Source organism: Thermobia domestica, chromosome 15, assembly GCF_964235325.1.
Source record: "Thermobia domestica chromosome 15, izTheDome1.hap1.1, whole genome shotgun sequence".
NCBI classification, from domain to species: domain Eukaryota; kingdom Metazoa; phylum Arthropoda; class Insecta; order Zygentoma; family Lepismatidae; genus Thermobia; species Thermobia domestica.
This window is the reverse complement of record NC_137468.1, coordinates 187,967,006-188,039,094: the sequence shown is the minus strand read 5'-3', so window position 1 is coordinate 188,039,094 and position 72,089 is coordinate 187,967,006. Positions and strand designations below refer to the sequence as shown.

General features: G+C 36.4%; 1 protein-coding gene across 5 annotated transcripts; it reads left to right on the top strand.

The window, feature by feature from the left end:
- Positions 1 to 24,672: 24,672 nt before the first annotated feature.
- On the top strand, positions 24,673 to 48,679 carry LOC145671392 (uncharacterized). Of its 5 annotated transcripts, none has more exons than XM_081740508.1 (3): positions 24,673 to 24,687; positions 31,432 to 31,960; positions 44,433 to 48,679. In XM_081740508.1, the coding sequence occupies exons 2-3, from the start codon at positions 31,464 to 31,466 to the stop codon at positions 46,126 to 46,128; spliced, it is 2,193 nt and encodes a 730-aa protein (XP_081596634.1). In that variant the 5' UTR covers positions 24,673 to 24,687; positions 31,432 to 31,463; the 3' UTR covers positions 46,129 to 48,679. The 5 variants fall into 5 exon arrangements, with proteins under 5 accessions (XP_081596634.1, XP_081596631.1, XP_081596633.1 ...); XM_081740505.1 differs by having other exon boundaries at positions 24,677 to 24,812; XM_081740507.1 differs by lacking the exon at positions 24,673 to 24,687 and adding an exon at positions 24,698 to 24,762.
- The last annotated feature ends 23,410 nt before the right edge of the window (positions 48,680 to 72,089 follow it).

Here is a 72,089-nt window from a genome sequence, read left to right as displayed (position 1 = left end):
CAAGGAAAATGGATCGAACTGCTGCCATCTGTTGTGTTAGTCCACGATTTAACTGTTAACTTATCCTCTGGATACAGCCCTTTTGAACTTTTGCATGGATTCAGATATAGAATGCTACACGAGGCAATTTTGGACACCCCCTGTCAATTTCAGGACAATGCCGAACGTTTACGGCAACTTGGAGAAATACGAGACAAAGCCCATGATAAATGGTTCCAGAGACATAAGACGGTAACGAAATTTTATGACAAACGTCATTCGAAACCCAGTTTCAAAGTCGGAGACAAGGTATGGATTTTGGACACTACCATGAAGAAAGGATTCACCAGAGCTTTCAGTGGACGTTATTTTGGTCCAGAAATCATTCAGGATATTGACCACCCAAATTCCTATTTTGTTACGTTCAGGACTGCGCGAGGAAGATTAAAGGTTGATTCGATTGCAGTACAAAGATTGAAGAAGTACTACGAGAAACAGGAGAAGGAAAATGAGGAAGAGGGAGAAGAAGATGACGTTGACTTGGATATGCAAGACGTAGTTGAGAATGCTACTGCAAATGCCTGCCGTGCCGAAGCACAGGAAGAGAAACAGAAGAGAGAGGAAGAAAAAGAAGAGCATTATGAAATTGTTTTTAACCCCGCGGTGAACATGATAGAAAAAGAAGATATTCCATCTGTGAATCTTCGTAAGGTTGTGATTGCCAACCAATTACCCACTTGGGCTGAAACAGGAAAGAATTGTTCCGGTTTGAAACCGAAGTTTGGTGCCAATTCTGCAATCAACAAGAAAATCAGTGTTTTTCGAGGAGATATCGCTATGATCAAAGCTGACGCTGTTGTCAACCCCAAGAATTAATTACTTATTCCATTAGGAGGAGCAGATAGAAGTATCCAAGAAGCTACAGGAGAAGAATTTCGAAAAGATTGCGAGAAAATACGTTCTTTGAAACCAGGACAAGTGAAGATTGCTCCAGGCTATCATCTCCCCGCTGATCACGTATTATTGACGTGTGGTCCCAGAGATGCGAACAAGAAGACTTTGGAGAATTGTTATAACAATTGTTTTGATTTTGTGTTGAAAAATCAGTTTTCAACTGAGGGTTTTCCTTGCATCGCTGCTGGTGCATTTCATTTCCCTAAGGAACCTGCTGCGAGAATTGCATTGTTAAATACACGAATTTTTTAGAGGATCATGTGGACAACGTAGACCGTATTTTATTGTGTATTTTCGACAAGGAGAATTGGGTTCTCTATCAGCGTCTTTTACCTGTGTATTTTCCCATGGAAGAAGGAAAAGAAGCGGAAGCTGTTTCTCTGCAATGAAGTTTTTTTTTTTTTTAAAAAAAAGGAAAAAGGAAGATTTGATGGATTAGGAACATCTGTGAAGTTGGTGACGAATTTTGTTTGACACGGGCCATGTCATTATGGAATTTGTTTCGGTTTGTTTGTGTTTCTAAGTCTTGCCGGCTAAAACAATTACAACGAAGAGAAGGAGAAAAAGGAGTACTCATATAGACATCATTGTTTCTTCAGTTACTTAGAACTGTTGGCTAACTTTGCAGAACACGTTCTTTTTCTTGGTCATCATATCAACAGCTTATAAACTGAATAAATTAGTATCTTGGCGCCAAATCAACATCTTATTGATACTTTATGCTTAGCAGAAGAAAACAAGGGAGATAGACGCGACTGTGAATTGATATTTATATGCTATATATGTCAGGATAGTGATGAAGGAGGAATTCCTACGTTGTTTGCATTTTTCAAGATGCATTTTATGACCCAAATGTGGATGTAAAGAAGAATGAAGTTTTTTTCTTCCCTGGATTTTTGATTTGATCCTACGATTTGTTATTAGTTATTGGAATCATACTCAGTCAATGTATTCTTTTCAAAGGAATATACACTGTTATAACCCCTTGTGTGATTTTAGTAATCTTTTTGGAATGATCAATTTTTCATTGCTTGCAGTGTATATAGTAAACTTGCGTATTTCTTCATGAAGATGACTTGGGATTTAAGTATGACGAAGATTTGTGATTATATTGTGCAGTCGCCCCTTGTCGGTCTGAGAGCTCAGATGATGAGTTAATGATTGACGTGTTTGGGGATGTCAGATCCGACAAGTTGCGCCCAGGATTTTGTAAATATAGAACTTAACAAAATGTGAGGTACGGGATCTAACCTGGGTTGCATTTAAATGAAATCCAACACGTACAAAAGAAACAGACTGTGATGTTAAGGGGGGTGAAAAGGGGTAAGAAGGGAGTAACTTATGGGATAGGTTAATCTACTCGCACTTACTTGCAGGTCTGATCGTTGTCCTCTCCACGATTCCTCCAACGGGCCGACGTCCGTCCATCCCTCTGTTTGGCTGGCTGGTCGTTCAAGTAACCAAAGTTAAGAGTCGGGGAAACCCGGACTGAGTAACCAACTTCGCGAAGACCGCAACTTTAGACAAACTTATAACTTCTTCTTAAAAAGCAATACATCGTCGTTAAATCAAAGGTGCTCTCGAAGACAGAGCAAGGCTATCAATCGTCAATTTCAAATGTAGCTAGCGGTCTACCTTCTATCTCGTCCCTCGCTCCATGTCGACTGTCCCTTCCGATAGTCTCTCCATCCATTTTGTCTGGAGTTCTTTCCGGGTTCATATCCTCGGTTATTCACTCTGATTTGCGTTTCGATGGAAAAAGTGCATGCTCGTAGATTAACCAAGGTAAGGTGATGATAGGAATGCGGACGGGGAAGCAATCTGTTATTTTATTAATTGAAAAATTACAACGTAAGAAATGAATGACAGACAGCAAAGGCAAATGAACTTAGAAAAACAAGTCGATAGGTGATTTAATTTGAAACGAATGATGATGCTTTTGACTGAGATGTTCTTTTAAAATAAAATGTCCCATTGTTCAAAATAAGAAACTTTTCCATATGTCCAAATACACATATCTTCACATCCCCCCCCTGAAATCAAAGTCCCGAATGAAAACATTTCGGAGACAAACAAAAAAAATCACTTTTTAGAATTTCTGTTTAAAAAAAAGCTTAAGCATCTTTGTAGTTTCATTCAGTCTTCATGATAAAAACACAGCAGCAAATATAGTCTGAAAAGAATCATATGATAAGAATGATGAGTACAGCAGAAATGTTCACACACTAACACAGTTGACAGCAGAACAGTCCATGCCAAATGACGTAAGCACAGCAAGGTCGATGTTGTAAACACAGCATCTCTAAGCATAAAATGTAGGTCTGGAAATCACAGGTACAATGTCCTTACACATCACATAACTGGAAAGTTCATTCAGTACAAGTAGATTATAGGAGTAGGGTAGACAGGTATATGATAGTAACATCACAAAATTTAGGGAATACAGTCAATGACTGCCCAAAACACGTAAGATATGAGAATAGGGACAATAATTGGATAAAATGATGGAATGAATAAAAATCGACGAAAAATCAGGGGAAAAAAAACAAAAGTAATAACTAAACCATAATCCATACGTATATATCTATGTATAGTAAATAAAACTCCAATTCCAATAAAATTGTAACTCTATAATCAAAATTATCATTACGCGGTAGAAGAAAAATTAATCTAGCTACCCATAGAAAGAACAGATAAAACAACACAAAAGAATGTTGATTTCAGGTTTTAGAAAAACGAATTGTGGAGAATTTAGTTCCACAATGACCGACGTATTGGCAGAGTTATAGCCCTCTGCACTGGCTATTAAAACCTCAAAAGAAATCAACATGACAGACTATCACCAAACATATTCCTAAATCCCTAACTAATTATGCGCTAAAAGAAAAGAAACTTCTTTCTTCTTATATGAAAGTAAAAGTACGTATACCCACAGGAAAATGTGGAATCAAGTCAAATCTTCAAATATACAAAAGTATATATCAAATAAGTACAAATCTTCGTCATACATAAATCCCAAGTCATCTTCATGATGAAATACACAAATTTATTATATACACTGCAGGCGATGAAAAATTGATCATTCCAAAAGATCACTAAAATCACACAAGAGGTTATAACAGTGTATATTCCTTTGAAAAGAATACATTGACTGAGTATATTCCCAATAACTAATAACAAATCGTAGGATCAAATCAAAAATCCAGGGAAAGAAAAAAACTGCATTCTTCTTTACATCCACATTTATATCATAAAATGCACCTTGAAAAATGCAAAAAACGTAAGAATTCCTTCTTCATCACTATCATAACATAGATAGCAAACAAATATAAATTCATAGTTGCGTCTATCTCCCTAGTTTTCTTCTGCTAAACATAATGTATCAATAAGATGTTGATTTGGCGCCTAGATACTAATTTATTCAGTTCATAAGCTGTTGATAAGATGACCAAGAAAAAGAACGTGTTCTACAAAGTTAACCAACAGTTCTAAGTGACTGAAAAAAAATGATGTCTATATGAGTACTCCTTTTTCTCCTTATCTTCGTTGTAATTGTTATTGCCGGCAAGACTTAGAAATACAAACAAACCAAAACAAATTCCATAATGACATGGCCAGTGTCAAAACAAAATTCGTCACCAACTTCACAGATGTTCCTAATCCATCAAATCTTCCTTTGAGAACCGTCTTTTTTCCTTCTTTTTTTTTAAAAAAAAAAAAACTTCATTGCAGAGAAACAGCTTCCACTTCTTTTCCTTCTTCCAAGGGAAAATACACAGGTAAAAGACGCTGATAGAGATCCCAATTCTCCTTGTCGAAAATACACAATACAATACGGTCTACGTTGTCCACATGATCCTCTAAAAATTTTCGTGTACTCAACAATGCAATTCTAGCAGCAGGTTCCTTAGGGAAATGAAATGCACCAACAGCGATGCAAGGAAAAGCCACAGTTGAAAACTGATTTTTCAACACAAAATCAAAACAATTGTTATAACAATTCTCCAAAGTCTTCTTGTTCGCATCTCTGGGACCACACGTCAATAATACATGATCAGCGGGGAGATTATAGCCTGGAGCAATCTTCACTTGTCCTGGTTTTAAAGAACGTATTTTCTCACAATCTTTACGAAATTCTTCTCCTGCAGCTTCTTGGATACTTCTATCTGCTCCTCCTAATGGAATAAGTAATTCATTCGTGGGATTGACAACGGCGTCAGCTTTAATCATAGCGATATCTCCTCGAAAAACACTGATTTTCTTGTTGATTGCAGAATTGGCACCAAACTTCGGTTTCAAACCAGAACAATTCTTCCCTGTTTCAGCCCAAGTGGGTAAATGGTTGGCAATCACAACCTCACGAAGATTCACAGATGGAATATCTTCTTCTTTTTCTATCATGTTCACCGCAGGATTAAAAATAATCTCATAGAGTTCTTCTTTTTCTTTCTCTCTCTTATTTCTTCCTTCCTGTTCTTCGGCACAGCAGGCATTCGCAGTAGCATCCTCGACAACGTCTTGTATATCCAAGTCAACATTATCTTCTTCTTCCTCTCCCTCGTTTTCCTTCTCCTGTCTCTCGTAGTACTTCTTCAATCTTTGTACTGCAATCGAATCAACCTTGAATCTTCCTCGTGCAGTCTTGAACTTAACAAAATAGGAATTTGGGTGGTCAATATCCTGAATGATTCCTGGACCAAAATAACGTCCACTGAAAGCTCTGGTGGATCCTTTCTTCATGGTGCTGTCCAAAATCCATACCTTGTCTCCGACTTTGAAATTGGGTTTCGAATGACGTTTGTCATAAAATTTCGTTGCCGTCTTATGTCTCTGGAACCATTTATCATGGGCTTTGTCTCGTATTTCTCCAAGTTGCTGTAAACGTTCAGCATTGTCCTGAAATTGACAAGGGGTGTCCAAAATTGCTTCATGTAGCATCCTACATCTGAATCCATGCAAAAGTTCAAAAGGGCTGTATCCAGAGGATAAATTAACAGTTAAATTGTGGGCTAACACAATGGATGGCAGCAGTTCGACCCATTTTCCTTGATCTTTATTACACAACGCAGATTTCAGTCTCTGTTCAATGTTTCGGATAGCTATCTCAGCAGTCCCGTTAGCGTAATGAGCTTGAACATTTACAAATCGAATCTTAGCTCCAATCATTGCACACAACTCCTTGAATAGGTTACTTGTAAAACATGGACCTTTGTCTGTGACTAATTCTTTGAAAATACCGTATTTCAAAATTACATTTTCATAAAGAAAACTACTTACAGAAGACGCTGTTATATCTGCTAATGAACCACAAATACTATACCGAGTAGCTGCATCGACTACGACAATCAAATACTTGTGCCTCAAAATATTACTCGAGGAGTACACCCCTCCAATGTCTACAAAAATGCGATAGAAGGGCGGCACTTGAGGATACGTTTGCAATGTACCATAAGCAGAACCAGGTTTGTTTTTGCTGGACTGGCAAATTAAACATTCTTGGCATTTCTGATAAATATATTGTTTCATATTAGGGAAATACACAGATTTCACTAAAAGATCATATGTTTTGGAAAAACCTCCGTGACTTGAACCAATGGCAGAAGTATGAGCCGCATCAAAAACTTTATAGCGTAATGAAACAGGTACAGCAACTAAAAATTTCATACCACTAGATGTTTTTTGTTTTCTATACAAGATTCCTTCTTTAACCGTGAAATAAAATGCCTGTCTTTCAATTTTGGGATTTTTCTTTTCCTTGTTTTCTAACCAATCAAAAATATCCTTATAAAACGGGTCCTTCATTTGTTCATCTCTGAGAGAAGCCTCGTCACTTAGCATATTGTTACACTCTGTAACAGTGGAAGAAAATACTCGAGGGTCTTCCTCATTTTGTTGCTCATCAGAAATGTCCCTGGGGGCACGAGAAAAACGTGAAAGTGCATCGGCTTCTATGTTAGATACCCCAGATATGTGTGTCACAGTAAAGTTATACTGTTCAATAAAACTAAGCCACCTAGCAAATTTGCCTACATTTTTCGTCTGCTTTAAGAACAAAAGACTCTTACAATCGGTTTTCAAAAAAAAGTGACGTCCTAGTAAAAAATAACGAAAGGATCTAAAGGCATATATGATACTGAAAAGTTCAAGTTCATAAGGGTGTCTAGACTTCTCGCTTTTATTTAAGCTACGGCTACAATAAGCAATGGGTGCTAACTCTGGGTCATCTGGAGAGGATATAGGTTGTTTGAGCACGGCAGCCAGACCGCGAGTTGATGCATCACAGAACAAGTATACAGGGTGTTTAGGATTATAATGCATCAAATATGTCGATTTTATGATAAGATCTTTAATTTTCTCAAAAGCATCTTGTTGTTTTTGTGTCCACTTAAACGGTACATCCTTTCTGAGAAGTGAATTCAAAGGTTCCGCAATTTCAGAAAAATTAGGTAAGAATCGTCTTACAAAGCTAGCTAATCCTAGAAAACTTTTCACATGTTTTTTCGTCTTCGGACGTTCATAATTACTAATGGAGTCAGTTGTTTTCTTGGAAATGCGCAAGCCATCGTACGAAATATCGTGTCCCAAAACTGTTAATGAAAAATAAGCCAATTTCGTTTTTTCTGGTGCAAGTTTAAGACCACGTTCTCTAATTCGTTGAAATAACTTCTTGGTGAGGTTGATAACATCCTCAAAAGTATTCCCACCCCAGAAAAAATCATCAAGGTACCCGAAAATTTGTTCAGATTCTAATCCTTCCAATGTCATTTTCACTAATCTGTTTAAACCAGCGGAACTAGTGATAAGGCCCTGAGGAAGTGCTGTAAAACAAAAAGAACCAGCTCCTGGGATTGAAAAGGCAGTGACGTGTTGGTATTCTTCCGCGATTTTCACTTGAAAAAAACCACTGAGCAAATCCGAGCAGCACAGGTAGCGACACTTACTAAGACGCGAAAGAATGTCTTCTATCGACGGTACAGGAAAACTGTCTGGTGCAATGTGTAAATTGATCGCTCTACAATCCAAACAAAATCTATAAGATCCAGACTTCTTTTTCACGAGAAGAATAGTCGAGTTATAACTCGAGATGCACCTTCTAATAACCTTTTGTTTAAGCAAAGTATCAATCTGTTTTTTAACTTCTTCTCTTAAATGGAAGGGGATAGGAAACTGATTGGTGTGAACTGGGACGTTATCTAGCATTTTAATTTCATGTACGTAGCCCTTGGCCACTCCAAAATCATCCTCTGACCAAGAAAAACAATCCTTATACTCCTCTATAACAGAATAAAACATTTGCTTCTGATCGTCCGAAAGTTGAGGGTTAATGTCCACACGCTTGACATCAAAACCAGCAGGAAAGTTATCGTTGTCTTGTTTACTGGCTAAACCATGATTTTGAACACTATCTGTATCATTTGGATCATGTGCACCCGGCCTAATGTCAATGGCTTCACCTAAATGAAGATTTTTCTCTAAACACAACTTTTTGTTGGTTGGGTTGACTACTCTAATGACAGGATTAACAGGATCCACTCTAGATTCATTAACAAAAATTTCGGCTTTAGAACAGATTTTTTCATTGGGTTGCAAAACATTTTTAATTCCCACTAAATCATTAATTTTTCTAACAGGTACTGAAACACTGGAATTTGGTGGCAAAGTAACAGATTTCGCCGTTATGAAATACGCTTGCATAAGGTTCGCTGTTTGTTCAGAAACAGTGCCTATAGCATGACTTTCAGGTAAAGCGTGATCAGTAGGCTTCCCAAACCTAACTATGTGAACTACGTGAATATCCTGGTTAATAGTGACATGTTGAGGAAGTAACCAATCATTTCCCAACAAAACAGAAGATGCAAATTTGTCAACAACTCTAAAAGTATGCGTAAATGAATAGCCGTCAATTTTGAACTTCAGCACAGCTAACGTGTTAGTTTCAAGTCCTTTACCCGAGATGCCACGGATGATAGTACGTCTTTTAACAAGTCTAGTGTTCGGAGGAAGGAGCTCTCTAGTGCAAATTGAAATTTGACTCCCAGAGTCCAACAACGCTTTATACTCTTTATTTCCAATAGTAATTTTGATGCAAGGCAGAATCCTATCCCTAACAATAGGCGTAGTAATCGTGTGGGTCTTAAAAACAGGTCTTTCACTATTCCCTGAACTATTTCCGCTATGTAAAATATTACAATTATTACTTCTCCTGACTTGCGCCATGTTGCACTCTAATGCTTTGGCCGGACAGTGTATTTTATTATTCGCGGGAGACGTACTATGATTCTGTTTGCACTTGTTCTGTTCGTTCTTAACCATAACAGAGGTATTCGTCGCAGAGCCCATTCTATCATGCATATTATTACTATTCTTGGCACTCTTACATTCAGAGGAACAAAAAGAAAAAAAAGAGTTACATTTCTGTTGATGAGACGGAATAGAATCTACAGACTGTTGATCACTGCATTCTTTCTCAGCGGATAAGATATCATAATGCAAACGTGCAAGCATTTCTTTTTTTTCCCGTTGTTCTTCGAGAGGAAATGAAACATGAGAATTATCGCGCAATGAAACATCAGCTATCTTAGCGATAAATTCCGGTGTACTAAACTGCAAGATTTGTTCTTTCGAATTAGATTTAATGAGCGTCTTGTAATTTACTATTAACTCAGCTGACTGTTCTTGTAATAAAAACTCACATAGCGCATCAACAGATGGAAACGATTTGTTGCATGTAAGCTTAAAATACTGAGGCAATAACCCTTCAATAAGGAAATTAATTTGTTGTTGAATAGGCATGGCTTTATCAAAACTAAGTATGAGATCTAGCTTCTCATAAATGTATGTCATAATAGGTTCCCCTTCTTTTTGATCTCTAGAACGAATGGTGTGTTCCGTCACCTTCTTAACTACAAAACCACCAAATAATGTGATCATTCGTCTCTTTATATCTACATACGACAAGTTCACAAATTCGTCTGTCCTAGTTAAAGCTAGAAACCACGCTAAGGCTCCGTCCCTTAACAGATATGGAAGCAAATGACGCTTCTTTACTGCATTGAATTCATAAATGACGCAGTAAGATTCGAAATACTCAAAAAAACGAATGACGTCTTCCCCATACTTGCCGTGAAAAAATGTGGGGCGCACAATAGAATCTAGAGACGTAAGTCGAGCTTGTGCCATAATGCTAGTACTCGCCATTTTCTCTAAATATCTCTAAATAATATAACTAAAAGCACACAAAACAAAATAACACAACAAATTGAGAGGGTGGAGGGAGGGTGGCAAAACAAATAGAATTTCATCAAATTCTAACGGTGGGCGGCAAACAAACTAATGCAAAATAAATCGAGGGTCGCAGACATGTGTGCATTCACACAAGTTAAAACCACATCTCCGCCATGTGCAGTCGCCCCTTGTCGGTCTGAGAGCTCAGATGATGAGTTAATGATTGACGTGTTTGGGGATGTCAGATCCGACAAGTTGCGCCCAGGATTTTGTAAATATAGAACTTAACAAAATGTGAGGTACGGGATCTAACCTGGGTTGCATTTAAATGAAATCCAACACGTACAAAAGAAACAGACTGTGATGTTAAGGGGGGTGAAAAGGGGTAAGAAGGGAGTAACTTATGGGATAGGTTAATCTACTCGCACTTACTTGTAGGTCTGATCGTTGTCCTCTCCACGATTCCTCCAACGGGCCGACGTCCGTCCATCCCTCTGTTTGGCTGGCTGGTCGTTCAAGTAACCAAAGTTAAGAGTCGGGGAAACCCGGACTGAGTAACCAACTTCGCGAAGACCGCAACTTTAGACAAACTTATAACTTCTTCTTAAAAAGCAATACATCGTCGTTAAATCAAAGGTGCTCTCTAAGACAGAGCAAGGCTATCAATCGTCAATTTCAAATGTAGCTAGCGGTCTACCTTCTATCTCGTCCCTCGCTCCATGTCGACTGTCCCTTCCGATAGTCTCTCCATCCATTTTGTCTGGAGTTCTTTCCGGGTTCATATCCTCGGTTATTCACTCTGATTTGCGTTTCGATGGAAAAAGTGCATGCTCGTAGATTAACCAAGGTAAGGTGATGATAGGAATGCGGACGGGGAAGCAATCTTTTATTTTATTAATTGAAAAATTACAACGTAAGAAATGAATGACAGACAGCAAAGGCAAATGAACTTAGAAAAACAAGTCGATAGGTGATTTAATTTGAAACGAATGATGATGCTTTTGACTGAGATGTTCTTTTAAAATAAAATGTCCCATTGTTCAAAATAAGAAACTTTTCCATATGTCCAAATACACATATCTTCACAATATGATATATATATATATATATCTGTATATTTGAAGAATCGACTTGATTCCACATTTGCCTGTGGGTATACGTACTTTTACTTTTGTGCAAGAAGAAAGATTTTTTCCCTTTTATCGCATATTTAGTTAGGGATGTAGGAATGTGTTTGGTGATAGTCTGTTATGTGGATTTCTTTAAGGTTTCAATAGCCAATGCAGAGGACTATAACTCTGCCAATACGTCAGTTAGTGTTGTGAAAATTTATGCTGTACTCATCATTTCTCACAATATAATTTCTTTAAAGACTATATTTGCTGCTGTGTCTTTATTATGAAGACTGAATGGAACTACAAAGATGCTACTGTTTTTTTAATAGAAAAACTAAAACGTGAATTTTTTGTTTGTCTCCGAAATGTTTTCATTCGGGACTTTGATTTCACAAGGGGGGGGGGATGTGAAGATATGTGTATTTAGACACACAAGAAAATATTTTATTTTGAACTATGGGACATTTTATTTTAAAACTCATTACAGTGAAAAGCATAATCATTCATTTAATGTTAATTCACTTTTCGATTCTTTTTCGAAGTTCATTTGCATTTCCTACTAGGAAGTCTTATTGCTGTCTGTTATTTCTTTCTTACACTTGTAATTTCTTAATTAATAAAAACAACAGGTTGCTTCCCCGTCCGCATTCCTACCATCACCTTACCTTGGTTAATCTACGAGCACGCACTTTTTCATCAAGACGGAAAACATAGTTAATGACGGAGGACATGAACCCGGAAGGGACGCTAAACAAAACGATCGAGAGACTTTTGGAAGAGGCAGTCGACATGGAATTTAAAACGAGTTAAGATGTAGACCGCGAACTTCATTTTGAAGTTTACGACAAATTTAGGCTTGCTCTGTCCTAAAGAGAATTTTTGTTTCAGCTAACGTTACATAGTTGTTAACGACGATGAAATGTTTTCTAAAAAGAAGTTTCGACTCTGATTGTTTATTTTCCTTTTGTTTATTTGAATCAGTGCCGGTGTTGACAAGCTGGGAAAGTGCGTAATATTTATCTCTATATTCCCACGTTGATTGTGTTATCTCTAACCTTCTCATGGGGACCAATCCCAGCTTTTATGTCCTTTAGTTTCCAGAGCTTCCGTTTAGAGGCACAAATAATACATTACCGATAGCGAACAGATTATCTGTAGAAGCGTGCTTTTAAACTCATTTTTGATTTCGCTGTAGCAAAATTGATCATAAAATTAAAAATGTATAAAAGTGAAATAATTAGTAGTTATATGAGTGTTTCATATATGTTCTTGTAGAGTCGATAGTACTATGGCTTGAATTGATCACGTATCTTATACACACACACACACATGCATATATATTGTATTGTATTTATTTCGTCCTTTTTTCATACATTTAGCACTGTAATACAATGCATATGAAGTGGACACGTCATTTATATATGAAAACAAAAGTAAAAGAAACAATAATTAGTGAAAATTACATACACTAGGTTAACAATTAAGTCTTACTTCTTACATCTTATTACACTGTACATTTTACATGACATCGGTGTTAAAAATAAACTTAGCAATTATTACTTGCAGTATATTTAGAAACCCTCCAACAAATATGTAATGCTAAAAGTGAGTAATGACGTTGATTTACTGTACAACATATCACATTTCTATTCACTTAGCAGTTCATGTATTCCTCTACCGAGTAAAAGCAATGCTGTAATAAATATTTCTGGAGTTCTTTTTTAAATTTAGCAACAGAGTCCTGAGTTTTAATTTCTTTCGGAAGTTTATTGTAAAGCATGATACCCGCGTATTTACACCCTTTTTCATATAATACTGTTCTGTGTTCTACAATAGAAAAGTTTTCTTTGTTTCTTGTATCATGATCATGTTGCTGTTCTACTCGCGTAAGGATACCTTGTAGATGTTTCTTTACAAATATCAATAGATATAAAATATACAAACAGGGTACTGGAAGTATACGAAGTTTTTTAAATATTGGTTTGCAATGATCTTTTGGTATAGCAGTTGCCATCATTCTTATTATTCGTTTCTGTATCGTAAAAATTACTTTGGCCTTGTGTGTATTTCCCCAAAATATAATACCAGTAGTAGTGGTCGACGTATATTGAGCCGAGTCAGCAAAAATTTTCTCGATTCTGATTGGCTGAGAGAGGTCACGTGACGTTAGGCCCCGCCCACGCGGGAAATTCAAATTTTTTAGGTCACGTGGTATGACGTCATGAGTCACCCCGCGGGGATATCCCTCACTAATTTGTTCCCTTTTACGGGTAAGATGAGTGTTTATGATTGGTTGATAGCTGTCACGTGATTTTACACCCTACGATATTTGAAATTCGTTCCCTTTTACGGGTAAGATGAGTGTTTATGATTGGCTGACAGAGGTCACGTGATCTTAGGCCCTGGGATTTTTAAAATTCGTTCCCTTTTACGGGTAAGATGAATCCTTTTGGTACCCCAATGCTGATTGGTTGATAGAGGTCACGTGATCTTAAGCCCTGTGACTTTTGAAATTCGTTCCCTTTTTACGAGTAAGATGAGTGTTTTGGTACCTCGATTCTGATTGGCCGACAGAGGTCACATGATCTTAGCACCCCCCCCCACCCCATGAGTGAAATATAGAGCGATATGTCGGTGATCACCCTAGACCTGTATTTTAGAATTTTGTTCCCTTTTATGGTTATCCTTAAAGTTCCCATGGAGGGTTCAACCTCCTCCTTAAATAACCCTTTTTGGTATCATGATATTGTACTGAAGTTTACATTAAATATTATCGTTCTCTTTGACAGATAAGATGATTCTTACCTTGATGGAGATCTTGTCCTTGAATTAGTAGCCTATGTCTCTGGAAGTAACAATGGTGAAAGAGGGGTGTCGCTTGTAGATTTCTTATAACACATTGTTGTGAGTTTAAGCGATTTATTGCTCAGTAAGCGCTTCATTAATGGAAACAGTGTTGCCAGATTTTTTTTACCTAAACTGCTCCGATTCTTTTCGAAACGGTTCCGCAGAGTGCAAGAAATTTTAAACTAAAAATTTTTCGAACTAAAAAAATTTCAAACAAAAATTTTCAAACAAAAAAAATTTCGAACTAAAAATTTTGAAACAAAAATTTCAAAAAATTCGAACTAAAAATTTAAATAATTTTTTTTAACAAAAAATTTTAAACTAAAAACTTTCGAACTAAATTTTTAAATCAAAATTTTTCGAACTAAAAATTTAAACAAAAAATTTCGAACCAATTTTTAAAAACAAGTTTCGTACTAAAGTTGTAAACCACATTTGAAAGTTTTCAAATCCAAATCTTTTTCGAACTAAATTAAAAACCAAATTTTGGACACTAAAAAATTCTTTAATTATTTTTCGAACAAAATCATGTAAACCAAATCTTGGATATATTTTCCACCTTAAATTTTCAAGATTACCATTTATTTGAAAACAAGTGTTCAGGGTTTCAAGAAATAATAAAACATATTTTTTTTCAACTTGTTGTATTTTAACGAAAGGTATGTGCTCTTCTCATACAAGTTTATTAACATAATAAATACAGGATCTAGTTTAATGAATATGTTGGACGTGTCATCATCTTCGAATGTTGTAGACGTATCCTGTAAAGAAAAAGAAGAAACGACGGATTACTTTAAGAATTTCTTTTTTCGAAACAATAAAAATGAGTCAATATTGATAAGAGAGAAATAAAACTTACTCGTAAATGATGGATCTGTTTAGGCTCATCTTCCTCCTCGGGTACGAGATAACACCATTTCATCCACTGATGGATGTTTACGCACTTTTTCTGGGTACTGCATTTTTCTTGGTGTTGCAGCTTTATGGTCAAGGATCCTCCTTGGATACGAGATGACTGCATTTCTTCCACTGATGGTGATGTTGATGATTTATGAACTCTTGTGGGTACTTCATTTTCTTCTTGGTGTTGCTGCTTTGTGGTTAAGGAAGGGAAAGAAGAAAAGGAAAAGGAAAAAAGAAATGGCGGCCTTATTGGGTATTTACAGTTTTTTCTTCTTCATCTTCTTTTTCCAGTTCCATCTTCTGTTTTTTAACGTACCCGTACGGAACCGTATCATAAGAATTGAATTCTTTAAATCGACGTTTTGTGTACTGGATACTGTACATTTTTTCTTCTTTGCGTGTGACGATGGTATGGTCTTTGGTCCTGCATATCTTATGGGGGATAGTGATGGTGACTTGTCCACGGCATTGATTTGTAATCATTTCTTTTAGCGTATTGAAATTTAATTGTTGTCCGGCATTGTAGTTTAATGTAAATCCTCTAATTTTGCATATGTAACTGGTTACGTTGGTATCCGGATTGTATATTTCTAGGCTGTAATTTTTTGGTCCTCCACTGACAAATGTCTTGATGTATGCTCGTGGCCCGTAAGACTCCATCTCATTCGATAAGCATCCCAAGTACGTTGAAGGTTCAATGGTTGGCTCCCCGGGCTTCTCTGTAAAAATCACAGAATCCGTGTCGAAATATAAAACACGTTCCTGCAACATTTCCAGGTACTTGTACAGTTCCAGGCGTGCCTGACATGTTGTAAATGCACCTAACACGACATTGGTGTTTCGGTTTTGAACAGGCACATGTTCATTGTACTCCCAGAACGCATACAACATCGTATCATTGATGGGTACAATTTGATGGAGTTTAATGTCGGGGGAAGTGAGTTTTTCATAAAATTCTTCCGGCCGGTCAATAATTGTGGTCTGGCTAAAGTTTGATCTTTGGCAAAGCTTTCCCCATAATGAGTTCACACAAAGCTTAGATAAACTTCTTCGTGCAGGATTATTTTCAATTTTGGACGGATCCAATGCAATACCTTCACGCTCCAGGACGGTTTGTATGAATTTTGATTTGTCTTCTTCGGTCACACAGGAACTAGGCCAGCCAGAAGCTTCCATTTTTGATTTCAAAAACGTATTGATATATTCCGTGAACAAGCCACCTGTTTTCGTGATGGGATCATATTGTTCAATGTCATAATCCCAAATTTCAAAAATTTCCACTGGTTGATATCCTAATTCTACTGCTTTCTGGATTTCATATGATACCCATGTTCCAGTGAGGCACCGCTCCTGATCATTGTGTGTACACGTTGCTGTAGGGTCTGGGTTCATTTCTTCGGCACACGCAGCACACAGTGGAAAGAGTAGTTTCTTGTTACATCGGTAAGGCAGGAGACCATGATAAAGATGGCGACTTGGTAATATCGTCATTTTGATTAGACCATTGACTTTATTTATTGGTGGTATATTTTCATCACCCTGTAGATAAATTCGTGGATGGCCTACAGGGTATTTAGCACACTTATTGATGTAAGGATAAAGCGAGACAATATCGAAATATTTTATTACTTCCCCTGCTTTTTCGTCGACTTGGTGGTACAATTTCACGCAATTGGTCCTTCCTCCAAAAAAGCTATCTCTTGGATTTAATGGTCTGCGGTTCATGTACGGGTGATTCTTCAGATACGTCGCCATTGCAGGATTTTGTTTTAAGAACTGATTAAATTCGCACTCCCACATTTCATGTACAATATACCCCAATTCACGCAGTCTTGCATTTTTTCTTTGCGTTCGTTCATAACGGAATTCCATGGTGTCTTCTGGATTGCTGTAGATGGGCTGATTACGGCCTGTAGTAAAACATACTTTACACCCGTGGTAAAAGCAGCCGGCATGCTCGTAGACGTGCTCCTCTAACGTCTCAGGATCTTGGTAGTAGCCATCAACATGGAATCCCGCAATAAACACTTCTTTTTGTCGGGCCGCATGTAAGATTTGTTTTCCTTCGCTTTTTTCAATGTAGGCCAGCCATTGCATTGCAGCGATCGATTGGGTACTTCTTCATCGATAGCCATGTGCCGGTAGAATTCCAATGGTATTAGGTTTAAGGAAATTCCGGCGGAATACTAAATTGGAAGCACTTGCAATCATGATCGTCTCCAAAAAGGGATTCACTTTGGTTTCTGTTTCAAATGACGTCATAAACGAAACGCATGCTTGTCGCAGTATATTGACATCTTGAATACAATACTTGAGAATTTCTTTCTGAAAATCAAACGTGTCATTACGATGATCGTTGTACCAATGCATGAACTTGTTTCTGTCTTCGACGGTCATTTCATCGGCACCATAATACTTCGTTTCTGGAAGTGGTCCAATATACGATTGATTCTCCTTGGTGTTGAAGAAATGCGGGAAGTAGCCTTTGGTTGCGGGTAAATTGAACGCTTTTGACAATTTACTTAATGCCATAGGTAGGAAGTTCAACGAGTCAATGAACGTCAGATTATTCAAGGTTAAACTCAGTATCTTGGTCCCATTTAATATGACGTCAGGTCTCCATTGGCATTGTTCGACCATGGTCTTTAGGATAAAATGCCCATCGTATCCCTTAGCGTTGTGCGCGACACAGAAAATCCTATTTATATTGGGACGACGTTCCCGCAAGTACTGGAGAAAATCATAAACTGGATCGTCTCCTTGGAAAATATGCTGGCGCTGACCACACGTACTGCAAGACTGCTGGATATTATTGTTTTCAACACATGCATAACATACTTGTTGTGCAACCAATAAATTTGGAATGTGTACATACGTATTATCGCCAATATTCGTGTCCTGCATAGATTCTATATCATAGAATATCAACAAGGCTTTCTTTGCGTGCATGAGTGAAGGAACACCAGGTTTCAAGCATTGTCGATCAGGAAGCATAAAACATTGATGGGATCCTGGAACAATCTTCTTACAAACATTGCAAAAGATCTCATTGCAATCATGAAGTCATTGTCCTGTATGCACAAAAGAATATACTCTGTAACATCTAGTACATTGCTGCACCATTTTGCATACAGGTTCCCCACGATGATATACAATATTACGATGATTGTTAAAACATTCTTCGCCGTAAAATTGACGATTGCAGTCGTTGCATAATATCGGCGTTTGGTTCTTGTCGCATAGAGGTCTCTGTAGACATTTGGAGCATGTTACAGGACAATTTTTCACATGTCTGTTACGTTCACTGTATTTTTTATGGCACGCTTCACAGTAGAAATTGGTTGCAAAACAAGCAGTTAAAGATTGGATGATGTCAAAATGTCCAGCTAAACAAATCAAATTTATGGGAGTGCGATTTTCGTCGTTGGGCCCCTCGTACATGATGTCATGACCTGTGAAACTAGTATACACTGTAATTTTATATTCTTTGAGGTATGCCTGGAATTGTCGAATTTCATTTACACTGGCACCATGATCCAAATTCACTCCTGCATTTGCACATAATGCATTCACTTCATCGTCCACAACACATTTTGATTGATCTTGATATTGTCTATGTCGTTTCACATCTACATTCTTGTATTTTTTCAGGCCAATAGCAATAACAAGGGCGTACGCCAGGCACCTTGAATCTTGATTTTTTACACGTACAATCCCTCGTTTGCAACGTAATAATTCTTCATTTTGAAGTACTCCTTGCCGCAAACCGCCATAGCCACGTGGAATATCGACACGATGAAAATGCACGGTGAATGGTTCGTGCAGGAGAAATGCATTGTTACTTTGTAACACTCTTTCGAACGAGGCCCACATCGTTTCCAGTGTCAAGTTTCGTGCTTGGCGAAAACTCACCCAAAATGGTTTATTCGTGTTTCGTGGCGATATTACCGATATACCAACCATCGCCTCATCGTCGACATTGGCTAACAAATGGTCTAGCATTGCTTGGAAACTATTATGTACATACTGTATGATATCGGTTCCTACGGGCGGTGCGTTGAATTGAACTTCGAGCATTCTGCCTTCAATGTTAAATCGTCTATAATGACGAGTGATTTCATTGCGAACAGTAAAACCCGATTCGGCATTGGTTAATAAAAGGAGAAAACAAACAAACAGGTACGGTAAAACAAATATGTAATGTGGGGAAAAAAGGAATTGAGCAGCGTGAATTTACTACAAAAGAAAAGAAGAAAGAAAAATCTTAATCACCTGATAAACAGGAAATCATAACATTCATGATAAATTCTTAACTAAGCAATTCATGTAAAGGTCCTGAGTTTGATTCCTGGCGGTGACGTTCAGAATCTCATTATGAAAGCATATGTACTAGAAATCAAAGTTTTTTAAAAAATAATTATGTTACTGAAATGAGTGTTTTATTGCTGTCAAACTCGAGAGCATTACATCAGCATGTAACTGACCTACCATTCTATAGTGATAAAAAGAATGCATGAATGAATGTTTCATCAGTGCTGAGATGTGACAAAGTACGCGTCAGCATTTTTTTTTCCCACTCACAACGACCTTTAAATGATGCGTTTGCAAGTTGAAGAGATTCATCGAACATTAACGATACACATACGTAATTGTCGAAACAAAATCTGTATAGCGTATTTTTTTTTTATTATTATTGTGACTAAGCGGTTAGCGTACATGCTTCGGACGTGGAAGGCCCTGGTTCAAGCCTCGGTGGGTTTGCTTTTCCACGTCGGGGCATGTCAAGCCTATTCTGAAATTTAATATTCTCACGCGTTATCATACATTCTTTTCAAAACTAAGCTAAATGGTTGACGTACACACCTCATAATACATAAACGTACATAAATCGTCTATAATGACGAGTGATTTCATTGCGAACAGTAAAACCCGATTCGACCATGGTTAAAAATGAAAACAAACAAACAGGTACGGTAAAACAAATATGTAATGGGAAAAAGGAATTGAGCAGCGTGAATTTGAGTTGATTTTTTGATTTTTTAGTTTAGCGTCCCTTTCAGCAGCGAGGCTATATGAGACGTAGACCTACTGATTAACGTGGAATCCGAACCACATGAGCTCCCGCCGGGAATCAAACCCTGGTCTCCCACGCCAAAGGTACGTATGCTAACCGCTTAGCCCAGGAAATCATAACATTCATGATAAATTCTTAACTAAGTAATTCATGTAAAGGTCCTGAGTTTGATTCCTGGCGGTGACGTTCAGAATCTCATTATGAAAGCACGCGTACTAAAAATCAAAGTTTTTTTTAAATAATTATGTTACTGAAATGAGTGTTTTATTGCTGTCAAACTCGAAACCATTACATCAGCATGTAACTGACCTACCATTCTATAGTGATAAAAAAAAGAATGCATGAATGAATGTTTCAACAGTACTGAGATGTGATAAAGCACGCGTAAGCATTTTTTTCTACTCACAACGACCTTTAAATGATGCGTTTGCAAGTTGAAGAGATTCACCAACCATTAACGTTATACATACGTAATTGTCAAAACAAAATCTGTATAGCGTAAATCTTTTAACCACATATTCATGTACTCGTGGCTAAGTGGTTAGCGTACATGCTTCTAACGTGGAAGGTCCTGGTTCAATCCTCGGTGGGGTTTGCTTTCCCACATCGGATCGCTGTCAAGCCTTTTCTGAAATTTAATATTCTCATGCGTTATCATACATTCTTTTCAAAACTAAGCTAAATGATTGACGTACACACCTCTGGCCCTGGTTCAATCCCAGGTGATTGCTCGAATATCACGTTAAGCTGAAGGGGCCGCTAATGGTTTCAAAGGGTATCGAACCATATTATTCTCAGGCATAGTTTCTGAAATTTTGTAATGCATTCTTTTCAAAACTAAGCGCACACATTTTCTGGCCATGGTTCAATTCCCGACGGGCGCTCGCTGAAGGGACGCTAAACCATATCATTTATCGTGCTTACTTCTAATGTGTGGGGGTTCCTGATTCGTACTCCCACTTTCCCATTCCACTAATTTCTTCATAGTCTAAATATTTCGTACTAAAAGTAAAACAGTGTATGAGTGATCCACCCCCACAAATATAAAATAAAAATGATTTTCGAATCTTGGGTGAAAAATAAAATCTCACTGAACTTACCTCAAATTCAATGAACACAAAGTCGGTGCAGTAAAGCTTCTTAAATGAAGACACTTTTAAAAGTAGACCTTATCACTCGATAGTTGAGAGCGATGTAGGATTTGAAAAATGAAATTTAGATTTTTATTTAGGTCGCTGTGAAAACGACGTCACCGTCAGCCAATCAGAAACGAGGAAATTTATAAAATGATGTCATAACGAACCAATCAAAACGCTCGCTGCTTTTGTCATGAATCATGAACCAAAACGATGTGTAACAATCGATCGTGACGTCATTCAAGTTTCTCAATAGTTACAACATCTAGTATCACAGTTCTGATCCCAAATGCTTTCTGTCAGGATCATGTCACTACTTGTCGTAACTGTGACGACATTTCATTTTCCTCATATTCCATACGAGAATGTCAATGTTTGCTTTTTTCATGAATCATGCTGACACGTTCGTAGTAAAACAAAAGTAATGCGATCCGCTGACGTTTGCATTTTCAATCATATGTGCTTCTATGTCTACACACAAAGAAGTCTATCAGCATTTTATTTTAATCCACGTTACACTGTCAGATTTATTTTCTTAAAGTATATGTGTATCCTTTTCAAGAACCATGGTTCGAAACCCACCAAGCACGATTAAAAAACCGAATTCATTTAAGCTGTTAGCATACACATCTTTGGTTTGAAAGACCTGAGTTCGATTCCTGGAGAAACATTTCTTAGGATTTTTCTAAAACTTGGTTTCAATTTCTAGTTCGAAAATTTTAAAAGTTTAGTTCGATAAAAAGTTTGATTTGAGAAGCGTTACACTGTCAGATTTATTTTCTTAAAGTATATGTGTATCCTTTTCAAGGACCATGGTTCGAAACCCACCAAGATCGATTAAAACCGAATTCATTTAAGCGGTTAGCATACACATCTTTGGTTTGAAAGACCTGAGTTCGATTCCTGGAGAAACATTTCTTAGGATTTTTTCTTAAACTTGGTTTAAATTTCTAGTTCGAAAATTTTAAAAGTTTAGTTCGATAAAAAGTTTGATTTGAAAATTTTTAGATGTGATTTACATCTTTAGTTCGAAACTTTTGTTTTTAAAAATGTTTTAGTTCGACAAAATTTTGTTTCAATTTTTTTTAGTTCGAAAATTTTTTTTGGGTTCGAAAATTTTTTGCTTGAAACTTTTTTGTTTCAAAATTTTTTAGTTCGAAAATTTTTGTTTAAATTTTTTTAGTTTTGAAATTTTTTTAGTTCGAAAAATTTTTTAGTTTAAATTTTCTTGCACTCTGCGGAACCGTTTCGAAAAGAATCGGAGCAGTTTCGGTAAGAAAAATCTGGCAACACTGTTTCCATTAATGAAGCGCTTACTGAGCGTTTAAAAAATCGCTTAAACTCACAACAATGTGTTATAAGAAATCTACAAGCGACACCCCTCTTTCACCATTGTTACTTCCAGAGGCATAGGCAACTAATTCAAGGACATGATCTCCATACGTAAACGTATAAGGCAAGCTGTCTCTCCATCAAGGTAAGAAAGCTGGTAATCATCTTATCTGTCAAAGAGAACGATAATATTTAATGTAAACTTCAGTACAATATCATGATACCAAAAAGGGTTATTTAAGGAGGAGGTTGAACCCTCCATGGGAACTTTAAGGATAACCATAAAAGGGAACAAAATTCTAAAATACAGGTCTAGGGTGATCACCGACATATCGCTCTATATTTCACTCATGGGGTGGGGGGGGGTGCTAAGATCATGTGACCTCTGTCGGCCAATCAGAATCGAGGTACCAAAACACTCATCTTACTCGTAAAAAGGGAACGAATTTCAAAAGTCACAGGGCTTAAGATCACGTGACCTCTATCAACCAATCAGCATTGGGGTACCAAAAGGATTCATCTTACCCGTAAAAGGGAACGAATTTTAAAAATCCCAGGGCCTAAGATCACGTGACCTCTGTCAGCCAATCATAAACACTCATCTTACCCGTAAAAGGGAACGAATTTCAAATATCGTAGGGTGTAAAATCACGTGACAGCTATCAACCAATCATAAACACTCATCTTACCCGTAAAAGGGAACAAATTAGTGAGGGATTTCCCCGCGGGGTGACTCATGACGTCATACCACGTGACCTAAAAAATTTGAATTTCCCGCGTGGGCGGGGCCTAACGTCACGTGACCTCTCTCAGCCAATCAGAATCGAGAAAATTTTTGCTGACTCGGCTCAATATACGTCGACCACTACTACTATACCGTATGTTAAATTCGATTGGAATAATCCAAAGTAAATTGTTTTTAAAGTAGACTCTCTTAAAACATTTTTAAGTACTTTAATTGCGAAATATATTTGGTTTAATTTTTTACTAAGCTTAGTTATTTGCACATTTCAGGAGAGATTTTTATCTATCCAAATTCCTAAGAACTTAGTTTTGTTTACATATTCTATTTCGTTATTTTGAATTACAATGTTCCTAGGCTGTGCATGTTTGTTGCGCATGTGATGAAAATTGATTGTTTGTGTCTTTTCAATATTTAATTTAAGCTTATTTTCTTTAACCCAGTGAGAGATTTTACAAAGGATTTTGTTTGCACTACCTTCAACAACCTCATTTGTTTTACCTTTTACTATAATATTAGCGTCATCTGCATAAAGGGATGCTTCTGCTGGAGCAGTATTACTTGGTAGGTCGTTAATATATGTAAAAAATAATAGCGGCCCTAATACGGATCCTAGTGGCACAGTGTTGCCAGGTCTCCAATATTCCAGGAGATTTCCTGTTTTTTAAGTTATCTCCTGGTCTACTGATTTTTCTTTTAAAAATGTTGAAAACTCCTGGTTTTCCGCATGATCCAAAAGCTCTTAGAAAATGTAGAGTTCAGAAACCAAAAGGAGTTCTTATCTATAGATGAAATGCAGGACTGCATGGTCTATGGATTGCACGATTTTTAACTCTGGTGTCTTGAATTATATATTGAAGTAGTACATCAAATTCGAAAGAGATACGGGGGCGCGGTAGTTCAATGGTATAGCGCTCACCTCCGGTGCTTGGGGTCCCTGATTCGATCCCAGCTCGCGCCGTGTGGACTTTGTGGTAGACAAACACCATGCTCGTGGGTTTTCTCGGGGTTCTCCCGTTTCCTCCCACTTTCTTCATTCCACCATTTCACTCATCTCTCATCATCACCGTCTCCTTTAGCATAACCGGCATAACCGTGGGACGTAAAACTTAAGATTTCATTTAATTTCATTTTTCGAAAGAGATATGAGCTCCCCCGTGGCTAAGCGGTTAGCGTACACGATTTTGGCGTGGAATAACTGGGTTCAATTCCCGGTGGGACCTTATGTCAGATACGATTAATATATATGAAAATTTTCATATATGACAGATATATATGAAAATTTTTTTAGCGACTTTCCACCCAAAATTGGAGTCATCTTCTATTTAGCGACTTTTTCTATTAACTTGTTGGCAACACTGTATGGGATAATCGATTGAAGTATGTATTCTTCAAACTCTTGTGGGAGTTAATTGCCCCTTCCTGCATGCTAAATGACGCCCCGGGTTTGCATGTGTACGATTACTAGTGTTAAATCATTACAAATGCTCTATGGCATAAAATAAGTGAGTATATATGAAGGATGAGTCTATTTGATGGTATTTTCTACTGGCAGTGTATTTCAGCATAGTGTGCAGTAGCTGTACTTTATAACTATAGCGATGCTAGTATGAAACCAAGGACAAATACTATTGAAAGTCGTAACATTGCCAAAATTCATCAGATTTTACTATTCTTGCTTACGCTTACATCCACCAACACTGACGCGCCTGTTTGATTTGGTTGCACCTTTGCGCTACCGCGATGGTCAACAGCTTTGCTTTGCCATGACACGGTATTTAGCATTCGTGATTTGTAGTAATCACCTAGCACAGGTTAGTGTGTGCTTTTTGCACTCTGGTTTTTGTTCCAGAGATTCAAACCCTGTATTTATTCGCAAAGTGTAATGAAGCGTAACTTTCCAACAATTACTTCTTATAGTTTCCTTCAATTTTATGCGAAGTGAGATATTTTTACGTCGCCCAAAATATTTAAGTTAAGGAGGGAGTAAGGAGGAATTTAGTGAAAAAAACTATAATTTTTCAACAATTGTTTCAAATCTTTTGCCGAAAGTAATTCTGCACGTAGGTTAGAGAGAGGATGTCAGGATTGGTCACGGTATGTTATTTATATATAACAGATTACGTTATTAGATTAATATAGTAGGGTAATTAGGTTAGCGCTTATAAGTTGCAGTTAAAAATATCTTAATGCGAATTGGCAATGACATGAGTTTGTATGGAATTTGTACTGTTTTCACGCTAGTAATGGTTGTCTTGTAAACACAACATACAGTTTCTGAGCACTGCAGAAATACCGGTACTAATACCTGTTAGTTCATTTTCACATATGCTCGCTCGTTTAAACCGTCGTATTGCACTTTGATATGTTTAAGACTAAGAACCTTACATTTGTAAATATTAATCATAGGTTAATTATTAGTTACATACGCTGTATTACAAGTTTAGTCACCTACGCTATATTCCTACTATTTTTCTTCAAATGATTAACTAACAAAATCCACACTCTTATTCTGTTTCCGCATCTGAAAATGAACGTGAAATGATTGCGTTACAGACTGATAAAATCAGTTCAAACTCATGTGCCACGAAAGGGATTCAAATTGCAGAAAGACGTGTCAACGTGTTGCGGGATGTCACTTTGAATTTAAGTAATCATTTCAGAAAATTCTGGACTGTTGTATCTCGATAAATGGACAAGTAATAGTGTATAAACTGATAATACACGTCCAAACTAATGTGGAATAAAAGAAAATGAATAGAGAAACGCTCATATACGCACGTATTTATGTGTTTTACGGTAAAGTAGAGTAGATAAAGCTAATAAGTTAGATTAGATCAGAGTGTCAGTGTAGAGTAGGTTAAGCCCTGTATTAATTTCTTTGACTTAGTCACACGGCTAATGGACTTTCTAGCTTCCACTAAATACAAGCAACTGTGTCGAATTAGTTCTTTGTATTCTCTTCACTTATTTCAACCAATATTTAAGTTCACTTTTTGAATCGCTGTAGCGTATGTTGTCTTGCTCAGTGACGGCTAATGTTAGTGTTCCAGCGTTGCGCAACGACCAAACTATTTTAAAAAAAATATTTTTAGCAGTAGTAGTAGTAAAAATATAAAAAATACTTTCTAATAGCCCCGTAAATAGTTTAGGTAACATATTTTATAGTTCTATAACTTTAAAATCCATTAATCCGTTTTAAATGCGGAAAAATATCCGTCACGGAATCTCTAATTCATATTGCGTTGTAGTGAACGTATAGCGACCAGATTTCTACAGCGTGGCAATTGAAGCGTATGTTAAGTCTCCTTTGCCCTATTTCAAAGGCAACGCGACACGGTTTCCAGTGAAAGAGAATTTTTTTCGCGCTAAATAAAATTTCTAAAGTTTATTTCACTAATTAAATAATAGAATAATTTTTATACACTCATATTTTAAATTACGGGGCTATACTGAGGCAAACCAATACAATGACAAAAAAGTGATTGGACAATTACAAAAATATGTAGGAGAATGGGAAACAAATGAAAATAAACACGCGTTTACAAGTTAATTCGTAGCTTATACGGTATCGATACTGAACCAAATATGAATAATTTGTGAATCAAATATTAATTAGTCAATATATAGAATCTCCCTTCTTTCTGGATAGTATTTTAGTATATGCATATTTGTTTTATTAAATAAATGTATTTTATACTTTTGATAGCTTTCCACATAAAACTTTATGATGGAAAACGCCACATTGAATTTGGGACTAGTTAGAAATGCTCAGAGGGGCAGATACTGGGTCCGGAACTCGCAAAAATGTCGAAACTAGACTAGCATATTTAGGCTTTCATTACGAACGGAACTATACTTGTTTAACAGAGAATTAATTAATGTAGCCTAAATATTTTATCTTTCGCCTCATTATGTACTGTTTGTTTTCTTATAAAAATAATCGTTCTATCATTTTTTCGTAAAATATAGGTGACAGTAATTAAGAAATACTTATGGCCTTTTCGCTTGCAAAATAAGACAGATTCGATATTAGATAGACGTATTGGACCCCCTGAAATACTTTGGACTCTCACAACTAACATTTCCGGGTTTAGAATTGGCAGTGATCTTTATTTTGACGTTCTTTGACTTTTGGCTTCCGTTACATGCTGATGCTACATCTGGCGGTTTGAAAGTTTGCTATCAGATTTGGGATCGGCGATCATTTGGAAGAAATTTTATCCAATTGCAAAAATATGTTACCTTGAAGTAATAATTTTTGCTTTATAACTGCACAAATGAAATGCACATACATGGGAAAATTATAAAGAAACGATTATTAAATAAATAAAAATATCTCCTGTGAACCAAGGCACTCAATAATTCTAAAATATACAAATTATTATTATTTAGATCGAAAAGTGGATTTTATATGTGGGTTAGAGAAAATTTATACAGTAAAAACGGATTACACATTCCGGTAATATACAGTGTCTTGAAAAATGATCGGGATAGTGACCATGATTAATAAGAAAGTTTTAAGACAGTAGATACTTTCTAATCGATTGGTTACACTGTAATCAGATCTTATTGTGGTGCATATAGTTAGCACATATGCCTTCAGCGTGGTAGTTACGAGTTGGATTCTCGGTGGGAGCTCATTGCTTTCGTATCTGGTTCATTAAGCTGATTTTTGTGGCCTTGGAATCAAAAGAGACGTCAGCTGCAAACTAATCAATTAAATAACACTACCAATGCCCAACACTAAGCAGCAGTGCTGTAAGTGTTTGTAACATATTAGTCAAATGTAATCAGTTATGTCAGTCAAATGTAATCAGTAATCAGTCACACGGCTAATGGACTCTCTAGCTTCCACTAAATACAAGCAACTGTGTCGAATTAGTTCTTTGTATTCTCTTCACTTATTTCAACCAATATTTAAGTTCACTTTTTGAAACGCTGTAGCGTATGTTGTCTTGCTCAGTGACGGCTAATGTTAGTGTTGCAGCGTTGCGCAACGACCAAACTATTTTAAAACATTTTTAGCAGTAGTAGTAGTAAAAATATAAAAAATACTTTCTAATAGCCCCGTAAATAGTTTAGGTAACATATTTTATAGTTCTATAACTTTAAAATCCATTAATCCGTTTTAAATGCGGAAAAATATCCGTCACGGAATCTCTAATTCATATTGCGTTGTAGTGAACGTATAGCGACCAGATTTCTACAGCGTGGCAATTGAAGCGTATGTTAAGTCTCCTTTGCCCTATTTCAAAGGCAACGCGACACGGTTTCCAGTGAAAGAGAATTTTTTTCGCGCTAAATAAAATTTCTAAAGTTTATTTCACTAATTAAATAATAGAATAATTTTTATACACTCATATTTTAAATTACGGGGCTATACTGAGGCAAACCAATACAATGACAAAAAAGTGATTGGACAATTACAAAAATATGTAGGAGAATGGGAAACAAATGAAAATAAACACGCGTTTACAAGTTAATTCGTAGCTTATACGGTATCGATACTGATCCAAATATGAATAATTTGTGAATCAAATATTAATTAGTCAATATATAGAATCTCCCTTCTTTCTGGATAGTATTTTAGTATATGCTTATTTGTTTTATTAAATAAATGTATTTTATACTTTTGATAGCTTTCCACATAAAACTTTATGTTGGAAAACGCCACATTGAATTTGGGACTAGTTAGAAATGCCCAGAGGGGCAGACACTGGGTCCGGAACTCGCAAAAATGTCGAAACTCGACTAGCATATTTAGGCTTTCATTACGAACCGAACTATACTTGTTTAAGAGAGAATTAATTAATGTAGCCTAAATATTTTATCTTTCGCCTCATTATGTACTGTTTGTTTTCTTATAAAAATAATCGTTCTATCATTTTTTCGTAAAATATAGGTGACAGTAATTAAGAAATACTTATGGCCTTTTCGCTTGCAAAATAAGACAGATTCGATATTAGATAGACGTATTGGACCCCCTGAAATACTTTGGACCCTCACAACTAACATTTCCGGGTTTAGAATTGGCAGTGATCTTTATTTTGACGTTCTTTGACTTTTGGCTTCCGTTACATGCTGATGCTACATCTGGCGGTTTGAAAGTTTGCTATCAGATTTGGGATCGGCGATCATTTGGAAGAAATTTTATCCAATTGCAAAAATATGTTACCTTGAAGTAATAATTTTTGCTTTATAACTGCACAAATGAAATGCACATACATGAGAAAATTATAAACAAACGATTATTAAATAAATAAAAATATCTGCTGTGAACCAAGACACTCAATAATCCTAAAATATACAAATTATTATTATTTAGATCGAAAAGTGGATTTTATATGTGGGTTAGAGAAAATTTATACAGTAAAAACTGATTACACATTCCGGTAATATACAGTGTCTTGAAAAATGATCGGGATAGTGACCATGATTAATAAGAAAGTTTTAAGACAGTAGATACTTTCTAATCGATTGGTTACACTGTAATCAGATCTTCTTGTGGTGCATACAGTTAGCACATATGCCTTCAGCGTGGTAGTTACGAGTTAGATTCTCGGTGGGAGCTCATTGCTTTCGTATCTGGTTCATTAAGCTGATTTTTGTGGCCTTGGTATCAAAAGAGACTTCAGCTGCAAACTAATCAATTAAATAACACTACCAATGCCCAACACTAAGCAGCAATGCTGTAAGTGTTTGTAACATATTAGTCAAATGTAATCAGTTAAGTGAAGATTAATAATTCGAATATTCACGAAAATTAGTATGGTTATCGAAAAGAAATTGTCTACTTTTAAACGAAGTCTTTATCAATCAGGCGCGTGTCAGATCGTACGGCGTGCTATTGGATTAGTTTGTGATAATATATTTTCAGATTTCCTTCGTTTTCGGCAAACCTCCCATTGTATTCTCTCCGAAAAAGCCCACACTGTAACCGAGCATCCTCCATGCTTGATAGTGGATTATCTACAATGAGGCTACAGATATTCTCCGAGACAAATTAACGGCACATACTTCCAAAAAAATTAGAATTCCTGATTAATATGTAAATAAACATTTTCCCTGTCGTCTTTGGAGTTGTGAAATGCTTTATCAACCTTCAATGACGGTTTTTCTCGTGTTATACACTTTCTTAAATTTATCCTCTGTTAGGCATCGTTTCATTTTTCATTCATTCGCGGAGTTATCCCTTTTTATATTGAATTCAGGCGTCAAATGGTGGACAATTCTGAATCTATCATACTTATTTGTCACTACCAAGGAGCTATCCTGATGCTGTGATGTTTTTACGGTTTCTTCAGAAGTAGGACAGTCATCATAGGAGCTTACGTCTCGGTACAGTTGAATTGTTTTCTCAAATACACTGGGGGATTTTTAATGCTCTTTTTAATTTTATGGAATTTATCTATACTGTTTTGTGACAAAGTGACACTCTTCACTCATGTACTACGCGAAATCTAGCACTTTGGTGCCATTTTTGAAGCATTTGTAAGACAAGATGTTACCACTCACTCGAAGTACACCCAAAAACGACTGGGCCCATTCACTTAACATTTTCCAAGTGTAGAAAGCACTTTTTCGGGAAATGTAACTACATTCTACACGAATGACATCCTTTCAGCCATACATGTTTCCAATGCTCTCTAGTACTAGATAGTACCTTACTGACAGTAGTTTTCTCGCCTCTGAGTGAATAAGCACAGTCATCGGTTTTCTGGTAGCATGTCATACTGCTACATCAAAAATTAGGTTTGTTGTTGCCGTAGCGGAGAGTTATTATCCGTTCAACAGTTTTATCTGTATTGCTACCAAAATTTGTAGAGTTTATTGTCATATTACATTCTGTCGTAATGGATAAAGTGTTTCCTAACGTTTTAAACTAATGTATTTCTTAAAAAAATTGTTAAATGTAAGGAGATTGTTCATAATTTTGTAAAAGAACAAAGGAATATTATTATGTAAGTATCATAATGATCCTCTTATCTCCTTTTACGAAATAATAAATGTTCTTTCAGTTACATTTAAAGAAAATAAAATATATGTATGAACAGTGGAAGACTTAAATGTGTGTACATGTATACCTATTAAAACGATTAATCATTTACGTATTACTTTCAGAATTGTTCTTATCTGTGAATCTAAAATACTGAATGCCCCAAAGAGGAACAGTTTACGAAATGGCTCTTGATTATTTAAACTGTGCTTCTAATGAAGTTGGAATGAAAGCAGAAAACGTTCCTGGTAAAATTGAATTGAAAACAGAAAACGAACTGTTTCAGGAATGTAATTATGAACAGTGTGTTACTAACACTAATGATCATAAAGATCTTGTTGCAACACATTTGGAATGCAAGAAAGAACAATGTGGAACAGAGTGTCAGATTCTCGCTTCCGATATTAACGAGGATGTAGCAGTAACAGGTTGCGAACTAACTTCAGGAACATTATTGGTCAAGCCTTTTACAACGACTGATGTACTCATTAATGCCAAAAGTTTTCATAGTAATATTGAACCAGAATTAGCCGATTTTACGCTCAACACGGAAGAGTCAAGCTGTCATATGTCTGGCACTTTTGGAGGTCATAACGAAGTGAACGTTCAAGAAAGTAATAGCCTGGAAGAAGGCAGCAATGATCAGGCCTTCAGGTACGTTTGCATCGTTCATTTCTTCAGAGTTATGTATTGTATAAATATATATATTTTTTAAGTAACAATTGTTTGATAAATATTATTTTGTTCGTGTACTTTAAACTGAGTTAATAGAATTGCAACTATTTGACATAACCTATTGCTTTGGTTTGGAAGAGGTGAGACAGTTCGGCAGTGAGATATGAATTCAAACGTATTGGTAACTTGCTATAAATTCCCTCTTACAGCAAGGTCTGTGTGTTAGCTTTGTATACTGATACGCTGCTGAGTAATGTTAGGAATTACTCTTCTCATAAGCAGGTGCTCGTTAGTAGAACATATTTAACATTACCTTAGTGAAAATATGAACTACAATTAAGTCTCAGGAATATCTTGTGAAACACCAATAGCAATAGCGATTTTTTTATTTGAACAAAATTCCGTAATATATTTTCAATGCAATTAAAGACACACAAGAAATATTAATGTTATATGAATTGTGTTTTTCATTAAGTTTTTCTTGGCATTTGGCCATAGTTATTGATGATGTAGCATACTGGTAACGACGGAAGATAGTCACAGCTGGTTCACAGGCAGTCAAAGTAGATAATCAGAATGGTAAATCGAACTAAATATTTCTGAATGTATCATAGGTCCAGTTCTAATTCAGTCAAACCACTCAGATACACTCGTTACCCAAATAAACTCAGAGTCTTATATAGCACATAATTACGGTACTATTGAAGGATTATATTGATAAAACACCAAGTCTTACATGAAATTTTAGGTATATTGCATACAAAATTCAACTTAATAATTTGGGGCCACGGTGGCTCAGTGGTAAGGTGTTCACCTCTGGTGCATGGGGTCCCGTGTTCGATCCCAGCCCCCGCCAATTGAACTGTGGTGGATAAACATCGTGTGCGTGGGTTTACTCGGGGATCTCCCATTTCCTCCCACTTTCTTCATTCCACCATTTCATTCATTACTGATCATCACCGTCTCCTCTAGCCTAACCGGCATACCGTGGGACGTAAAACTCAAAGATTTCATTTCATTATTCAACTTAATAATTTAGTTCGCTAAACTTCTCCATTCGGTCAGTTCTCCGTTTATATATTCGCTACATTTTATGTTACAACTGGTATTATAAGTTTTTTTTTAATTTGAAGTCCGGAATATGTTGGACTTTTTTGTTGTTTTCTTTCTCTGTTTGATATAACAATCTTCGAATATTTCATAGTAACGTAGTACTAACCATATGCGTTTCAGCCTGACGTATCATATCTAATCTTTTTATTTTCATCAATATTTTAGGCTTAAATCTTGAACTTTTTCATCGGGATGTGTTAAGCTAATGTATGGAAATGTTGGATATTCACGTTTTATATATAGCACTTCGAGAGTATTCGTTAATTAATAGTTGAATGTATAAAACACGTTATAGATTTAACATAACACTAAACTTATGTATTCCAACTATGGTGAGTAATTACTAGAAATAATTAATCATACTTATGATTAGTATTCTGTTCAATTTATACTTTGTCTCATACATCCAGTTAGTTGTTACTTCATAGTAATTCATTTGACTAAGATCATACATTTTCAGAGATGATGTTACTTTTTGTACAATTTTGCATACAATGCTGATACATTACGTGTAAACGAATCAAATTCTTCTGTAGTGTCATTCGGTAGGCTAATGTATATTTCTGTGAGTCTTATTAAGTATATGTTTATTCCTGCAGCACTATTGTTTATCAAATATTAAGTTTCATCGATATGAATTGTACTGTAAATAGTACTATTTGCGTTTTCCTTCATTAATCTGGCTTTTCTGTCGTTCATTTTATTCTTCTTAGCTCTATGACAAATATTTAAATTTATTCAGCTCGTACACCATTATTATAATTAGCATTATTGTTACCATTATAATTAGCATTATTGTTACATCGATACTTCTGAGGCTTGTTACCATATATATTGTCCATGTTTATTAAGATTTTTTTTTTTTTTTTACATGCCACCAAAACATTGTAGCCACCAAAGGATGCCACGAAACGAGCGAAAGTAAAGAAAAAGCCTTGTCTTATTGGGCAGAAAGGAAGTTTTACACACAGTAATCTTTGTCCCCAACTCTGTAAAAATTTGTGTCGTGAGATATTTAACTATGTTGGTGACACTGGACGCCTATATAGTTTTTGATCACTACAGTAAGAAGTGAAACAAAATAATTAGGAGTATCTCTGAACAAACATACACCCATTTTCCCCAATTTCGAGCTAACGATAAGTCAAAAGATGTGAGCTGTTCGGGCGAGCATCATGGTAAACACCGTTTTCGATGAAATTTAGCAGTTATATGAAATGAGTAAGCTGTTAAATAGTAAGTTGGCATCAAAACACGCATCTAGGCAATCAGTAAAATAGTAAGACAAAACACTGCATTGGCTGCATTGAACCAGCAAAAACGGCGTCTTATTTCGTGCCTGTTGCAATGAGAAAGTGGTTCGATGGTTATGGAAAATTTTCTTATGCTGTAAGAAGAGAAAAACGTAGTTGTAAAAACACTATCGTAGAGTTGGCAAATTATTTCTTCTTCTGTTGTTCGTAAGGCATATATTGATATAGTATATATTGCTTGTCAGCTATGGTTAATGTGCTTTCTGTCACATATCAAACTGTGCTCTTTGCATGATGAAGCAACACCAAAATTTAGTGCAAGAAAATTACAGGAAATGTTTTCTGTTCTAACGTTTCCAAGCAATGTGGAGTTGTGCTCTTTTAGTGAAACGTAGACCTTCGTGATTCCCTCTGGCACCTGTAGAGCAGGCCACGAATCAAGATAAAACAAGTAGAATGGTAGCAATATCTCCACGTACCAATGTTCTTTCAGCTAGAGTTCGTTAGAGTATAACTGAAAATAACCAGGCAAAAATCATATTTTTTCTGAAGGAAGAGACTGCCGTAGTGGATAATGAGAAGCTGATAGTAGAATTTGCACTAACACTAATTAAGAGAGATAACAGTGATCTTCAAGTCATTATTGTGTAATCATACACCTCCTTTAATCCATTAGGTGAAAATATCCGAAATAAAAATATTTGTAAATTGAGTAATGCAAAGACAACTTCCTATGATACAAAAGAAAACGCGCTCTAGGGTAAGAGTCAATGAAGAGTTCGGCAAAATAAAAAGTATTTTCAGAAACAGTGCTAATTCGAAGAGGTGATTAAGCGAGTGGAAACGGCAACTTTTCTACACGTGATGGAGTTAAAGTAAAATACACCAAAACGCGTGAAACTATTCAAGAAGTAATTTTTACACTGAATCCTTAAGTTTCCTCTCATCTTAATCTCCCTATCATTGACACAGGTTGATGGATGAATACAGAAAACTTACCAGTTCTAGTAAATCATCTTGAGACGAAAGCTGAATCTTAACGCCCAGCATAACAAACGTTGCAATAATCAATTGCATGTTTTTCATTACTAAGTACCTCAAAATCTTTCAGCAAGGTATTGTTCACTTTCAACTGCTATACTTGTTTGTTTTTATGTCTTTAGTCGGAAAATAATTTATGTAAAATTATCTTCTATTGCTGATTCTTTTGCAGTTTTTTAACTGGATTCCATGCTTTTACCGGGAGTGACTACACATTGTCTTTCGCTTGGAAGATGAAAGTTGTTCATTTTGAAGTACAGCTAAAGAACATTTACATTCAGGAAGCATTTTCATGTTTATTCAATTCTTTGTTTATTTTGAAGGAGTCAAAATAGTTGCCTATATCCTTGTGTGGGAATACATGGTCGGATAAAATAAGATAATGTTAGCAAAGCATGCTAGAACATCAGTCGTAGAACATGCACCTGGAATCAAATGTAACCGATTCGAGACGATAAAGCTGCTGACATGTTATTTCTTTCATGTAGCTGTGCTGTTTAATAAGTATTCTCTTCTGCAGTTTAAGTACTATATATGTGTGTTTGGAAAAGTACGATAAATCCGAATGGAGTGTACCATATTTGTGTTTTAGTGCAGTTGATTGATGCTTAATGGGACAATATACCAACTTACAATGTTACTGCAGGAAGATGTCCAGACTTTATTCCAGTCACTGAGGTAGAGAAGAATAAACTAGTTCAATGTATCTCTTCTTTTAATGATTCAGATTCAGAATTGAGTGACCTTCATTAGAAGTTTGAACCAAGGACACGTATTCACTTCTTTCTTTTAGTTTTACTTTCACGTTAATTTGGTCCGCATATCTCGTGACATAAGTTTTTCGTCGAATTTGGGTAGGTAGAGTGGCGCATCTTATTTAACGATGCTTCCGGTTATTTTGTGTTACTCGATACTGTAGTTGTCGACAATTTCCGCGTCCATTTCCACAAAACTATATATATATATCTTACATTAATTTCTGCAGAATTAAGGTCAGAAACCACAACGTGGTTGGTTAAAACTTTTTATCTGACCACAAAGACGAAAGTCTTTTCTTAGTTTCGTTTATCCAGTTACTGCTGGAATAGTGAAATTTTCTATATTTACGAAGTAAGAAGTTTTATTCTAGCTTCCGTTTTATACATAATTTATTAAGGCTGTAGGTCACTTTCTTTTATACTTGAAATGATTTTGTTTTGGTTATGAAACTTCGAGGTTATGAAAGATAATACCCAGTTTATGAAGATATAAGCATGCGAGGCCTCTTGACCACACTAGGAATTAGGTGGTGCAATTGGTGTGTATACAATTGACATGCGAGATCAATTCCCAATACTCTTCAGCATACTCCCTCCAGTAAAACTAAATTACATGATATTACCAGAAATACAGCCTGTCGTACTTCACTGATGCATAAGTCGGCTAGGTTAAAAAAGAAGAGATTTTTAAATACTTAACGTAACATTTACTAGAAGAAAATTTACATTAGGGATCTTTCCAATGTAAAGAGATAATAGATTTTGAACGAAGTAATGAAGTCGAGATTTGTAAGATAGATAAGTCACGTCACTTTCATCACTAACACGTACAGTGTGCATACAGTTCCGGTTAAGCCAACAAATTACATAGATATTCTGGTAGATCAAAAAATGATAAGAAAATATGATAAAACAGAATGCTCTGAAAGTGTGTGAGAATCCCCAGTGGCTTGATTGAGGAGTATATAATGGAAAAATGTTGTTTCTAAGGCATTGAACAATCGGGTTCCTTTAAACAAAAAATTAGTTTTGTATATTAGTGAATGCATGCAGTTGTATAGCACTAAAGAAAGTGTTCCATTTTCTTCAATGCTTAACTTTTCCTGCTAAACTGACACATAGTAAATTACAATCAAGACTTACAATGATGGTCTGAGCTGCTGGAAAATGTTTATCTTTTTTCGATATTCATTAGTACTTTCGCGGTTGTATGCGCTACATTTTTTTTAAAAATCCACTTGTAGCTGACATCTCACACCTGGTCACGAGGGCGAGACCGTAACAGAATCTCGAGAATAACACTGGGTAACTTCAGCCTTTGAATTTCACAGATTGGCCAGTGAACATGATTCTCATAGGCGGGAAGCAATTGCGTATGGTCTTCATTGAAAAGCTGTGAAGATTCAGGATCTTGTTCTTTTCCGCAATGAAATGTTGATCAATTTCAGGACGCACGTTTGCAGAGGAAAAGGAATTTTAACTGAGATAATGTAAATTAAATGTCTACGGTTTCGGAATTCTATCGTAAAGGTGAGGGAAAAAAGTATTTCAAGAGTCATGTTTCAGATGTGTGTTCTTCTAGTGTCGACATTATGAGTGCTATTATCATATCGTAGCATATTCAGAGACGAATTTACGTATCATTAGCCTAGTACTAAACGTTTTGACTATTACACGATTATATTTCTCTAGTAAGCGATATTTTGATTATGTTATCCATTAGTTATATCAATAAAAGCTAGGCATGAATTTTCCGTATTGGCAGAAATGTTAAGACTGAAATTTCTCTGTGTTTGATTAGAATTAGAGAGTGAAAGTTATGGCAATGTGCTATTTTGCCATTGAAAAAGTGTTTGATAAATGTCATATTTGTCATTTCCTCAGTTCTATTTAATTTTCCTTGCAGCGTGAAATGCATGTCACGTTGCTAAGTAAGAGTGGAACGTATTGTCACTCAGTGATAAGGAATTTAATGTTTCTAGCTGGCCCACCCAAGGGGCTGAATCACTGTATTATTGACCATTCGAGTCCCACAAATTCCTGGAAAAAATTAAAGGTAGTTGATGCTAAGATGTGAGACGATTTCTTCAGTTAAGGGAATTGCCTTGTTTGCTTGTTCGTACTGTTGTGAGTTACTGTTTGCCTCTCATTATGCCAAAGGTTGAACTTTCGGTGAAAGGCAAAATTGCATACTTTGTAATGGAATTTACACCGATTGTGTTTTCAACAGAGGGTTCAGTGTTATTTTGCAAAATAGGTTAAAATGTATTTGTGCTGAGAAACGTTTATTTTGCATCACAGAATTTAAGTATCAGAAAGCACAAAACCACAACTGAGAAAAAGTAGAGTGCAATAAATCTACTCAGTTATTGCCAGAGTTTTGTGCAGCTAATTCAGGGCACAATCCGGTCGTGTATGATTTTTGTACTGTATTCGTTGTGGCCGAAGAACATAGACTGAAAGTATTTGAGAACAAGATCCTGAGACGAATATTCGGACCCAAGAGGAACGGGAATGGGGAATGGCGGAAACTTCATAACGAGGAACTACATAATTTATATGGTTTACCCAACATTGTTAGGGTCGTCAAGTCTAGGAGGCTTAGATGGGCGGGTCATGTAGCTAGAATGGAAGAAAGTGGAGACGCTTTCAGTCTTGACTGGAAGACCAATCGGAGAACGACCATTAGGAATACCTAGGCGCAGATGGGAGCACAATATTAAGATGGATCTCGCAGAGATTGGAATACAGAGTAGAAACTGGATGCAGTTAGCTAAGGATAGAAGTCAGTGGAGAGATTTTGTGAACGCGGCATTGAACCTCCGGGTTCCATAGGCCATAGAGTTTGTTAGTTAGTTATTCGTTGTGGCCGATATCGCTCTTTTCAAAGCGGAAAATCTCTTTGAAAAGGTTTTTAAAAACTTATTCAGAGCGAGAAGTACCCTGCGAATTTACATTAAAAAAGACATACTTAGAAGCCCATATTAAATTGTTGCCATTGAATATATTCGAAGTTATTTTGGGGACAGCAAACCTTTTCACTTTCACAGACGAAACCACTGATGCTGTAGGTAGACCTACCTGTAATGTTAAAATTGGGACCATGATCCTAAGGCAACCATCAAAGTTTTTTTTTTTTTTTTTTTTTTTGACAGCAGGTGTTGTGGATAAAGCTAACAGCTCCAATATTATCGCAAATATTTATTAGTACTTTGAACATACTTTAGACTGACGGAATGAAATATTACTTTGTTCTTTATTCCCTGACTGATGCAGCAACATATATAAAGAGAGCAGGCGGGACACTTATAGACGTGTTCAAATTATTAGACTTACCCTCGACAAATGCGAAATTGATGTTGCAGTCCTAACTTCAGAATTCTAGAACATATAATTTAATGGTTTATACCACAAATATAGGATCCTTCATTAGTTTACTGTACATTTGAAGTGGTGATATCACCGTTGAACAGGATATGATGCTTTAATTCTTTTTTATTTCAACACTTCCAGTGTACTCGTAAAAATGTAATAAAGAAATGATGGCCATGTTTCTTTTTATATATTAAGTTAAAACTGGAGAATTTATGCAAAATTTTGAATCGATCAGTGAAAACGTCATCTTTCTAGAGCTTCCGTGATCTCACTGTCGAAAGGATTTGCCACAGTCATATAAACATCCACAAACGTGTAGTTTAAAAAACTCCAAAGATGTCAGCACAACTCATTTGCATTTTTTTGCAGGTTTATTAAAATGCAAAGGCTTTAAATAATAATTTAAAAAGGATATACTTTATATAAAAAATCTCTTTAAGTAATTTATTTAAAGTACACATACTTTAAAATTTTTGTCTTTGTTATAAACGTGAAATCAGAAATAACCGTAAATCAAAGGTTAGAAATCAAAATATTTTCTATAAGTAGAAGCTTTGGTTTGTATATACTTAAACACAAGGCGTTAGTTGACGAAACCATAACATGTATGTAGTTTTTTTATGTGAATATATTGTTTTGCTCAGCAAATAGTTTGTTTGCGTTTAGAAATCAAAAGTTGTAGGTTGGAGCTCAGGAGCTTTTGGTGTTATTGTAGCATTTTAACAGATAGATTGTTTTTTTGAGAATGCAAGCTTTCTTTACTCTACATCGAAACTCCCACTATTACGGAAGTTTCAATATAGCACTTCAAGTAGTAACCGTTACGTACTCTTCGAAACTCCGAGCATTAAGCTTCTTAAATTTGACAATTTTTACGCTATTGCTGCTGTTGATTCTGCAGAATGCTTATTGAAAGAGTAGCAACAAATAACTGAACTAAACTGTTGTTAGAAAACCAAATTTTACTGAAGAATACTTGTGTTACCATCAAATGTAATAAAAAATAACTTATTTTTTTTTTATTACATTACATGTCTACTAGTGGTACTAGCAGCTATGGCCCTAAAGCCATCAGACGTATGAGGGATAACGTCCTTCGGCGTCGCCGAGCGGGCAAGCACACTATTCACAGAAAGTATTCTCTAAAATATAAAATTGCATATTTTACTCAAATATTTTATAAGCACAATCTATATATTAATTTGTTCCATAATTATCTCAATCTAAGGTACGGCTCTTTTTTTATCCATTCAGTGCATTCAGAACTTTATGAAGGTCTTACGTTGGATGTTGTATACCTTAACGTGAAAGCACTTAATTCGCCCAAGAAAACTTCCAAAATCTGATAAATAATACTTCCAATGTGGTCACCTTAGTTGTACCGATAATATACTAACGAAAAACGAAAAGTTCAAAAAAACAGGTGGGTCCAACCCGAAAAGACCCGGTGTTTTTTTTCGGGCTGGGCCCACTTGGGCAAACCCTGTTTTATTTAGCCATTATACATGCCATTTTTGGTGTTTTAGTTTGCCATAGGTTTAATTATAACATACCTGCAAAAAGACTTCGTTTGTACTTTTTGACTTTAAGGCGTGGATATCACAAAGGTGCTTTGAATAAGGAAATTACAATTACGCGTTATCTAGACTCTTAGACGACACTAATCACACGTCACGTCGTCTCTTCAGTATGTTCCAAAGTGTTGAATAGACATTAGGCACATACTATCATATAAGTTGAGGCCTATGGTGATGCTACTCTACCGTGTCTGACAGTGGCTAGATGGGTTGCAGCATTTCAGGCGGGACAAAGTCAACAGACAAAATGCACGGTGGATGACACATGCGAACGGCTGCAGACAAAATTCATCTTGCAAGACTAGGGACACTGCTTGACACTGAATGGCATTGGACTTGTTCAGTTCCAGCGCCAATTTACTAATTTCATTCGGATCAGCTTTCCTTACGCTGACACTAGATCTTGGCGTGCGGAAAATTGCAGCCTAATGGGTACCCCATAGTCTGACCGAGGTTCAAAAGTCGCATAGGTGGGAATATGCGCGCCTACAGCTTCAACGTTACAGTGAGCCCGGTGATGTGAAAACGTAATAACTTATTTTAAATTATTGTATTTGAAGTTAACGAACCATTTTAAAAAGAATGCTAGAAATAAACTCCGTTAACTCTACTGTCATGAAATATAATTTTAGTTAATATCTGCTTCGAATTAGAAGCATAACATACCTTTCACAAAAGTGAACGGCCATTTCCCAAGAAAAATAACACGTATTCAGAAAGAATATCCTGCGTACAATGCCGTTACGAGTAAGAACCTCGAACTTGCTCGTTATGAGCAGCACCTATCGGCGTCTGGTTTGATAACATCCAGTAGCACCAGATCGTTATAAAGGAAAATAGATCACTATTATTTAGTAACACTCCAACAATTGCGAGAATGCAACAATGGGCATATATGGGTTAATGCAGAGTGTTTACTAACACTTGTCATTTGACATGTAAACTTTTATAGCTCGCAACTGAAACAATTGATATGAATGTGTGTTACGCACCATGAAAGTGATGTTTTAGCATACTTTTCTTCAGAGATGTATTATGATGACACAGAGATGTAAAGACACATGTGTAGAGGGAGAGAATGGCGTTGCGAGGAAGAAAAATATATTGAAAATATTTTTCTATCAAAAAATGTTTCCATAATGCAGTACCAGGAGACCTGCACTTTTAGATATATGAGATGTAACTATTTAAAAATGTCGGTAAATTCTATTTCAATGCTAGGTTCAAAGCTGAAAGGCATTTCATGACAGCATTGAGGCAGTTTTAGGGAACTTTCTTATCTGCTGTCAATACTGTGACCAAAATGCAGTAATTGTGCGTGATATATATATATATATATATATATATATATTATATAGCAATATTTTATTATATTATGATGATATATATTAAGGAAAAATGGCACATCTTCATCCCTTAAAATCGAAGACACTGATTCATTTGCCCACTGTATTTTAATTAATCTCTTAAGCTAAATTTCATTGGCTTAGATTTAATTTGAATTTAGTGATTCTTTCAGAAGCGAAAGAAAGTAAGAAGCATGTGCATTTACAGTTTAATGAATCACATAAGACTTCCAAGGGAATCTAATACGGATTACCTGCGCCAAAGACGTGTACGCTATCCAGATAACCACGAGGGAATTCTTAAAATTTTGTCTTTCTAACTCTCCTCCCGTTTTCGCCATACAAAATAATGTCCGTCGTAGCTCTTAGAATACTCATTCTAACGATTGTAACGTGATATTAAATGAGGTTCCAAGATAGTGCTAACTGCATTATAAAACCTCATTTCGAGTAATTCTTTTTTGTAATGCTAACTTTATTATAAAACCTCATTTCTAGTAGTTCTTCGTTTCCCGAGCTGACGACAGCCACAACCTTGATTCAATTTTATGTAGTATGAAGAAATATGCTCATTGTTTTTCATTCGTCTCTTAAGTAGGCATTTCACAAAAGCCTGGAGCACGCGATTAGTTACTTTAAAAGAACTGTTAAATGAACAATTTTAACACGTAAAAAAAAAAAAAAAAATCATTCCTGATGGAAAAGTTTTGACGCACATTTTTTATTTTTTCCTCCTTACGATGTCCATTTCAAAGGTAACCTAAGGAAGACGAGCGCGCAAAATCTTATCCACAATATCTTAGATTTGAATATTATGATCATGGTATAAAATATTTCTACTAGATAAAAATCTACTTGAAATTTAGAAATTCACCATGCTCATAAAGTTTAATTTTGCAATTATCTATCTAACATACATTCAAATAGGCATAAGGATTATAGTATCATTTACGAGAATGCAATACCTTTAATCGGTTACATGATATGAGAAACACCGCGTATACTGATGAAAATTAGGTGGATGTGATGGATTTTAAAAATGATTATTGTCTCTCTTCGTTTTTTGTTATTAGGGTAAGGGTTTCCTTTAATGGTAATTGCAAGCTCTCTCAAATAGTAGAAAACCGTCTCGAAATATGATGTTTTCAATGTAAAGTAAAGGATTTTTTTTTATAATGAGGAGCCGTATGGGGTGTTCTGTATACGCCCACTGTTAAATGATAATACTACGTCGCCTTTTACCTGGATTCACAGCGAAAGTGAATGAACTTACTGTATTTTACTCTAACATGTCAGTGGCACGCCCCCATATCAAACTAACTTCAGTCACTTGTGTTGTGGGTCCATGTAAATGACAACATTGTATTTTCATTTAACATTGGGCGCATAAAGAGTGTACATCCCAAACGGCTCGTCCGATTTCAAAGAATACGTTTACTTTAGTTTGAAAACACCATAATTTGAAACGATTTTCCCTCTTACATTTTGTTGTAACTCTGATAATAACACCGTCTGTGAGGGGAGTTTTTGGACACCCTATATATGTAAAATTTTTTATTACATAATCGTTTTCACCTCCATATCTCAATATTCATCTAAGATACTGGTGGAATATCCTTCCCTAGCGTAATGTAAATGCTTTAGTATGTGGTTGAGTTGGCTCTGATATGTTAGAAACAAATTTAAATACAAATTGTGATAGTAAAATATGGTGCTTGACTAGTTTGGAGAATGGAAACGATAGAAAAATCCCTCGATAAGCCTCGGATTGTATTTCACAACGTCTCGTGTAATAGTAGTTTATTATGTTTCTTGAGTTGATCATGCGTTGATCTTGAGTTATACGAGTTTGTCACCTAAAGGATCCAAAAAGAAATGTGTTCGAAGACATGCTGTTTTTCATTGTTACTGTGTTTAACATTCAATTGTTGGCGTTTCTAGTGTTCAGCATAGTTTATTTCGATTTTGTTTATTGGTCAATCTTACAGGTTTGACAAACATATTCGTTCCAGAGAAGAGAAAATGCTCACTACTCAAACGGAAATAGCTTTATTTAAAGCTGAAAATTCTGATATTTCGGAGGAGTATTACAAGGGATTAAGTCGAAGACAACATTTGGAAATAGACATGTTAACACACAGAGGTGAGAAACGGTATTCCTGCCAAAACTGTGGGCACAATTTTAAGCAAAAGTCGCATTTGGCAGAACATATTTTAACGCATACTGGAGAGAAGCCTTTCACTTGCGAGGTGTGTGAAAAAGGGTTTAGGCGAAGATCAAGGTTAAAAACACACATGTTAACACATACTGGGAAGAACCCTTTTGCTTGCCAAATGTGTGGAAAAGAATTTATTCAAAGATCGAGTTTTGTTACACACCTACTAACACATACTGGCATCAACCCATTTACGTGCCTGGAGTGTGGGAAAGGGTTTATTCGTAAAGCACATTTGTCAACACACATGTTAACACACACAAATCAAAAACCTGAGAGCTGTAAAGTCTGTGGGAAAAGTTTCAGGCACAGATCAAGTTTGAGAGGACATATGCTAATACATTCTGGAGAGAAATCTTTTACATGCCTGGTTTGTAGGAACAGTTTTAGTCGGAGATCAAGTTTGGTAACACATATGTCAACGCATACTGGGGACAATCGTTTTCCTTGCATAGTTTGTGGAAAAGAATGTACTCGAAAAGCTAGTCTTAAAACGCATATGTTAACACACACTGGTTTAAAACCTTTTACGTGCCTTGAGTGTGGCAAGGGATTTATTCGTAAAGCAAATTTGTCAGCACATATGTTAACACATACTGGTGAAAAATCTGAGATGTGCCAGGTATGTGGGAGGAAATTTGGTCAGAAATCTATTTTGGCAGTACACATGTTAATTCATACTGGTGCGAAACCCGTTGTGTGTCAAGTATGTGGAAAGGGATTTAGCCGAAAAACCAGTTTGGCAGGTCATATGTTAACACATACTGGTGAGAAACCTATAGTGTGCACAGTGTGTGGAAAAAGATTAAGACAAAAATCACATTTAGCATCACACATGTTGACACATTCAGGTGAGAAACCTTATGGATGCCAGGAGTGCTGCAAGCGGTATAGTAATAGGTCAAATCTTGCAACGCATTTATTAACACATACTGGTGAGAAACCTTTTAACTGCCTAGTATGTGGACGCGCATTTACTCGAAGGCAATGTTTGGTAGAACACATGTTAACACATACTGATAGGAAACCATCGATTTGTCAAGTCTGTGGGAAGGGATTCAGGCGAAAATCGATTTTGGCAACACACATGCTAACACATGCTAGTGAGAAACCTAAAGTGTGCAACGTGTGTGGAGAGCGATTTAGACAGAAATCAATTTTGGCGGCACACATGTTAACACACACTGGTGAAAAGCCTGAGATGTGTGAAGTCTGTGGAAAGAGATTTAGTCAAAAATCAACTTTAAGAGCACACATGTTAACACATACTGGTGAAAAACCGGCGAAGTGTGAAATATGTGGAAAGAGATTTAGTCAAAGGTCAAATTTGACAGGACACATGTTAACACATACTGGTGAGAAACCTTTAGTGTGCCAAGTGTGTGGGAAGGGGTTTCGTCGAAAATCAATTTTGTCATCACATGTGTTAGCTCATAATACGAAGAACCTGTTGATTGCTAAGGAATAGTGAAAGATCAAATTTGGTAGAACACATGATAGCGTTCACAGATGTGATATAGTTACTTGTGAAGAATGTGCAAAGCGATTTAGTGGACGTTCAAATTTCTCAAAACTTATCAAATAGTGGAAGGAAGCGGTTAAGATGTCAAGTATGTGATAAAAATACTTCGAAATTTAATTTTGACAGCATACACGTTGACATGTAGTAGTGAAGATCCTGTTACTTTCTGAGACTGTGTTAAAATTTAGTGAAATATCGGATTTGATAAAGAGCCGAAATGAGTTACCGGAATTTATGCCATAAAGATGGTACAAGGAATGATTAATCACAAGCCTAGTAAAAATGAAACATTCAAAAATGCTTACATGGCGCATGAAAGAACTTTTATGCAGATTTTCACGTATGTCCAGCGCACAAAATTAAGCAGTACAATGTAGAAATGTCAGCTTCTATCCAAGAAAGAAATCTTATACATTTTCAAGAAGAAGAACCTGGTAGTGTTAATCAGGAATACAAAATGTGTAAATTCACATGTTTGTGAAGCATTTCCCACGTGCACTACAGTTCGTTATTTTACCAGGTCGTTAAGGTGAAAGTCTTTATGCAAAGAAACATACCAAAATATAAATTCATTGAAGACGACGGACGCTGTGTAGGTATGTGAGTAAGAGTTTCGGTTACTGATGCAGCTTTATTGATACTGCGTACTACTATTAATCACCATGGAAAAACGTCAGTTCTACCCACGGCAAAATTGCCACATTCCAAGAGCTTACACTCACGTCATCTCCTTTAGTTCATATCTATCATTTAGCTACAAGTAATACAGGCCCAAGTCTCCAGGAAACCAATGTCGCCAAATTTTAGCGCAAAATATTTTGTCAGGAGTTCCAGGTGTAACTTGGTTGATGTTAGAACAGATGCTCCTAGGTGTATCACTGAGTGATCTCAGAAGGAGTACACAATTAGTAACACTGCTTAACCATACGGGCCACTCATCTTCATATTCACAAATATTTAAATTAGAAACAGCAATATATGATTGTGCTGTTGAAAGTGGTGATAACCTGCTGCCATCAGACTTAAAGATTCATCTGTGTTCTATCCTTTCTGATGGGATAATTTCCAAGGATTTCCGTAATGCTTCCAGTTAAAAGAGTAAATATAAACTGCGTCACGAGATGAGGTAGCACAGTGCTCTTGGAATATAGCATTCCCGGGGCGCGAGTTTTGAAAACGCAGTAGACTTTCCTTATTGGGACTGAGTTTAGCTAATCAGAATTTGGAATGAAGATATCGTCAACTTGGTATGAGAAATTTATGCTTGAAAAAGTTCCACTTTCTCTGACTCGTTTTACTTTAAGTGATCAATAAAAGTTATAGTAACAATAACTCACTGAAACAATAGAAATATTTCACAAATACAACCAAAATACAATAATAACACCAACAAATCAGGTCCTTTCAGTAGACGATCATCATTATTATAATAGTGAAATATTTATTTCTGTCAGTACTTATTCTACTGTCGCTAGATGAGAGAAACTCTGATTCTGTAATTTGCCGTATCGTTTCTCTGAGCGCAGAAAATAAAAGACGTTCTTTCGAGAATGCTGGTGAAAAATATTCATCTTGACAGAAAATGGATGTATTAATTATAATCTACAAATTTTAAGTGATATGCATAATACTTTTCTTACGTTTACAGCACTAATGATACAAAAGATTATTATATATAAGAGAAAGAATTAGGTATAAAAGTACCTCATAACTAGTGATCTGTTATTATAACTTTTTAAGAAAAGGAGTGGTAAAGGTAGTTACCGGTCATTCCTAGTTCTCTATGTACTGACAGACGTATAGTACTTGAAAAATATGAATATTCGCTGCATAGTCACCAATAATAAAAAATAAATTTTTACAAGGTAGTTATATAAGTCACAGAATCCTGCTAAAATTGGAATGAATAGTCTAGGTTTGGTTTTGTAATGGGGAGGTACGGATTTGAATCCAGTAACTGGTCATTATGACAGGTTTTCCTTAGGTCCACCTGGCGAATCCCGGACTGGTATTTGTAATTATACTCTATAGCTTACTTCCACTTTCTTCACGTTACGTTTTGGACGTAAAACTTAAATTTCATTTTCTTTACGTTTGTTAGAGTAGTTCGTGGAAAGACGCCCTAATTTTATGTTTAGATGGTCATAGCTCGTTGAAAAATGTGTATAGAAAAAAAAAAAACAATTGAAACAGCTTTGAAGGCTGGTCCTTTGGTAACCTGCACAGAAAGTTTCGTTTCAGAACATTGCATAGTCAATACGTTGGAAGAGGACAAATACAACACTACAATTTGCCATCTTTCCCCAACTTTGCGGGGGAACATGGCTCAAAAATCGAAATAGTGTAAGACGCGTATTAGGAAAGGAATAGATGTAATTATTTACAATAAACTAAAGCAAGTCTGTACTCTCCAATAATTTTTGAAAATACAAAGTGATGTTGAACTACAGTAAGCGATTACATGATAGAAAATATCTACTGAACTAAAACACATATGTTATTCCGAACAAGTACGCAAAATATTTACTGAACTAAGAATGCATATTTATGTTGTTCCAAACAAGTACGCTTACACTCTTCGATATGTAGTATAAATAAAACATACTGGCATATAAAGTAGCATAGATGACATGATGTTTGACGTTTATAGTTTCAGAATCTATTGACCATGTCCATGGCAATAATATATAATCCGTTGAAACTTTTGGACAAACATTCTACACTACATTTTTTTTAGCATTATTATTCTCGAAACAAACATCGCAAATGTCTGGTTGTTTGGTGCATGTTTCATGTAACCATAGTTTGCATCCAATGCTTTGTTGCACTCAACCAAAGGACCACTAGGACTATAATAGCATTGTCCATAGAAAACAGTAATCTTCCGAAGGTACTTGAAGTTCACGTGGTGGTGTAATTCCTTTTGAACACTGATCTCCATTACTTGTAGTTTCACAAGGGGAATAGGTAATGTCCTTTGTGTCTTGAGGCCGATGTCTTCGTCTTACTTTCCTTGCAGTTCTTAGGTAATTTCCTATGATCTGAGAACGTAAGAATTTTTACTTGGCGTTTGCTATTTGTCTGAGAATTAGTAACAATATGGGCAAGTAACAAGCGTGAAGATAGGTATACTAGAGTATAAAGTTGTACGTAGGCTTATAAATGTTGTAGTATCCACTGGAATTCCTAGAGATATGCTTGAAATCGGTTCGATTTGATTTCCTCGAGATCTCTGATGTTCAGGATGATATCTTCTATTCCGGAAACGTATTCTGTATGATTGACATCCCTTCAGGAATTATCAGGTTAAAAGTTGTGAGCTCCATCGGGTAGAGCTTCAAAATTGTGCGCACATATCCCACAAGCAGCAAATCCTGCTGTAGCGCTATTGGTAACAGCTGCCTTCTCTCAAAAGTGAAGGAAACTGCGCTCGAGTGACTTTTGTGTTGGGATGAGTACGTTGCCAGTTTCAACGTATTATAACTCGGAAGAAACAATAATATTTCATCATTGTCTGACGCTGTTTGCAACATGCTTGATACAGTACAATGTGACGAGTGTTCTCCAAGACCAAAAGCACACATCCGGAAGGTTTCCTGGAAATGAACTGTTTGCAACCTATGCATAAATATGTCAGAGTTAGCATAAATATGTCAGATTTCACATAAACTGATATCTGATTCATAACGATTTGTGCACCAATGGGAAGACTATTTACCCACTCAGATTTCTTATTATTTCCCTTCAAAATACTTCAATGGTAGAAAATGATGTTTTGCGTGCAACATGCAATCAACAAGCTAGTTTCACTTTTTTTCCATGAAAGGTACCTGATTTAATCATTTCGAACCCTTTTGCAGTAATTACTGTTTCTCGTCTGGAATTTATTTGGAAGGCATTTCTTCGCAATTATATATATGTCTAGAAATTTCCAATAAAATATTTTTGTAAGAACACCCAACAATTGCCCAAAATATTTCCCAATATGTTTCCGATTAATAGTTTCAGCAATGTTTCTCGAGGATCCTTGAGTTTTTCGCTTTACCTCTTTTAAATATTCGATATGAAATGCCGTAGAAATTATTGGCCTGAAACGCAGTCATTCCTTCTGTAGGAACTTACTCAGCTTCTATCTGAAGACAATGCATTGCACTGGCCACGATTGGATATTCTTTCGTAGTTGCGAGGCATTGTGAACTCAAGAACAAGCTGTAACAAACACAGATAATTATAAAATGGACGTCAGGTCTACATACATATTTTGGAATTTTAAAATTTTGATTTTACTAATAATAAAATTCAATAAAATATATTTCGTTAGCACAGAAAATACGGACGACTTCTACGACTACCTAGGTATGGTGCTTTTACTTTTACTATAAAGTTAACATTAATTTTCTTCGGAAATAAACAGAAAGCATCTTTCCCTGAAGCAGATCAAGACAATCTTTCCCCGAAAAATTTGATGCATCTTTCCCAACAGTCGGGGGAACATGCCACTACCGTCTACTGAGCAAAGTACACGTGGAAATCAAGGAAGCTTAATAGCGCAGAAAGGAAAGTTACTCTTCTACCTTTCATGTATTTACATATTACTGCTTTACATTCCGATATGATATATATTTCTGTGCAAATTCTTAACACTTAATTTCATTTTTTCGTTTTGTAAAGAGATTGAATTTTACTTTTAACTGAATAAAAACGTAAGTTTTTACTTACCGGCGGAAGTAACGTCCATCTTTTCTTCCCAAGTCGCCTCCGCACACAATCAATGCATCATGCTACCAATTGCATTCAAGATCAGGTAGTGAGAGCGAAAGATGTATCTTTCCCCGAACGACTCTATAGATCCTTCACTATTCGAAGGAAATTGGCATCGCAGCCTGTAACAAGAAATTTGTTAAAGTAAAAATACGAAACAGCTAAATTTATTGCAAATACAATTTAACAATGAAGTAACCATAACATTTCCTAACTTTAATGCACTTACTTAAAACATACTGTAAGACGAGGTTACTTTGAACTTCGGGAATAACTTTGCACAAAATATGAATAGAATTGCAGTCATCTGTTGGTACAATCATGAACTGTGAGAGGAAAGTTTCAACTGCCATCGTAAGATAGAACATCCAACTGTTTTTTGGCCATAATGTTGGCGGTTAACCTCAATTAACCTCTTCATGGATATGGCATCAAATGATGCCACATTTTTATCGTAAAATAATCAGAATTTTTTTTTACGAAGAAGAGTGCGAACTGAAACTAAGTAAAAATAATATCCTTAATTTTTTTGTTTTACGTACCTTCAGTTCGCAATCTTGTACGTTAAAAAAATTCGGATTATTTTCCCGATAAATATATGGCCCGGGAAGAGGTTAATTACCCGTAGGGTATGTTGTTGGGTAGAGGTATGGAAAGCAGTCACTGTAAAGGCCGACAAAATTTGCAGGACATCACCTACAAGAATTTCAGGTGATATGATATTCTTGGACATAAAGAGGAACCAAGTCAAATCAATTCACGACGATTTTTTTTTTTTTTTGGTTCCTGAGTTGGCATTTTTGTGGGACTAAGCTAAACTATCAGAATGTGGTTTTCTACTAAGTACTGATAACAATACCATCATTCTAATATAAATATTTGTAAACTACATTCAGTTTTGTGTACGAAGTATAAATATTGAAGAACATTATGTTCGTATGTTCAACGTCCTTTTTGTATATGGTGCAAAGTATCCAAACCTACTTTACTTTGCACGATAGTACCAAGTATACTTTGCACGATAGTTTATAATTCAATAACTAGGGTAATACTGAATGTTGAATAATGCACTTGCATGAATGGTTTCCGTATATATCCACCTATTATACGTATAAAATACAGTGTTCTAAATTATTGCATTTGTAAGTTACATGTATTTTTTTTTTTTTAAATTGCTTACATTTGGTGCAAAGTAACCCCGTTTAACGGCACTCTAATATTTAACCTCATATACTTTCATTAAACATTTTCTAACGGTTGCTCCCTCACTGTTGAGAATCACTGACTATGCTTCCTTGCAGATAAGCTGACAGAAGATGACAACGAATCTTCTTCCCACCATGCTCATACACGTGCTCTGATAAATGTGAATTTTGATGTCCCTCTTTCCACCTGTCCCTGCACGCGGAGGTATTGATATAGAATATACGTATATATATATATATATATATATATATATATATATATATCCAAAGAATTAATTAAAATTTTTATAATAGCTCTTCATGTTTTAGAACACTTTATTATATTTATTTGCATTAGAAAAATAAGTATTGCGTTTTTAGTACATAATATACCGTATGTAAATAAATTGAAAGTGACTATATTTGATTTAATAACTCTTGAACCACGCGCAATCAAATTTTGAAAATAGATGAGATTCGAGCCTGGGATCTTTCTATCATTTCACTTCACAGTGCAACTTAGAAGAAGAGGGAAGGAGATATAGAAAAATGATCGAAAATTACCGATATTAGTGTCGAATCCATTGACTTTGGGGTCACTAAGATGAACAGTGAGATTTCCAATGCCATTTAAATCCAAATTCAGCCCCCAACTTGGGAGAGCGGGATATATATATAAAAATGGTCAAAATTACATATATAACAGGGCGCTTCAGTAATAGTAATAAGTGACTGACTAACGGAACATATTGCAATTTTTTTCTTATTTTCACTCAGCGAAGTGGATAATTGGCGCTATTAGTAAATATATGAAAAGGTCAATGGAATGTAAATATATGAAGGGGTCAATCCGGCAATTTTGTGATTTGAAGAGAAATGCAATTTTAATTTAGAAAAATGTAAGTAACGTAGGTATTTTATGTTTGTAGAAGTAATTATAGAACACTGTATTGCATATTCCACAATGTATTTAGTCCAATAAGTAACACTAAATGACACTAGGTTACACTTCAACCACAAAATGGAGGTGTTGGGTTGGCCCTTCTTCCACCAAGCCCTTCATATAACTGAACAACCGTCATTTTCTTGGTAGCCAGGTTTATGAACTGATGTTGAAATGAAATGAATACTATTGTATATATACAACAATTTCATATTAATATGCAATCCAAGAGCGCATACACTACTGTTCAAAATTTTAAGGACGTCATAGATAAAGCAACATAAAATATTACGTAGTCGTTGGAAACGAATAAAAGCGCAGGAACATATGTAGCAAGACATTGCATGCTGCGACTTTAGAGTAACCGTAGCTCTGAATGAATCTGTTTCTCTAATAAAAAATGAACTACTCGTACGCCGTGGCTCCCGTTAAGCTGTAGGTCCACGTCTTATATAGCCTCAGTACTCATAGGAACGCTAAACTGAAAATTAACAATCAAAATCCAATACGAAACTGTTGAATGAAAGTGATGAGGTAGTGTGTGTTTTGGTCAGTGTGCTATTAAGGTGCATTTGTCTGGCATTACAATAACACATTGGGAAGAATCATCGTAGCCCTTCTACAAGTAAAAGGGGCAGGCTTATTTTTTTTTTCCAAAGTGGAAACACACATAAGTGATGTTCAAAATACATAAAGATTTTAAGGTGAAAAATATCCCAAGACATAGGAGTTGCAAGTCCATTTGCATTATATAGCCAGTGAACAAATTATCTGCACATATTGACAATAAAATACTATAATTAGCGCACATAGTACAAAAAAGTATTAACAGAAATGTCCCAATTATAATTCACACTTGTACTACAGAATTCTGTATATATAGATGCTTTTTCACTCGCTTTTCGATCATAGTGCTCATTTAGATTTTTTACGCAGAACTAGTACTTGATTTTTTCAACCTCTCTCAATGATTACCATATCATTCTAAATTGTACAACATTCAATTCTGCCTCAAAACAATACGTGTCAAAAGCATATTCTCGAAGCTAAATTTTGTTGGTTCTTGTAAGAATTCACACCCCATACTTTCATTTACGGTCAAGAGTAAATACATTTTTTGATGCATAAATTTATCATACTAGCTTGATGATATCTACATTCCAGCTCCTGATTGGCTAAAATCAGTGCCCATAAAAAAAAGTTACTGCGTTTTCAAAACTCGCTCCCGGGCCTGCCCTGAAAGAAGTCACACCTGTCAATGATGAGTAAGAACAGTTCGCACTAAGAGTAAAGTTGCTTTAATAACCAAAACACTTGCTGACATACCTGCACGAAGTGCGCCTTCAACGAATTTATCTTTAGGTATGTTTCTTCCATGAACTATTTCAGCTCGACGATCTGGTACAAGTTGTGGTACTTCATTTCGGCTGCTATGGATTCACTTCTCAAATCTGTAACTGTAGTGATTCATCTTACTTTCGAATAAGTGCTCCCTTAAGGGTCTTCACTACAGCAAAATTAAACTACCGCTAATTTTAGAGCTTGTTTCTATTATCTTCTAAAGAAATAAAAATATTCGAAAAGCAAAAATGTAGTGAACTAGACAATACGATTTTGCATGTGATACCGTTATCACAACTCATCTATCTGCTATCGATTTGCAACTGTAAATAAATTTAGCATTTTTGCGGGTTCTGTAAATAGCGGCATACCAAAAACATAGGTGAATTGTGGTAAAGGAATCACATGCAAAATCCTACTGTCTAGTTCACTACGTTTCTGCTTTTGGAATATTTTTATTTGTTTTGAAGATATTACGGAAAAACTCTAAAATTCGCGGTATTTTAATTTCGCTGTAGTTAAGATCTTTAATTGCACGTTCAACAATTCCTGTTGCTTGAGTTTTCCATAAAAAAATCCTTTCCCTTTTTTCGTGATCCCTATTTTATCTCTATTGCCGCCAAAATACGTTAAGCAAGATGTTGGTTCTTGTTAAACAAGATTTTTGCCACATTGTCGTGCAGCAGTACGCTCTAAATATGGCGAATTATCCACTAACAGTGTACAATTTTCCACCCCATATCATTCAGCAGAATGACTTAGCAATCGTGGTAATTTTGGAAAACTTTGGTAGTCTCAGCGATAGATCGTGTTCGATAGTGTCATATTCTGTAGGAATTTGAATGCAAAGTGATGTTAAGCGGTACAGTTTTGTGGTGTCACTCTCTTGCCGTAGTTGTTTGATCTGAAAGATTTTATGGAAGCTTTCTGCGATGAAATTTCTTGTCCTCACGCCAGATTTGTTTAATGCTAAGGTTAGAGAAATATATAATGTTGAGAATGAATGATATAGTGGATTAAATAACGTGGGAGGACACCCACGTACAAGGTTTATGCCCAACAAAAATTAGTTTTCTCGATTTTTCAACTCAGCAATCCCTTTTCTTGTTGGAAGTTCGTCTGTTTGACTGGCTTCATTTCTGTTTGCCATTCTTCTTCAGAATAACTGACAAGCAATGTACAGAACAAGGCACAATCAGATCCGACTCAAACTTCGCCCAGAGAACATATAATAGAAAAGAAGAAAAATGCCAAATTGGAGCTGCCCCCATACAGAAACACCGGAGATATGCTTCGCAACACAACGCACCACGTGACAATATGATATAAGGTAAACGTCACAAAATACCCGTTTATGTCGGAAACGGAAAGAATGGGCAGCACCAGGATATCAAGATATTGGATATGCTATAACACTGACTTGGCGGCCATCTTGGATATAGCGTAAGGTATTGAAATGAAAACGGAGTGTATGATATATCAATGTAAGGTAAAATGCAAAAGGAAAACCAATGATGTAACCGCGAAAAACATATTGTGATGGTATGGACGGGACGAAGTGTAGAAGACTCAGGCAAAACAAACGTGTATTCGAAGGACAGAAAAATAGGGCAAGACTCCACGATAGATGGTACGCGACAAGTAACTGCAACAGTGTCTGTGCATCCGCCTTGACAGATTATGTCTTCCGAGAATATTGGGGTTCCGTTTGGAACAGTGAAAACCACAATTGCAACCCGCGATACGAGCACTCGTTTGGAGACTACATAAGCTACAAAGGACTATCTCTTATGGAACACCAATTCGGCACCTCACTCCGGAGTGTAGGATATATCATCTTGGATTGGTGATCAAAAGCACAACCTACCTGTGATTGAAGCCCACTCCTGGACACCGTTTTGTACGTTTCTTGCTCAAGTTTCTTGTTGTTTGGTGTGAACAAGAGACATTTCGGCCCACGTTTGTTTAAACAACACTATCTGAAACAAATTTTGTACGGATGAAAAAGGCCAGTCCTGTTCTAGCTTACATTTCTTTACGAATGTATCTTTTCCTTTGCACGGTTTGCTACACTGTTTCACGACGGTCCCAAACAGTCACAATATCAGGGAAAGGCAGTATTTTGTATTGACTCGATGAGTTCCCTGAGTTGTTGTAGTCTCCCACAAGAAGGCTACTTTACCACACAATGAAACGACTCGAATTGTGTCTACTGGTCCCGAAAGTCTCATCCACATACACTTGTGTTACATAGTGGTTGTTCAAAATCTCCACCATATGTTCAGTTGCTTGTCGTTCGTCGACTGTTGGTTCTGCCGATTGGACTTACACTTGCTTTGGAAGTACACTTTGCATCAGTAACACCACATTCAGAGGGTTCACCCTTGCAGCTCTACATTGGTGTTTGTAGATGAACGATACTGCGGACACGTTCACTACACAAAATATTGCGCGTTTGGCTTGCGAATGCCAGAAACACTATAGATTCTCACTGGCCGGCCCCTGCTGTCACGTTCACTTCGTTCCATATGTGTCAGTGAAACCAGTAGACACAATTCGATTTGCCTCATTGTGTTGTAAACTAGCCTTCTAATGGGAGACTGCAACAACTCATGGAATTCATGGAGTCAATGCAGAATGCTGCCTTTCCCTGATATTGTGACCATTTGAGACCGTCGCGAAACAGTGCAGCAAACCGCGCAAAGGAAAATAAGCATTCGTAAAGAAATCTAAGCTAGAAATTGCTGGTCTTTCTCATGTGTACACACTTTGTTTCAAATAGTGTTGTTTAAACAAACGAGGACCGAAATGTCCTTTGCTTACACGAAATAGCATGAAAATTGAACAAGAAACGTACAAAACGGTGTTCAGAAGTGGGCTTCAATCACAGGTAGGTTGTGCTTTTGATCACCAATCCAAGATGATATGTCCTACACTCCGGAGTGAGGTGCCGAATTTGTAGCTTATGTAGTCTCCAAACGAGTGCTCGTATCGCGGGTTGCAATTGTGGTTTTCACTGTTTCAAACGGAACCCCAATATCCTCGGAAGACATAATCTGTCAAGGCGGATGCACAGACACTATTGCAGTTACTTGTCGCGTACCATCTATCGTGGAGTCTTGCCCTATTATTCTGTCCTTCGAATACACGATTGGTTTGCCCGAGCCTTCTACACTTTGTCCCGTCCATACCATTACACATATGTGTTTCGCGGTTTCATCCTTGGTTTTCCTTTTGCATTTTACCTTACATTGATATATCATACACCCCGCTTCTCATTTCAATACTTTACGCTATATCCAAGATGGCGGCTTTCAAGATGGCCGCCAAGTCAGTGTTATAGCATAACAAATATCTTGATATCCTGGTGCTGCCCATCCTTTCCGTTTCAGACATAAACGGGTATCTTGCGACGTTTACCTTATATCATATTATCGCGTGGTGCGTTATGTTGCGGAGCATATCTCCGGTGTTTCTGGATGGGGGCAGCTCCAATTTGGCATTTTCCTTCTTTTCTATTATATGTTCTCTGGGCGAAGTTTCAGTCCGATCTGATTGTGCCTTGTTCTGTACATTGTTTGTGAGAACACGTGGATTTTAGGACGAATGTCTATATCAACTTACGGACAGACGAGGACACAAAGAATATTACAGATTATTTAGTATTACGGGAATTGAAAACCTATATATGACATACTTTATTAAATGCTATTATCTGTGTGCATATGCAATAAGAATACATGCACTATGCAATATCTTCCAGAGATTTTTGATAACTTCGCACACCAGCAAACATGTTTGGAAGTTGTATTCATTGTAGAACACCAGAGCAGCAAGTATTTTCCAAACAATATAATGTAACCGCACAACAGTAAAATTATTATGATCTTGAAACTTTGCTGGCGTCTACTATTAATCCAATGTTCTCGGGATTGCTGCCAGAGTGAATGTTACTGTGCTGAGTTTTCGCTAAAGTAAAATTATTGTTTAAAATGTTTTTTAATACCGTGGACCAACAAACTATAAAACCTTCCTGTTTGTTTCTCGATACTGGGAATGATATAACGAATGAGCAAATGAACCAGAATATATTGTATCATTTGTTTTCCATAGAAAAATAAAACAGAACTTTCACATATTCATACTCATACATCTATGAAGGTAAATTATTATGAACACTGTGAAGATTATGAAACGACACATAAATACATTCTATTACTCACCTAGTTTGCAGTGTTACTACGTGATAACTAAAAGAATCACGAGAAGGGATTACATTACGGAAATTTGCTTAAATATTCCTAAATTATTTTTCCTTATTACACACAAAATATCTTGTTCAATACGTAAGTTGAAAGCCTACATTTATACAAAATGATCGAGGTATAACTTCTTCTAGTTTTGCACTGACGGAACGAAGTGTGACACAAAGTAATACTCGTACTTGCAAGAAAATCGAATATTATGAACCTGTTTAAAAAAAAATCCTCTGCTGTTTGATGGATCAAGGTGAAATTTTCAGTTTAAGTTGACCATAAAACAGGACACATAAATGCATTTTATTATTCTCCTAGTTTGAAGTGTTGCCACTAGTAACTAAAAGAATTGCGAGAATGAACTGTTTAAAGAGAAATTTTCTTAAATATTCCTGAATTATCTTCCCTTTGTACTCAGAAATGTTCCGTTCATTACGTAAACTTAAAGCCTTTACTCTTACAAATCGAACGAGGTATAACTTGTTCCAGTGTTGTACTAACCGTTTGATCTATGGTTATTTAATGATACCGTCGATGTCTGTAAATATTCATGGGTGCTATAGGTTTAAGGGACCCAGGACCCAAGTGTTGCACTTATATGTTGACCAACGACTATATTTTGATTCTAAGGACTCTAAGAAATATTACTAATATAGTGGCTAATTTCACCGGGGGGAAGTTTTAGCCCCCTTTGCCCACGGTCTATATAATACTACTAATAAAAGTCTAGCGCGTTGAAATGTAGAAGGATTAGTCGAAATTCAGATTTGGCAAGACACCTTCCCCCGCCAGGTCTGTGGATCACCAATGGGTAACTAGCGACATCTTACCAAAAATTGGTAACCCAGCAGTGACGACCCTCGGTGGCCCCACATTTGTTTTGAAAATTATTCCACCAGCGGCAGAGATGCGACGAACTGCCAATGAATCACAAAATTACTCCCGTCTATATTCGTGATTTGTTTACATTAACCCTATATTGCGCCGTGTTAATCCAAATTAACCATGTTGAGCGTGATACTTCGAAAGTCATACCGTAGATAGTGCCACTCCTGTTTCAGGTTGTTTCCTTTATGCAGTGTCATCTGTTCTGAACACTCATAATTACGTCTGTTGCGGAAGTAGAGGTTTTCCAACAGTATCTGTTGCGAGCGCGGACACAGCGTGCGTGGATGTAGTGCTTTCTTTATTTTTGAAGCAAGATGAGTTGAAAACTGGGAAATGTTTTCTTGAAAAAGTATTTTTCTAGAAGGTAAGGTCTCTTGTTTATTTTAAGTGCTTAATTATCATACTAATTTCATTTTTTATTTTATCGTCCGAAATGTGTTTGTATATTCTGATTAACATTGAGCAGCTACGAACCCCTTTTACTAAGAATAAAAAATTTCTTCGATAGGCATACTGGAAAGTTTGAAATGTTTGTTTCTTACCTTCTTTGCTTTTGATTTCTTAGATCTGAAAATTTATTGTCAGCTCATGGAAAGCATTGTTGCGTGCAGCGTATGCTTTCAATATTGCCAACTTATGAATGAAAATAATCCGAAATTGAACACGAAAGAAAATTACTAAAGATAAGAACGTCATTTCCGACATCTTCCTCCATACATTTCGAATTTGTGTTATTTTGAAAATCTCTCTCACTCTTGTTTCTCTTTCCTTTTTGATACCCGTTTGTATTATTTACTGATTTATTGCTCGATAATGATTCTTGAAGACTGTAAAAACTTTATATTAATTTTATAGATGAGTAAGAATATATTTTCGGAAAAACGACTCGTTCAGTCATACCTACCGCCTGACGACAGTGAGGATGAGCAGCTACAGGTAAGCAATGATGATTTAGAAGGAGTTCTGGATTCAGATGATGAAGAATGGCGTCCTAAATCTGAAACTTCAAATGGATCAGAAGATATGTTCAAAATTATTGTACTTCAGTATTTTGCTTTGATTTCATTGAAATCGACACTTTCAGATTAGTAAATTGACTGAATCGTTCGTATTTCTTTTACAGATGAAACAGTAAATGCCAATTCCAGTCAGGCTACAACTGCTGCCAGTCATCAGCCCCAATGGAAAAGAATAACAAGAAATGATCCAACTCTTCAGGCACCACAATAGATATTGCGTTTGTCTTTTCCAAGTGAAGTCAAATCTCCAATTGAATATTTTCGAATGTTTTTAGTACTGATATTCTGGAGTTAGTCGTTCGTGATAGCAATTTATATTCTAATCAGAATTAGTAAATAAACTTTTATAACTAAGTTAGAATCAGAAATATTTATAGGAACCGTAATATTCATGTCCATTATTCGTATACCAAGGGCAAGATTGTATTGGAATTCTTCCAGTAGAGTTCGCGAAGTTGCTGATAACATGTCTTACGGCATTGTGTTTTTCTCTTCAATAAAAAATTGTTTCATCTCATCCCATACACAATAGGTGTGACTTCATTTTATTCATGAAAGATATTAGTAACTTCAGATTAAATGTACCATGTTTCAGCATACCTTAAAATACATATTGTTTTCTAAAGCATGTTATAAAAATATGCACAATACTATATGTGTTAAGAAAGTTTGTAACGTCTAAAAGAAATTTTGTATTATATACTCGGTTACTCGGTGATAACTTCAATATCCCGACTCATGATATATGTTTCGAAGCGACAATACCCTACCGTGAGTGGCACACTAACGGAAATACTTATACTTGTCTCTATACCGAGATCGAGATTTGCCGGCAAGGTGGCCACTAGGTGTTGGCGATGTTTAAAGCATTGGACTGTTAATATATACACGCAAGAAACGTTTCCGTACCAAAAGGGTCGGAAGGCATTCAGTCTAGAAATAAGTTTGACGAACTCTAGGAAACTTTTCTCAGAAAAGTAAGGAAAAATGTTAATGAACTCTGGGGGAAAAGTCATTTCCGCATGCCGTAAACGTCAAAAATACCTAGTGATCCACTTACCGGTAAATGTCAATCGTCGGTAATGCGATGCGTCGAAGAATTGCCGCTAGTGTGCCACTGGTGGCATAGTTTCCTCGAGTCGAAACAGATATGTAGATTTGGGATGTTAAAGCTACCACCACGTAGAAGCGAGAACTTAATTTTGGTCCGCGCTCCGTCGATTCGTCTCGCAGAATCGCCAAGGGACCAGCACAAACTATCGCCAATCATGTGCTTACGGTTATTATTATATATTATTTTTTCTTGACGAATTGTTCCTAAAGTGAGCTCCAGGGATCAAGAGTAACCCCTGTCTCTACACCATGAAGTGAAAAAATTTGAGATGAGCGCGTATAATTGTATGCATTTAGATGGTAACGATCGTCGATTATTAGAAAGTAAATACGGGACAACTGCGTAAATAGACGCACGTCATTTTGTTATAAAATCACATGGCAAATTCATTTTATCTGATCCCAAACGGTTATTGTCGAATATACACGGCTAAAGGAGGACTCTCTTTGGACAAATTAAAAGATCTCAACAATTTATCCCTCTACAAGCGAGGTTTCTTCACGTTTCCTTGGCGAAGTCGGAAGTACGCGCCTCTAGTGACCATAAGGTTTTTGGTTCGGGCTCATCCTGGGGTATTCTTTTACATCTTTTTAATGTTTTTCAGACTCAATTTAATGTAAACAACTCACGGATATAGGAGATTTAATATATTTTGGGCGAGTAATCTTGTGGTTTATTTCCGTTTCGTCGCGTCTCTGTTACTGGTGGGCCGCTGGTTTCATAATTTTCAAAACTAAAATTGGGTCACTGCGAATCGTCGCTGCGGCGCCGTGAATTTTTGGCGAGATGTCGTTAATTGCCCATCGATGGCCCATCTATGCCTACGGCATGGGATAGCTTCGGAATGGAAACTGTCAGTGCTAACAAAGTAGAAAGCACTCATTATATGGAACATGAGAAACCCGGAAGCTGGTGGTTCGTAATACTTCAAATTTCGTTTCGACATATTAAATATTTACTGCTAGTGTCTGTTCCTTTTTTCTACTTTTGACCCAGCTTTTTCTATGAATATCGGAGAATTGTACTGAGAGCAGGTTGGGGTATTATGCTATCAGAGGAGTCACTTGCGTGCCTGAACTCATTGCTGAAGTAACCATTTATCAATTAGGTATGTGCAACTTCCCTTATGCAATATGGTGTCCCACTCTGAGGTGCCTAGTGTTAAGAGACGCCGTGTTTCTTGTTTTCATATCTTTAAACGTCCTTAGCTGTAAAATCGTACATTTTCCCTAAAGGTCCATACGAACGTTTTTCTTAGTTTGGTGTAAAGATTCACCGTTCATGTTTCTCGGTATAGTTCACTAACACCGAATATATACATTAAAATTATTTGCGAGAAATATTTATAAACATTGTTGTTATCTTTTATTTCTATAACAGTACAGCAATAGAATTCAATACTTGTAATTAACATAAGTTATACTAGTTATAATTTTTTTTATTAAAGCGTTCATAAAGTATATACTTTAATTTACGATGCACCCCATTCCTAAACTCCAAAAGTTGTGGCAATTTTTGTATTCAATTCTAAGACGCATTTTGGATATTCCATGAAGCAACTCATAAATTGACAGTACAAATTAAATCATACAGGTTTATTTGTTGGCAGAAAAAGTGCGTCGTAAATTTGAGCATATACGGTATTTTCAAGGGCGCTTTGAAATACTAAATTACTACAAGCGTCAAAATAATGTGTTTAATCTCATGTAATTTGGTTCCAATCTATTTGAGTTACCTCTTATAATAATTACGCTAGCCAACGCTATGATACACATTTTTTGTGCATTGCCTCATTCGTCTCAGTTGTTCTTTTAGTGTTTTAGAGACGTCTACATTTGGAGGCATTCATAGGTCCTAAAACCAAATTATAAATGTAGTATTCTAAGTTTTCGTATAACATGTGGATTTTTAGTATGTAATACTCTGACAAAGTACTATTTAAAAATTATAATTTTATCTTGGGTTGACAGTACTATTTGTTTGTTGGTGCATCCTCGTATACTAACCATTTTCTCCCTCTACTTGTTCGCTTCGTAGAATACTTCAATGTTTCTAACTATTTGTTTATAAGTTTCATAGTTTTCTCAAATTGAAAATTGCAACCTATATATATAACCATATATATATATATATATATATATATATATATATATATATATATATATATATATATATATATATATATATATATATATATATATATATATCGTTAAATGATTTGAAAAGATTTGCAAAATATTTTTGAGTTTTTCATGTACGGTGTTTTCAGATAGTAAGTTGTGCCCTGCCCGAAAGGTTGTTTCTTTAAACATTTCACATTATGTCCAAAGTGGTAAATGAAATGAATGACGTATTGTACAATGTAACTTTCGTTTTGAAAAAGAACGTTTAGTCGCGTAATTTAGCTCGAAATTTTAGTCTGCCAATAAATACGAGCTTCAGGGTTATCTCACTAAATATTTTACCGTAAATTTCATTTCTCGTCACTGCCAGGTCAGTTAATGAATGTTTCAAAATTTTATGATAAATTCCATGAACATTGAAGAGAAACAATTAAAATGATGTGATTGGCACTTTTCATTGTGCACTATTACAGGGCTAGCGGGGCAAGCTTCACATTCATAAACTTGTTCTTACAGCAACTATATCGATTTATAAGTATATTGATTTTCTAACTAAATGCAATTTATAGATAATTGTGTCTCATATAGTAGCTAATAGTAATGCTATAAAGTATAAAACAAGTAAACATTCAATGTAAATGAATGAGGAACGTAAGATATTACGGATTACAGAAATTGCAATTTATTTACATTTATTTTTTATATATTTACATTTTCTATATTCCTTAAATCGCTTCAGAAGAATCCAAAATATAAATTACACTAGCTTTCTGAATGAAAAATACATGCCATGAACATTTTATATAGCTCTCCCTCTATATCCATCTATATCTATATACAGGATATTTCGAAAACCCCTGACATAAATTAACTTTGTTATCAGAGTTACAATAAAATATAAGGGGAAAACCATCTCTAAATAAAATGTTTTTAATCTAAAGTGAAGGAACTCTTTTTTTTTTTTTTAAATATTGGACGAACCGTTTGGGCTGTAAATTCTTTATGCGCCCAATGTTAAGTGAAAATGCAAAGTTGTCATTTACTGGGGGAGGGAAGGACGGAACAAGAGATGGACAAATTTTGTAACAGTATGGTGAATGGAGACATGTTTGAAATGGCGACTGGCATCGACACGTTAGCATAACAGACACTAAGTTCAATCACTTATGTTGTGGATCCAGGTAAATAGCAACGTTTCATTTTCATTTAACAGTGGGCACATAAAGAGTGTACAGTCCAAACGTATCGTCGTGTTTAAACAAATTCCATGACTTACAGTGCCGTTGGGAAGGGGAGGCCCAGAGGGGCCGCCCCCCCAAAGAGGTCCGACAATGTACTTCGGTACTTTGACGTTTGTAATTTTTTATATATTTTATGTTTATATATTTCTTTGTTTGTAATGTTTCTATATGTACCTACAACAGCACTTGGGCCCCCCCAAACACACATCCTGGCTAGCTACTGATGACAGATTGAAAAGATATTTGGAAACGGTTTCCTCTCTTACATTTTGTTGTAGCTTTGATAACAGTAACCCTATGTGATGGGATTTTTGAGACACCCTACACACACACATACAGATTGTGATCAGAAAATTGGAAACACCTGTAGTTGGAAACACGTCAGATGCATGGGTTGGCAGTAGTGTCGTGGCGCCCGAAGCGCCGAACCGCTGGTGGCGTTGTGTTAGGTCGGTCTCCACACTACGTCAGGCGCAGTGGAACAGCAATGTGCAGTGGCTGCAGCAGACGGAGGTAGTGTAAAATGGGAGACCTCTCAGATTTTCAAAGAGAGCAAATTGTTGGTGCGCGGTTATGTGGAGTGAGTGTGACGGCAGTGGCTACTGTGTTAGATGTGTCGCGTGGGACAGTGTCGAAGGTGATGACGGCCTACACAACACACGGGAAAACCACATCGGGGAAGCGGAACAGTGGACGGAAGAAAATCATGAGTGACGTCATGCCGGGTATTAAAGCGCATTGTCACGCAGAACCGTCGTGCCACTGCGGAGCAAGTGACGGAGGAACTCAATCAGCACCTCCCCCACCCTGTTTCGACAATCACAGTCCGCCGCGAATTCCATGACATGAACTTACGAGGTCGTGTTGCACGGGTCAAACCGCTCATCAGGGACCATAACGCTTTCGCACGCCGCAAATGGTGCCGCGACCATGCAACTTGGACCGTTGAGGACTGGAAACGTGTGATATGGTCGGATGAGTCATCCTTCACCCTATTCCCAACCACGGGCCGTGTTTATGTGTGGAGAACGCCCAAAGAAGCTTATGATCTGCAGTGTCTCCGCCCAACTGTGAAACATGGCGACGGCTCGGTGATGCTGTGGGCCGCCATTTGATGTTTTTCATTGGGTCCTGTGGTCACACTTAGCGGACGAATCACTGCCAACGATTATGTCGCAATTTTAGGAGACCACTTGCATCCTATGGTCCGGATGTTGTTCCTGGACAATGACGCCATCTTCCAGGATAATAATGCACCCATTCACACAGCTGGCGTTGTTGCAGCGTGGTTTGAGGAACATCGGGATGAAGTTCAACATCTTCCCTGGCCCGCCCAATCCCCAGATCTCAACATAATTGAACATCTGTGGTCCGTCTTGGAAACACGACTCCGGCGACGATTTCCACCTCCATCCTCTCTCAGAGAACTGGCCGATGCCCTGCACGATGAATGGTGTAAAATTCCACTTGCTACCATTCACGACCTCTATGCCTCCATCCCACGTTGCATCAAGGCTGTTCTGAAGGCGAAAGGTGGCCCGGTACAATATTAATCTGGTAAGTTGCAATTTCGTTCAGGTGTTTCCATTTTTCTGATCACCATCTGTATATATATATATATATATATATATATATATATATATATATATATATATATATATATATATATATATATGGGAGTAGGTATCAGGAATATGAATAATTTTCATTTTGCAAGTGTGGTTTCAAGTTGATATGTAACTTAGGAATCTGTTCTTATTATAACAGTTTTAACATTCCTCATTTTAATGTGTTTCTCACATAAATGATGGACTTAGCGAATAAATGTGGATCAGTTGTGAAACGTGACAGTTCATCTGATTTTGTTCTTTCAACACTTTAAAACACAGTATCCCAATAAAATGTATACACTGTTTAACATTTTTTACAGTTAAATGTTACATTTTAAACATCTCAGAAGTTTTACAAATGACATTGGAAGCAGAAGTACCAAGACCTCACCGCTACCATCACTACATAAGAACCTACCTTGACGAACACCTACCGAACAGATGGATTGGCCGAAGAGGCTGTATCGAGTACCCTCCACATTCTCCGGACTTGAATCTTGGGTATTTTCTTTTCTGTGGGACATGTCAATTACAATGTTTATAGCAAAGACCAGCTACAATCAATGAGTTGAATGCAGCGATTGAAAACGAATGTGCTGAAATATCAATTGCAACAATTGGGAGCTTTTGCATTCCACCAGTCAGCGTTATCAGCTGTGTCTCGATCACAATGGCCAACAATTTGAATACTTTTGTAAATGGTTGGCTTCTACATTTAGTCACATCACATTTGAACTTTAAAACTTCTCCATATTACAATGATTAGAGTTACACCTGCTCAAATAATTTATACGTTTCTTTTTATAAACGCTCCGTAGAATTTTATATTTTTTAAAAGAAATTTCCATATATTGAAAAAAGTCAGTCAGGATTGAACTTCCGACCATTAATTATAGAATTTCATTGGTATTAGTTAACCTGCCGGACCACGACAGCAACTATACGAGAATGCGTTGTAATATTGCTAATAGGTCAAATAACGCGCAGGTTTCCATTTGGAGTTTTAAATAGCCATTTTATTTCTTTTTCGGTAATTTCAACTCAAGACATTGATTGATTTTGCAATGTTAGAACTTTGTATGAAGTGTGAATTGTATGCTTAGTGTAGAAGTAAGCTACGTAGTTTTCTGTTCTTTAAACTTCACATCTTTATGAGTGTTCCTAATACATGCATGGGCGTTCGCAGGGGGTGTCGAGCGGGGCGACCCGTTCGACCTTCCCTGGAATCTAGTGAGTACAGGCTAAACTCTAAAATAAGATGTAATTGTTTCAAATAAAAAATGTATTTTTTTAAAAGAAAGAAGGATGTTTATAAAACTGGAGCTTCATATTGTTTAAATACGTAAAGCATCTTATCTACGCATTTTCATTTGTGTGTTTGGGGGGTGTTTGAAAAAGAACTCTCTAATTTAAGTATAAATTTAATTGGGAAATGAATGAAAATTTACATTAATGAGTACATACCATGAAAGAGAAATCCTTCAAGTTTTGTTTAATGTTGGTAGACTTCAACGTGGGATCCAATTGTGGCCCTGCACACGTTGAGACGATATTCCACTTCTCCAGAGTTTGGGAGAGTCACGTTGATGCTGAATAACTTCAGGTGGATGCTCTGTCCCCCAAATTCTTCAGTTATGACTATTAACTGTTTCATTGACATGAAATGTAGCCTCTTCAGAAAAGATAATATTTTTTTTTTTAAAAAATGACATCATCATCAGTTCTGTGTAGAATGTCAGCAGCAAACTCATACCTTTCGATTTTATCAGTAGGTTTAATTTCATGTAACAATTGCAATTTGAAGGCGCGCAACTTAAGTCTTTTACGCACAACATCATATACAGTACCTTTAGGCACTCCTAATTGTAGACTATGTCTGGCCAATGACTTCTTCGGGCTCCGAACACAAGAAACACGGATCTGTTCAACATCTTCAGAAGGTTTCGGTCTACCTGGTGATTTTGCTTTTAAAACACTACCGGTTTCCTTGAAAGACTATAGCCAATGATTAATAGTTTTTGCTGTAGGTGGTTCACCACCATACTGACGTCTAAAATTATGGTGCACTGTTATAACTGACTCAGGTTTCACAAGCAATATAACACACTGCGCTTTCTGTTGTGGAGTACACATTGTTGCTGAGTTGCTCTGCACTGCACGCCTTCCTGGACTGAACTGAGGACACAGGAAAAAAACAACACTGATGCCGTCTCAAGGTCAAGCAGACCTGCCAACTGCAGGGAAGCCAAACTTGGAGAGTTGATGAATCAAACTAGAATAGTGTATGTCGCTTTGTACAGATTCTAGGACACATTAAAACTGGGGAGTTCTTTTTCAAACACACTGTATATGTAGACATGATGCACAGATGTAAAATGATATTATGATAGCCTAATATCTTGAAATTGTTTTCTTGGCACTCAAGAAGAGATTACTTTGACCTGCTAGAACTCTTGGGGGGTCTTCCAAGTCAAATCGCAGGAAAACAAGGTAGCATTACTCCGTCTTCCAAAGTGACCAAAACTTCTTCGAAGAAAGAGTAGGAGACACACTCATCGTTAAAAATATGCATTGCTCTCTCTCTCTCTCTCTCTCTCTCTCTGTCAATCTCTAAGTTGCTTATAAGAAATCCCTACAAACACGTGACTTGGGTTGGGTCAAATGCACAATTGAAAATATATTTGGATTGAGCTGGTTGTTTCCTCTATAAATCGAACAAAGGTTTTGTTTGTGTCTTCCCAGGACAGCAAAGACAAGCACGCAAACGGAACATATTTAAAAATAAAGGGGGGACATGAGTTCACTGGCTTGGGGCTGCCTCGCTCCTTATTTGTTTGTTGAAACAAGGGAAGAGACGGTATTTTTATTGCCTCCCTCTCTCCTCCCCCTTAACCGTATTCAAAATCAAGACCCATATAGCTATGACCTGCTACTTGTTACCAATAATGACTAGTCGCTAATCTATATTTCAAGGTTGGATAAATGACCTTCCTACCAAACTTCCTTTGTATGGAGTTTTCGGCTGATAAAGAAGGGTATCTAGTGGTAGCTAGTCAATGTTTCAAGTAAAAGAGGTCAAGTTAGTTCAATTGAGTTCTTAACTGTGTGCAAACCGCTTGTTGATATTTGTTTCCAATTTATTTTAATTTGTGCGTGTAATTAAACTAACAGTAGCCTTTTTCTCTGCTCCAACAATGGAAAGGAAAATGAAAAAACAAGCAGACTGATATATTTTTAAAAGAAACTACCTTTTCAAAAAATACTTCTTCTGCAGTAAGTGTTGGTGCAAAAGTGGAGTTAAGTGATAGTGGAGAAGTGGAGTTATTAAATGACAGCGAAATGAGTGTATTTTCCTCCAAATGTCCCAAATTTGATTCCACATTTTCTGGCAGTGTTTTAAGTGACGTGATCAGCTATGATCATAAAGATATTGGGAATTATGTTGATTTAAATTCCCAGGCATGTTTGTCGGACACTGACAGGTATGATCTAGTTGTAAAATTCTATAATCTTAACTAAAAGAATATAAACATACCTCAATTGTGTCTACTGTAATTCTATAGACCTGCCCAAATCAGTAACACCTTTTCGTAGAAATGCTTACTTTATTTCTATACCTGTTTATGGTATACACTTTTTCACAAGATCTATCCAACAATTATTTTGTGGATACACAATCGCTACGGCTCCTAACTAAATATATTAATCTCAACTCACACGTACATTAATTACTTCTTCATAATCTAGCGATTCGATTTCATCTTAACATTACACATAATATTTACCTAACAACAGCTACGTAACGGCATGTGTACAATTTCATGTAACTTCCTGCCCATACTACATCCCAACACTCTCCCCCTGTTACCTAAAAAACCGCCGCCACTAAAAAACAACATTAAATACAATTAGTATTTTTTTTCATTACAACAATTAATCATGAATACAGTCTCAATTGTCAATCTCGCTTGTCTTTCTTCTTCGGTGCTTTGCACCAGGTTCTCAGCTCATCAATCTGTGCCTCTAAGTTCTCTAGTTTCTCAACTACCGCAACTAACAAATTATCTCGATCAATTGACCGTTTATGCAAAGGATCTTCACCATTCGAGTTGCTAGCCATGCCATCTGTCGACTTCTTTTCTACACTTTTTTTATTTGCTTTTTCTGTTTCGGTACCAGTAGCTGATTTTAGTTGCCGGTGTGATGATGCTCTTTTGTTTCTCATGCGTCTTTTACGCTGTACAATATGTATTGGTTTTTGGATTTCATCATTTGACATTAAATTGTTTTTCAATCCCATTTCTTCGTCCGTCACAGAATCTACATAAGTACTTAATGTATGTTCGTTAATCTGTGGCTGTTCTATATCGCTACTTGTACTGTCTGCAATTGCTGGTAACATATCCGAAGCCGAAGTTGGGTCTGTTCCTGCCATATCTGCATTTGGAGTTTCCACCCAGATTGTATCAAGCCGTAGAATGTTTGCCAAATTACTTAATTCTTGGGCTTCATGTTGATCACAGATTGCAGGCTCTTGATACCCAGAATTAACTAATCCTTGTGTTTGACGTTTTGATTCTGAAGACACAAACGAATCGTATTTACAAGTCAAAGCAAAATGATTTTTTCGTCCACAACGTAAACAAATCTTTCCCCATGCCGGACAACGTCCTCTTTTATGCTGCATCGAACAATATCGGCAATTACTCTTTGACTTTGGTGAAGCCTGAACAGAAGATGACGAAGAGCTATGTGATGTTGATGTACTGTCCTTCTTTTGACGAACCCTTGACGATTGGATAGCGTTTAATTCACCTTTTTCAGATGTCTTATAAAGCCAAAGTTGTTGTTCGGTACTTTCCATTGCTAATGCTATCTCTGTTGCTTTGTTGAATGTTAGATCTCGTGTATTGAGTAATTTTCTACGAATTGATTCATCCGCAATCCCCAAAACAAATTGATCCCTCAAATTTTCGTCCAAACAACAGGTATATTCACAGAAGGTTGACTGTTTTTTTAAATCCAATACAAAAGATGAAATTGACTGGTAAGGCTTCTGTCGCATGATGTGAAATTGATATCTCTCCGAAATTATATTTACTTTTGCATCATAATATTTTTTCATCACCATCTTGATGTCTTCATAAGATTTTGCTGATGGAGAATCTGGCCAGCAAATGTTACATAGTTGATCATAAGCTTCTGTTCCCATTACTGTAAATAGTGTTGCAACCTTTCGTAAATCTGGTATTTGTGCTGCTATGCACATAAACTCAAAGCGTTCCAAATAAGTTTGGAGGCGATCAGTTTCCACATAAAAAATCGGAAAGCTTGGAATGGTAGACATGATTAAACAGAGCGTAACTTCAATAAACGACTGCGCCAATGTAAAATTCTATACTAGTATCTCCATTGTAGTCTCTCCAA

Bases quoted from the DNA above. Each gene is read 5' to 3' on its own strand.
- LOC145671392 (XM_081740508.1), top strand. From the start codon at position 31,464: ATGCCCCAAAGAGGAACAGTTTACGAAATGGCTCTTGATTATTTAAAC. The intron at 31,961-44,432 runs GTACGTTTGCAT...TCAATCTTACAG, and splicing joins AGCAATGATCAGGCCTTCAG to GTTTGACAAACATATTCGTT.